The sequence below is a fragment of the Pseudorasbora parva genome, chromosome 2 (genome assembly GCF_024679245.1).
Source record: "Pseudorasbora parva isolate DD20220531a chromosome 2, ASM2467924v1, whole genome shotgun sequence".
Taxonomy (NCBI): Eukaryota; Metazoa; Chordata; class Actinopteri; order Cypriniformes; family Gobionidae; genus Pseudorasbora; species Pseudorasbora parva.
Window position 1 is genome coordinate 13,369,313 of NC_090173.1, and position 72,089 is coordinate 13,441,401.

Here is a 72,089-nt window from a genome sequence, read left to right on the forward strand (position 1 = left end):
TGGTGGATAATATTTATGACATATATTATGATGTTATGATAAACTATATCCACTGCTGATTTTTAGAAGGCAGACAAGATGACGAACAGGAACATGGTTTGTGTAACATTAGCAACACATTATTAGCTGTTTGATGACGTAATCAAACTAATCATAATCATAGTAGCTAATCAAAGGCTAAAAATAGTAATTACTATTATGTGCAGCGTTTAATGCGTTAATTTGAGTAAAAGTTGACAGAGTGGATCTCTGAAATGGTGTGAGTGATTGGAGGTGGGAATAATCCGCATATAAAAAGCAAGGGTATAGAGTTACATTCAAGCTATTTTAAGGCCTGAAGACATTTTTCATAGAATTAAGGACAAATGGGAGAGAAAATATAAGAGTAAAAAATTTACTCATTTCGGAAGAGACTTTAAAAGGATTCCAGCATCAGGAACAAATTGTATGGCGTCCTGATTCACGTCTGAGGATTATGTTTGTTCAGAGCATTTTATTTTGTCAGTAAGGCACAGTGTAATGGAGATTTCGAGAAGAAACTTTTGTTGAAAAATAAAGTAGCAACTTTATTGGATCTGACACAAACCGTAAGTAAAGGATTTCATGCTTTGTCTGTAAATGATGGTTTTTATATGGATAATGTTTTCAAAGCACTTACCTGCAGGTGGACGTGGATACTTTTTCCTGTTCAGTGACATTAGCCAATTAAAACAGTGGCCGTCTACTGACTATCTTTAACCCTTAAAATGCATGACTTGTTTCGGCAATCCTTCTTGCATATTTAGTTCTTTAGCGACCCGGATCTATATCTAACACAGATGGAGCTCTACCTGTCGCGATATCAGAACATCTCTAAAAATAATAATAAGTATTATTATTATAATTTTTAAAGATATAACTTATTTAATTATTAATACTAAAAACGTATGATGCATTTGCTTTTAATTTCCCCCAAAATAAAACTTCACAAAATGCCAAACAGCTAAGCATCTATGTGTGCCACGGACGTGCTAACTGGTGTGAACTAGTTGAGTCATGCTACAGCTCTCATTTACTTCTGGGTCGCCCTTCAGCCGCATGAGTGTGTCACCACAAAAAAATCACCTCTCAGTGGTGTCAACATGAATCGTCTCTTCCTCACTTAACGCCTCTCGCTCCCCCAATGTTCTTCTCCTTCACGCCCCCCCTCCTTTCTCTTCACTTATTTTCACCCTTTTTGCGTTCATGCCTCCCCAGATTTCATTCTCACCAGCTCTCAACACCCCCCCCCCTCTCTCCCTCTCTCTCTCTCTTTCTCTTCCGCCACCTCTCCTCACATACACACACTCTTCCTCACATCCCTGCCTCTCTTCCCATCACATCGCCGACTTCATCGCCTCTCATCGTCTGTGTCTCCCTGCCACGCACACGCGCTCGCAGTCATTCTCTGACTCTCACACGTGCCAGCCGGCTCAACCTCTGCGCGTCCTGCCGTCCGGCTGGGGTTTGTCTCCTCTCTAGAGCTTGAAGAAGGGCAGAGAGGCCATGGAGCACAGCCACATCTTCACCGTGCTGTCCACAAACTCCAGTTCCTGGAGTCCTCGCGGTTGCCCTCTCGGACAGTTTCCTGTCATTTACTACAGTTCCTTGCTGTGCCTCGGCCTGCCTGGTAAGAAAAATGCAAGAAATATTTTCTGGATTATTAGTGCACAGTGCGTGGTGTGAGAGGAGTGCATCGCCCCAAATATTCACATTTGTAGGCGATCAATACAGTGCATGATGCATGGCTTGTGTATGTGTATTTGTGAACTGTATTGGGATGAGAGAAATGCATTGCCGCTTTACATGCAGATTCTTAAAATCTTGTCTGCACAATGAATGTTTTTATGCATGCTTTTGTCTCTGTAGTTGTAAAATGTATAGAAGTGAGGGGAGTGAATAACCCTTCAATATACTTACATCGGTGGCTGAGGGGTTCTTAAAATGTTATCTTTGGTCCCATTTTATCTTGATTAGTAACATCCTTGACGAAATGGTCCGTAACCTCGTGAGACGCAACTGGCATCAGAACTGTGGAAAAACAGGTTTCCAAAGGTCATTGGTGAGAGGACAGAATACAGAGTCTCACATAATTTCCAATGGTTTATAATCATATATCAGCAAGAAATACCTGTTATTCCACAAATGATGAAATTAGATCTGGCTCTAACTGGAATGACCCGGGGAGCGAAACAGATGATGCATCAGACATCTTGAGTAGTCGTCATATTAATTGGCCTCCGGCGTTTAATATTCATCCTCTTGGACACTAAAATTATGTTTTGTCCCACCACAATTGGAGGTTGATTGCTCATTTATGACAATTGGTATTATTTGCAGGTGTGCTGCAAATTTAATCGAAGCTCCTTTCTCAGGTCGGATGGCGTGTGGTACAGTTTCAGCAGAATGATTCGTTGTCAGATTGAGATAAATCACCCTGCCCTTGAGTGAAGCGCTCAGCCTGAGCAGTTTACACAAATATTTTCATTTGCTTTCGGAGGCAGCCGGTCTTCCTGTTGCATGACTGCTAAATAGCGGCTTGAATTTTGACTCTGATAAGGGTTTGTGGGACAAACAAGAAGCGTGATGAGACAAGATTAGAGTCTTTATTCAACACTGTGTGAAAGTCATCACACCTGGTAGCGATTTGGGTAGATGGAGGTGAAGAAGAGAAACCTCTCAAAGGCATTGTACACAGAAAGTGAGAAAAGCACGGAGATAGGATGGGAAGAGAATGGAAAGAGAGAGAGGCTGACTAGAAGCAGGTGTGATTAAAGAGGGAGAAGGTGACGAGCGAGGCTGTTTTTACAGTAGCAACAAATAACATTTAGGCTATATTACAATTAATGTATTTGATACATTTTATAATAATGTCTAAAGGAAAGTGTATTTTAGATGCTTTACATTTATAATTTTTAATCACATTAAAAATGTAATTATTCAATGTAGATAATCAATTAATTGTAACTGCATACAAATGATTAAAAGCAGGGGTTGACAATAACACCTGCCAAGCTGCCAAATGCGTGTGCATTCCAGCAGTGGTGTGTAACAGTCACTCCTACCAGCCACTAGGTTGAATTTTATATATAATATATACATTTTTGTCAAAATTTTTCTCAAAAATATTGATTTTTCGATACATGTTGATACCGAAATATATGAAACACTTCTGATTTCCCACAGAACAGATGCATGATACCATCTGCTCTTTCTCACTCTCTCATCTCTCTGACAGAGAGTTGACACACAAACCTGCCTCCCCTCACTCACCTGTTTAATTTGCTCCGGATGAATATTGTTGGTTACATGGCCTGGATTTTGGCATGGGATTACGCATAATTTTTTAATTCCCCAGATTTTGTGTTCACACCCAAAGTGCGCTCCTATAAAGCTGCCTCTCTCGGTGCTAAATTGAGTTATTTTTTGCTGCTTCTTGCGCTTAAACAGTCAAATACACACAAAATAATGTCAAAATGATTGTCTTGGCAAGTTTTTTTTTTTTTCCACACACAAAAAAAAAGAAAACTTGCCAAGTCACTGTTTTAAGTGAACGCAAACAGTTGAGAAAGAAAACGCAGGTGTAACAGTATATTGGATCCATGCGTCATGTCCAAGTGACAGCAGTCTAATATACCTGCTGCCAAATTATGAGATAATATTTTAAAAAAATTATGTGGCAGTTTTTCCCCAGTTCTTCCCCATGGTATTAAAGCCAAAATTGGCAGTGAAAATGTGGCTAGAAGCTTTGGAAAACCCCTAGCCACAGTGGCTGGTAAGCAAAAAAATGTATGTCAAGCCCAATAAAAAAATTGTATGTAAAAAGTTGTTTCACACAACTAAAAGAAGCACAGTAGTGGCTGTGCTGAAGCAAAATAAAAATGTTACATGCAAATAATAATTTGCAGTTCATTGTGCATATCTAGAGCAGCAAATTAAGTGAGATTTTAGGACCCTTTATATTAGGTGGCCTTAACTACTGCATACTATCATTTAAATTACCAATTTGATACAATGCACTTATTGTGTGTACGTATGTTTTTACAATGTACTTACATTAAAAATAAAAAACCTGCATGTAATTACATCTGTAATTTATTTCTGTAGTTACAATTATAATTACACTGTTGACAATTCCCTTACACCTAACCCTACCCTTAAACTCACCCATCCCACCACACCTGTCCCTAACTTTACCCTTAAACTTACCCACACACCACACCTGCCCCTAACTTTACCCTTAAACTTACCCACACACCACACCTGTCCCTAACTTTACCCTTAAACTTACCCACACACCACACCTGTCCCTAACTTTACCCTTAAACTTACCCACACCACTACACCTGTCCCTAACTTTACCCTTAAAGGTGCACTATGCAACTTTCCGTCCCCTAGAGGGCGCCTATTCAAAACAAATGTGTAGTTTGATGACGCAAAGTTTGAGTGCAGTATCTTGGGAGATGTGGTCTTCACATCGCAGCCGGTGGAAAATAGGACACGGGCAGAAATCACGTTCATAGATGCGGTTATTATCGTTACTGTAGTGTAAAGCAGAGCACGACCGAGTGTTGTGGACCTGAGCACAGCTGCTGGAGCGATTGTTAAACAAATACCCGCCTCGCAAATACCGGGACTTTTATTATGACGGGACGGGACACAGTCGCCGGGCGCCTGCACAGATCCACTCTTCCGGTTATGATTTTGAGGTAATGCTGCTCTGTTTATCATATTAGATACATTTAAGTGTGTTTAAAACGATGTTATGGCTTTACTCCGTGCGTTCACTTGTTCACACTGCTAAGAGTAAAGCGCTTCTGCCAAGTAAAACCCAAAACCAAGGGTAGCGCAGATATGACGCAATCGACAGGTGACTCCCTCAAACGCTATGCTGAAAGTTCCTGGTCCTTAGTTAAAATAGCAATTTTCTCACAATTTACAAATAGTTGAAAACATTTGGGATATTGTAGGTACTCAACTGAACAAAATATATAACACCGGACTAGTGTTTTTTTGTGTGGATCTTTTACTGCAAAAATACTACATAGTGCACCTTTAAACTTACCCACACCACTACACCTGTCCCTAACTTTACCCTTAAACTGACCCACACCACCACACCTGTCCCTAACTTTACCCTTAAAGGTGCACTATGCAACTTTCCGTCCCCTAGAGGGCGCCTATTCAAAACAAATGTGTAGTTTGATGACGCAAAGTTTGATTGCAGTATCTTGGGAGATGTGGTCTTCACATCGCAGCCGGTGGAAAATAGGACACGGGCAGAAATCACGTTCATAGATGCGGTTATTATCGTTACTGTAGTGTAAAGCAGAGCACGACCGAGTGTTGTGGACCTGAGCACAGCTGCTGGAGCGATTGTTAAACAAATACCCGCCTCGCAAATACCGGGACTTTTATTATGACGGGACGGGACACAGTCGCCGGGCGCCTGCACAGATCCACTCTTCCGGTTATGATTTTGAGGTAATGCTGCTCTGTTTATCATATTAGGTACATTTAAGTGTGTTTAAAACGATGTTATGGCTTTACTCCGTGCGTTCACTTGTTCACACTGCTAAGAGTAAAGCGCTTCTGCCAAGTAAAACCCAAAACCAAGGGTAGCGCAGATATGACGCAATCGACAGGTGACTCCCTCAAACGCTATGCTGAAAGTTCCTGGTCCTTAGTTAAAATAGCAATTTTCTCACAATTTACAAATAGTTGAAAACATTTGGGATATTGTAGGTACTCAACTGAACAAAATATATAACACCGGACTAGTGTTTTTTTGTGTGGATCTTTTACTGCAAAAATACTACATAGTGCACCTTTAAACTTACCCACACCACTACACCTGTCCCTAACTTTACCCTTAAACTGACCCACACCACCACACCTGTCCCTAACTTTACCCTTAAACTTACCCACACCACCACACCTGTCCCTAACTTTACCCTTAAACTGACCCACACCACCACACCTGTCCCTAACTTTACCCTTAAACTGACCCACACCACCACACCTGTCCCTAACTTTACCCTTAAACTTACCCACACCACCACACCTGTCCCTAACTTTACCCTTAAACTGACCCACACCACCACACCTGTCCCTAACTTTACCCTTAAACTTACCCACACCACCACAACTGTCCCTAACTTTACCCTTAAACTTACCCACACCACTACACCTGTCCCTAACTTTACCCTTAAACTGACCCACACCACCACACCTGTCCCTAACTTTACCCTTAAACTTACCCACACCACCACACCTGTCCCTAACTTTACCCTTAAACTTACCCACACCACCACAACTGTCCCTAACTTTACCCTTAAACTTACCCACACCACCACACCTGTCTCTAACTTTACCCTTAAACTGACTCACACCACCACACCTGTCCCTAACTTTACCCTTAAACTTACCCACACCACCACAACTGTCCCTAACTTTACCCTTAAACTTACCCACACCGCCACACCTGTCCCTAACTTTACCCTTGAACTTACCCACACCACCACACCTGTCCCTAACTTTACCCTTAAACTGACCCACACCACCACACCTGTCCCTAACTTTACCCTTAAACTGACCCACACCACCACACCTGTCCCTAACTTTACCCTTAAACTTACCCACACCGCCACACCTGTCCCTAACTTTACCCTTGAACTTACCCACACCTGTCCCCAACTTTACCCTTAAACTTACCCACACCTGTCCCCAACTTTACCCTTAAACTTATCCACACCACCACACCTGCCCTATAAGTCTAAGTAACTTTGGAACTACATGTCAACTAACTGTCATTAGAGTATTTGTAGACTGTCTGATTAATATTTACTAAAACTTTATTTTGTTGGTCCCACAACAATCTACTGACTATAAGTAACTTGGCAACTACAATTCAACTTATTCTACTAACCCGAACCCTAACCCCTAACCATAACCTACCAGTCTACTGACAGTCAACTAATACTCTAATGACAGTTAGTTGACATGTAGTCACAAACTTACTTATAGTTAGTCAAATGTTTAAAGTGGATAAAGATAACCTGGTTCCTTTAAGAAAGGTTTACTGAAAGTTTCTTTGTGGAACCTAAAATTGTTATTCTCTATTATATATATATATATATATATATATATATATATATATATATATATATATATATATATATATATATTTTTTTTTTTTTTTTTTTTTTTTTTTTTTTTTTTTTCACTCTTAAACCAGAAACAGTAGAAACTGCAGATACGAGTCTGTTCAGGTGAGCTCATGCCTGTTCGATTGATCGCTGAAGGTTGAGCTCATTAAGGTCACTAATTGGAAGAGGTTGGTCTTATTTCATTGCCTTCTTGCACTGAAGACTTTGCTTTGAAGGACTGTTTGATTTATGTGTTTTGGTGATTTCTATCGAAGATGAAGGGGTTTTATCCAGAAAGCGACTATCATTTTGCGTCTGCTGGAAGGTCACAGATCAGCGATAACGATCCTCTCTCCAGCTCTACATTACTCTGGTGGTGTTATTTGCCACTTAAGAGGTGGAGCCAATGATTTTTAATTTAGGTAAATGATCCGGAGCTCTCTGAGAGCTCGCCGCCTCTGTGAGGAAAGTGCTTGTGAGAATTTTCGTGTTCGTGTCAGGACCCTCAGAAAGTCAGGAAACCTGAGAGTTGCTCAACCCACAGGAAAAACTTTATCTTGTCAAATCTGAGCACCAGTTTGACACACAACGTTGAGACCTTTACTGGAGATGCACGTGAGATTACTGGGATCTCATTCACAGGAGAAACATCTGAGAAGCAGGGGACTTTAGTAAAAGTCTCCATTTGCTCTTAATTTAATCTAAAGCCATGCTTACACCTGGTATTAAAATGCTTTTTGTTCAACCGGATCACATTTAGATGAGGGAGACATTCCGGTTTACACCTAGTGCTTTAATCCATGTCTTTTGTCCACTTTCAAACACTTCTGTCCTGATTTGTTTGAGCGGAAGGTCAATGCGCTTTTGTCTATGCAAATGTATGGGTTTTTTCAGATCTTTCGATCTAATAGATTAAATAATCTTATGCAATCTACATATGAATACAGAGTGCATCAGCTTTCATTTCTGCTCTGATATCCGCAAGACCAGCCGAACACTGTGAGTGTTAGAAATCAGCAATGGTGAGGGAACATTGCGCTTGGTTTGTTTTTCCTCTTCAAACCAAACTTGGGTCTAGATCCAAAAAGTTTAAATCCCATCTGGCTAGCGCACTTCCCATAATGTTTACACATGAGGTCATTATGTGGAGAGTAGGTGGTGTTTTGTGGCGGTTTGAATGCATTCAACCACATGAGCTTCTACACTACGAAAGCAATCTGGTCAAATGTTTTTTCGACTACCTCTGAAAATGGACAAGCTTGTTTTAGACCCTGTTTACACCAGTGTTTAGTGTCGTACACTTGGGATCCGATCGACCAAAATGTATCTTAATACCACGTGTAAATAGGGCCTAAATGCTTTCTAGGACAAACAAATTAGATTCTAAAGAGATATAACCAGCCATTTCTTTTCAGTTTTTGCAGTATACAATGCACATTTTGCAGTTTAACAATTACAGACTTTTTACACAAAATTATATTTAAAAAAGCACACAAACAAAACATTGTAAGGTGCTGAACTAAACCCCCAACATTGTAAGGTCATGTGGCAATATAAATGTCTGCTGAATACTGTGCACTATATACTATGGAAGCTTGTTTCCCCCATATAATAAACTTTTTTTCTCGCAATTGCATGATATAAAGTCGCAATTGTGAGAAATAATCTCAGAATTGTGATATATAAACGTAATTCTGAGAAAAAAGTAACGTTTTTATTGCTCAGAATTGGACTTTATATCTCGCAATTCTGACTATATAATTCACAATTCTCACTTTATTTCTCGCAATTCTGACTTTATAACTCACAATTCTGACTTTATAACTCACAATTCTGACTTTATAACTCACAATTCTGACTTTATTTCTTGCAATTGTGAGTCTATATCTCACAATTCTGACTTTATAACTCACAATTCTGACTTTATAACTCACAATTCTGACTTTATTTCTTGCAATTGTGAGTCTATATCTCACAATTCTGACTTTATAACTCACAATTCTGACTTTATTTCTCGCAATTCTGACTTTATAACTCACAATTCTGACTTTATATCTCACAATTCTGACTTTATAACTCACAATTCTGACTTTATTTCTCGCAATTCTGACTTTATAACTCACAATTCTGACTTTATTTCTCGCAATTCTGACTTTATAACTCACAATTCTGACTTTATTTCTCGCAATTCTGACTTTATAACTCACAATTCTGACTTTATTTCTCGCAATTCTGACTTTATAACTCACAATTCTGACTTTATTTCTCGCAATTCTGACTTTATAACTCACAATTCTGACTTTATAACTCACAATTCTGACTTTATTTCTCGCAATTGTGAGTCTATATCTCACAATTCTGACTTTTTAACAAGCAGGTTTATTTCTTGCATTTCTAAGATAAAATGTTGCCATTATCTTTTACATTGTTTTATTCCGTGGTGAAAAAAAACTACAAATAATATACTACAATATACTACTTTATACAAGAGAAAAGCATGCAGAATGCATTATATAGTGTAAGCATTACCCTAGTATTCTATTCTGACTCAAACACAAAGCAAACTGAGCCATTAAAAATGCTTGCTCGTGTTCTGGGCCCAGTAGAGAGAGACCTGCACAAAGACAGGAGTCAAGTGAAATCAATATGCTTACGATGTTGACCACAGCTAAATGGAAATGTCAGGAAATGTACAACCTCCAGGCCGCGGTGGATTCCTTTTGTTTGTCTAAATAAAGTGCTTTCTCAGCGGGGCATCTGGAGAGATTAATCCAGTGAAAGCGAAATCCACAAACAAAAGTACAATGGACAGTGGAGTATGAAAAGGAAGAATAACGCAGATAAGGAAAGTAAAACTAGGATTTGGTGGATCTGGATTTAATTTTGGACTGCAGTCTTAGTGACACTCTGATACCCATGAACACACATAGACACGACGTCTGCAAGACAAACCGATCCACAAAGCCAAGGACAAAGAGATTCACAGTCTGAAAAGGACCAATACTTTAAAGACTCACCGAAATAAACTGTCAGAATTAAATGAACACTTAAACTATAAACATTTAAGACATGGAAAAAACAACTACATTAAATTGATAATGTAGAAAAACGACAGAATTAGATGCACGAGACAGAAATTTGTCATTTATTGTAAAAGAAAATGTCCAATACTATGACAAAAAAAAAAAAATACAAATAAATAGCATGGTGAAGAGGAAATCCAACTGCATTTTCCACCTATCCGCTATAATACAGTTCAGGCTGAACTCAGACACAAAAATAACCTTCATTATCCTGTTAGTGAGCCACAAAAAAAGTGAGTTTGACACTGGGAAGCTTGTTTTGTCTAGCCTGTAGGAAAGACAAATCTAAAATGAGATCTCTATTGTTTCTTTGGAAAGCAATGCCACCAAAAGGAGACATTTGTCCCTTGATTCTCAGGATTTTCTCTTTATAAAAGACAGAAAAGAGCTCTCAGTAGTCTCAACTCAACCGAACTCGAACATGTCTTATTAAATTCTCCCAAAACCAAATCCGTATTCATTGTATAGCTCAATTCTGCGCCGTCTCTAGACATCAGAGATGAAGGTTCTGTAGCCCAGAATAGATGGACCATAGAGATGAGTCTGAAATCAAAATCTTTTGACAATAATATATTAAAGACTACCCATTCTAACAATCTGAGCACCTGGTCTAGCACACCAATCAATCAGTCAACTTTATTTATATAGCGCTTTTACAATGACGATTGTTTCAAAGAAGCTTCACAGTGTTAAACAGGACAATATTGCAACAAAATTTGATTTGGCTGTACAGCCGATCCAGAGAAAAACAGTGATGTTATCAGATCATTTCAATTTATCATACAGCGACAATGTTGGCAGATCATTATTATAGTTTATAGAATAAAATAAGACATAATTCATTTTATTTGTATATTTAGTTGAATAACTTAGATCATAATTTTAGTTATATTTTAGTATTACATGGCGCAGATGCCCTTAGGGCGTGTCCGAATTCACTTTTGCTTGTTTAACGACAGAAAATGGTCGCCGCGCATGGTCCTAAAGGGTTGTACCTAGTCTCAATGAGTCATGGGGTGTTTTTCGGGGGCAGCGTGCAATAAGCCAATCAGAGTCTCATTTCCCATTCCCTTTAAAAGTCAGTTGAGCTAGCACCATGGCGAAATATAGAAACCCTCAATCTGACGAGGCAGTTTAAATACATGTGTGTATTGCCACGATTGGTCACATATTAGCCAACTTCATTCGTCATTACTGCAAATAGGTAATCTGATGCAATGACTATCCGTTAAGCATTTTTATCTTTATGAACTTAATAATCTTTTAAGCTGTAATCATTTTATTGGTAATATTTGGGATTTTTGTACACGCATATTGCTAACGCGCACTGTATGTAGCGAGAAAAAAAATACTGGGCTATTAACTTCAGACTGCATTGGTCAATGACAACGTCATTTTCAGTTGCCTCAAAATAGCAGTGCTCCAACAATGCACCTGAACACACCTCATTTCCAGACCAGTGAACAGATGCGCAAGTGCATTTGCTATTTAAACAACGGGCACGAAAATGATAACTGCATCAGAAAACACCTGGTTTCACATTTGGCTTGGTGTACAAGAGGTCCCTACATTTATTAGGTGTGTTCAATGATGTGGCTGTGCACAAAGCATCGGCTAATGACATCAAAATAAATAGGGTACTATTTCAGGCAACAGCCATTTGTATTGGTGTACAAAATCATAATGGGCATTATCGAGTGCACTTATTAAATTACACAATGCACCGCAATAACAACCGATGTGCAGTCAATGGCTAGAGAATACTCATAATGCATTGTGAGTCGCATGTCGACTGAATTCACATAATCTGATCATTTCAACTGCACAATAGCAACAGCATCAGTACAGTCAGATCAATAATATTGTTAAATAATAGATGTCTTAATATAAGTGGCGACAGTGGCTAGGAACCCAAATTACTTTGGGAGAAACCAGGCTCAGTCGGGTAACACAAAAACTACCTAAACACTGGGTTGTTACATCTGGCTCAGGAGTCCAAACACTGGATTTTTACATCTGACCAAGGAGCCCAAAACTGGGTTGTTTCATCTGACCCAGGAGTTGGGTAACACAAAAACTACCCAAACACTCGATTGTTGCGTCTGACCCAGGATCTGGGTATCACAAAAACTACCCAAGGACTGGGTTGTTGTGTCTGACCCAGGATCTGGGTATCACAAAAACTACCTAAGGACTGGGTTGTTACATCTGACCCAGGAGTTGGGTAACACAAAAACTACCCAAACACTCGATTGTTGCGTCTGACCCAGGAGTTGGGTAACACAAAAATTACCCAAACACTCGATTGTTGCATCTGACCCAGGATCTGGGTATCCCAAAAACTACCTAAGGGCTGGGTTGTTACATCTGACCCAGTAGCCCAAACACTGGGTTGTTACATCTGACCCAGGAGTTGGGTAACACAAAAACTACCCAAACACTAGATTGTTGCATCTGACCCAGGATCTGGGTAACACAAAAACTACCCAAGCACTGGGTTGTTATATCTGACCCATGATTTGGGTAACACAAAAATTGAACAAATACTGGGTTGTTATGTCTAACCCAGGAGCCCAAAACTGGGTTGTTACATCTGACCCAGGAGCCCAAAACTGGGTTTTTACATCTGACCCAGGAGTTGGGTAACACAAAAACTACCCAAACACTTGATTGTTGCATCTGACCCAGGATCTGGGTATCACAAAAACTACCCAAGGACTGGGTTGTTGCATCTGACCCAGGATCTGGGTATCACAAAAACTACCCAAGGACTGGGTTGTTACATCTGACCCAATAGCCCAAACATTGGGTTGTTACATCTGACCCAGGATTTGGGTAACACACAAACTACCCAAACACTAGATTGTTGCATCTGACCCAGGATCTGGGTAACACAAAAAACTACCCAAGCACTGGGTTGTTACATCTGACCCATGATTTGGGTAACACAAAAATTGACCAAATACTGGGTTGTTATGTCTGACCCAGGAGCCCAAACACTGGGCTGTTACATCTGACCCAAGAGTTGGGTAACACAAAAACTGCCCAAACACTGGGTTGTTGCGTCTGACCCAGGATCAGGGTAACACAAAAACTGCCCAAACACTGGGTTGTTACGTCTGACCCAGGAGCCCAAACACTGGGTTGTTACGTCTGACCCAGGATCTGAGTAGCACAACAAATACATAAACACTGGGTTGTTACATCTGATCCAGGATCAGGGTAACACAAAAACTGCCCAAACACTGGGTTGTTACGTCTAACCCAGGAGCCCAAGCACTGGATTGTTACATCTGACCCAGGAGCCCAAAACTGGGTTGTTACATCTGACCCAGGAGTTGGGTAACACAAAAACTACCCGAAAAAACTGGATTGTTGCGTCTGACCCAGGAGCCCAAACACTGGGTTGTTACATCTGACCCAGGATCTGAGTAACACAAAAACTACCTAAACACTGGGTTGTTACGTCTGACCCAGGATCTGAGTAACACAAAAACTACCCAAACACTAGATTGTTGCATCTGACCCAGGATCTGGGTAACACAAAAACTACCCAAGCACTGGGTTGTTATATCTGACCCATGATTTGGGTAACACAAAAATTGAACAAATACTGGGTTGTTATGTCTAACCCAGGAGCCCAAAACTGGGTTGTTACATCTGACCCAGGAGCCCAAAACTGGGTTTTTACATCTGACCCAGGAGTTGGGTAACACAAAAACTACCCAAACACTTGATTGTTGAATCTGACCCAGGATCTGGGTATCACAAAAACTACCCAAGGACTGGGTTGTTGCATCTGACCCAGGATCTGGGTATCACAAAAACTACCCAAGGACTGGGTTGTTACATCTGACCCAATAGCCCAAACATTGGGTTGTTACATCTGACCCAGGATTTGGGTAACACACAAACTACCCAAACACTAGATTGTTGCATCTGACCCAGGATCTGGGTAACACAAAAAACTACCCAAGCACTGGGTTGTTACATCTGACCCATGATTTGGGTAACACAAAAATTGACCAAATACTGGGTTGTTATGTCTGACCCAGGAGCCCAAACACTGGGCTGTTACATCTGACCCAAGAGTTGGGTAACACAAAAACTGCCCAAACACTGGGTTGTTGCGTCTGACCCAGGATCAGGGTAACACAAAAACTGCCCAAACACTGGGTTGTTACGTCTGACCCAGGAGCCCAAACACTGGGTTGTTACGTCTGACCCAGGATCTGAGTAGCACAACAAATACATAAACACTGGGTTGTTACATCTGATCCAGGATCAGGGTAACACAAAAACTGCCCAAACACTGGGTTGTTACGTCTAACCCAGGAGCCCAAGCACTGGATTGTTACATCTGACCCAGGAGCCCAAAACTGGGTTGTTACATCTGACCCAGGAGTTGGGTAACACAAAAACTACCCGAAAAAACTGGATTGTTGCGTCTGACCCAGGAGCCCAAACACTGGGTTGTTACATCTGACCCAGGATCTGAGTAACACAAAAACTACCTAAACACTGGGTTGTTACGTCTGACCCAGGATCTGAGTAACACAAAAACTACCCAAACACTGGGTTGTTACGTCTGACCCAGGATCTGAGTAACATAAAAACTACCCAAACACTGGTTTGTTGCATCTGACCCCGGATAGGGGTAACACTAAAACAGCCCAAACACTGGTTGTTACGTCTGACCCAGGATCTGAGTAGCACAACAAATACATAAACACTGGGTTGTTACATCTGATCCAGGATCAGGGTAACACAAAAACTGCCCAAACACTGGGTTGTTACGTCTAACCCAGGAGCCCAAGCACTGGATTGTTACATCTGACCCAGGAGTTGGGTAACACAAAAACTACCCGAAAAAACTGGATTGTTGCGTCTGACCCAGGAGCCCAAACACTGGGTTGTTACATCTGACCCAGGATCTGAGTAACACAAAAACTACCTAAACACTGGGTTGTTACGTCTGACCCAGGATCTGAGTAACACAAAAACTACCCAAACACTGGGTTGTTACGTCTGACCCAGGATCTGAGTAACATAAAAACTACCCAAACACTGGTTTGTTGCATCTGACCCCGGATAGGGGTAACACTAAACCAGCCCAAACACTGGTTGTTATGTGTAACCCAGGAGCCCAAACACTGGGTTGTTACATCTGACCCCGGATAGGGGTAACACTAAACCAGCCCAAACACTGGTTGTTATGTGTAACCCAGGAGCCCAAACACTGGGTTGTTACACCTGACCCAGGATCTGAGTAACACAAAAACTACCTAAACACTGGGTTGTTACGTCTGACCCAGGATCTGAGTAACACAAAAACTACCCAAACACTGGGTTGTTACGTCTGACCCAGGATCTGAGTAACACAAAAACTACCTAAACACTGGGTTGTTACATCTGACCCAGGATCTGAGTAACACAAAAACTACCCAAACACTGGGTTGTTACGTCTGACCCAGGATCTGAGTAACACAAAAACTACCCAAACACTGGTTTGTTGCATCTGACCCAGGATCTGAGTAACACAAAAACTACCTAAACACTGGGTTGTTACGTCTGACCCAGGATCTGAGTAACACAAAAACTACCCAAACACTGGGTTGTTACGTCTGACCCAGGATCTGAGTAACACAAAAACTACCCAAACACTGGTTTGTTGCGTCTGACCCCGGATAGGGGTAACACTAAAACAGCCCAAACACTGGTTGTTATGTCTAACGCAGGAGCCCAAACACTGGATTGTTACATCTGATCCAGGAGTTGGGTAACACAAAAAAACTAACCAAACACAGGGTGGTTACATCTGACCCAGGAGCTGGGTAACACAAAATTACCCAAACACAGAAAAAATAACTAAAAACGACTCAAAAGGCATAACCCAGAATTTTCGGTAGAAAAACAAATCACACAATTTTTTAGTGTATTAAGAAAATGAACATGCTTTACTTCAAGAACTCAACTGTTGTGAATCAGTATATTGTGTACATACTAGGACCGGGACTTTATCGCGTTAATTAAGATTAATTTAATTACGGGACTTTAACGCGTTAAGTAAGATTAATTAATTACGGGACTTTAACGCGTTAATTAAGATTAATTACGCAAAAAATAAATAATTTTAACCACGCTTATTTTTGCATCGTGGAACATTTTTCAATGAATGAGTTTCGACGGACAGATTATACTGGAACACCAACTAGCGTTCACGACGGTCATGACCTTTGGTCAAGACAACAACAAACCATAGTGAACATTTACGAAGAAGCTTATGAGGCCGCTTTGCTTGGCCCCGTGGATGGGAAATGCTTTTTGTTTTAAAAAACGAAAGGATGGAAGCGTCGACAAGAGCATGGTTGTGTGCAAGCTATACAACAAGGAATTTGCGTATCACCGCAACACATCGAGCCTCAAATATCGCAAATACGCTATTGCTACACTTAATGGCAAACATTGCACTGGTCTGCTAAAAATCCATGTGAAAAATTACTTCTCACTGTTCTCAGGTCAAATATTTATATGCAATTAAAATGCGACTCATTTCGATTAATTAATTACAAAGCCTCTAATTAATTAGATTAATTTTTTTATCCCGGCCCTAGTACATACTATCTCTTCAGTCATCACATGAGATTTGGAAAGTTGATATACAAAAGCAAAGATGTAGTCCTACTCTATACTGCAAAAATAATAAGTGCTAGTGCAATTCCTCTAACCACGTATACTTAAATGAATCTGAAAATGTTTAGTTTCTTCTAAATACCTTTCCTCAAAAAAAATAAATAAATAAGCAATACGTTTTCCTCTAGGAACAGTGTTCTGCATTTAAATGTGTGAGTTTAACTCTGAGAGAGATGGGCAGTTTTTTTTTTTTTTTTCTCTGAAAAGGTATAACTTGATTATGACAAGATTATGCAAATATGTCAAACAAACCTATCTCTGTCTGTCTCAATATTTCTTTACATCTTAAAATGCTTATGTGCCTGAGATTGCAAGTGTTTATGCAAATGTTGATGTGTGAGTTTGAAGCTTTGTAATTTGTAATCAGCTGATGTTCTGAAACTGTGAAGTGCGATTCTCCAGACTCCTGACTGGCATATGTAATCTACCACCATCTTTATTACCAGCCCGAATGACTGCAAAACACTTAGAAGTTTTCATCCAGTATATCCTTCCACACAGCAGCCCATTGGTACAGTGGGGAAAATGGATGGAAATTTGCTGCATCTTTTGGTGAATAGCTTTTTAGGTTAACATACCCTAGATTGTTTCCTGAGGTCTGTTGTAACGGGGCTTTATCCTCCACGCGTCCCCTACCGTTGTGTTAAATTGTTTGGCTTAAATAAAGGCAGCACTTTGTGTGCATGCTCTTTTCATCACAGTGAGAGGTCATGGCAATCGCTGGTCATTTCTTATACCCGTACGTCTCATGTTGTCTGAGCGTGTCCTAAAAACAACACAGGTTTGGATGAAAGCAGAGTGGTGAAAGGGTTAGATGCTAGGGGGTCTGTGTGTCCTAGCGCCTATTTCCTGGGTCATTGTGACCTGGACGCAGAGCATTGCACAATCACCAGCGTTTAGATGTAATTGTGCACATGTTGCTGCTGCTTGTTCAGGTTTTATTGAAGGTCACAATGAGACAGAGGTTAAAGCTGTGGAGGAAAACAGGCAGGCAGGAAGAAGAGGGACGAATTGAATGACAAAGTCTCAGAAGGTCAAGATCTCTTAAGTATTTGATATACATGTGAAGGTGTGCACATGTGTGAACACGTGAATGCACATGTGCAACATGACATCATGACTTTGCGTAAACATACACGCCAGTTTCAAAAGCCAAGTGGCGTGTTATCTGTACGCATTTTGATCTATCCGTGTGTATATCTACGCCGTGTGATTCCGCGTTTATGTCTACGCCGTGTGATTCCGCGCGTATGTGTACGCTCAAACAAACCATCATCTCCGCGTGTATGTGTACGCCCAAACAAACCATCATCTCCGCGTGTATGTGTACGCCGTGTGATTCCGTGTGTATGTCTACGCCGTGTGATTCCGCGTGTATGTGTACGCTCAAACAAACCATCATCACCGCGTGTATGTGTACGCCGTGTGATTCCGCGTGTGTGTGTACGCCCAAACAAACCATCATCTCCGCGTGTATGTGTACGCCGTGTGATTCCGCGTGTATGTATACGCCCAAACAAACCATCATCTTTGGGTGTATGTCTACGCCGTGTGATTCCACATGTTGCATTCCAAGTCTTCTGAAGTCATACGATATCTTCATGTGAAGAACAGAGTTGATCTTAATGTTTTAGTCGTAGAAATAATGATCGCGCTCCTTTGCAAACAGAACACACACGCACTCGTTCATTCATATTTGTAATTCAAATGATACACACGGCAAGTTTAGAATGATGTGATCGGTCACAAGACACACGAGAGCCAATGTGAGCAATCAAAGCTGACGTAAAGCTGACGTTTCTTCCGGCGGCAATATTTGAAATGTATTATTTATCTTTGACGGATGGACTCGACGTTACTGATCGCTTTTGGGGATTTTCTTCACACAAATCAATCGTTTGCCCTCGGAACACTTGGGATATTTGTACTTTCTGAATAAATTGTGCCTGCAGTCGTATCTGCCTGTTATATCTTGTTTTATAGAATACACAAATGGGTAGGTTTAGGGAAGGGTTTGAGTTACGTGTTCAAAATGTGTCTGAATATTTGTGTGTGTCCACAAGGTAAATTAATTTATAAACATACTAAATAGTTTTTTTGAAAATGTAAAAATGCAGAATGTTTCTTGTGATGGGTAGGTTTAGGGGCTATGTGTGTGTGTGTGTGTGATGGGTAGGTTTAGGGGTAGGGGCAGTGTAGGGGGGATAGAATGTAAAGGCGTTGATAAACACGCTAAAAAGCGATTATGCGTCTTTATAGCACACCAAAATGGCATACAAATTGGTGTCATACATACGCCATTTCATGAGATATTTCTGACATACGTATGAATGAGTGTGCATGTGTGAGAACTTACGCATGTGAAAATATGCTCATGCATGTGAATTTGAGGGTGTGCATGTGAATGCAGGCGATTTTTAAGAGGGTGCATGTGAATTTGACTGTGCATGTGAACACATGCACGTGCATGTCTTGATAATGATCCGTGTTGCTTAGAGTGTGTGTAAACATGAATGCATGAGTGTGAATTTCAGTGCATGGGTGTGTATGTGTTTGACTGTGCAATGCATGTGTGTGAACTTGAATGCATTTTTGTAATGAGCGCATGCATATCAATGTAAATGCATGTAAACGTGCCCATGTTAATGCATGCATATTAGGCTGAGTGTATGCGTGATGTGTGTCAGTCACATGCTTTGCATGTATTATTGTGATTGTGTTCAGTAGAGGGGATAAAACTAAATTTTCTATCTATTTTTGGTGCTGCGATTTCAATCCAATATTATATGATTCATTCTTACACTCTGCAAGACTGACTTCAACACTTTCTCACACACCCCTACCTCTCTCTTCTCACCTTCTTTGTCCACTTCTTCTCACGTTCCACAGCAAACATCCTCACGGTGATCATCCTTTCTCAGCTGGTGCTGCGGCGACAGAAATCTTCCTATAACTACCTACTGGCCCTGGCCGTGGCCGACATCCTAGTCCTGTTGCTGATCGTGTTCGTGGACTTCCTTTTGGAGGACTTCATTCTCGGTGCGCCTCTGCCCCACTCGCTCAACAAAGCTGTGCAGGTTCTGGAGTTCTCCTCTATCCACACCTCCATCTGGATCACGGTGCCCCTGACCGTGGACCGCTACATCGCCGTGTGCCATCCGCTGCGCTACCACACCGTGTCCTACCCAGCCCGAACTCGCAAAGTGATCTTGACGGTGTACGCTGGCTGCCTGATCTCCAGCATTCCATATTACTGGTGGCCGGAGCTGTGGCACGGGCTTCCGGGAGCGAGCAACGGTGGACGCAGCAGCAGCGCAGGGCAGCACGTATTGGTTTGGGTGCACTGCGCCACAGTTTACCTGCTCCCCTGCTCGGTTTTCTTCTCGCTCAATGCCATCATCGTACGCAAGCTCCGCTGCCGGCGTAGCTGCTTCCGTCTTCGAGGGTACTCAACCGGAAAGACCACGGCCATCCTACTGGCGATCACCTCAGTGTTTGCCGTGCTGTGGGCGCCCCGCACGCTCATGATCCTTTACCATCTTTACACGGTGCAACCGGCGACGCCTGGCCCCGCCAGATTGCTGCACCTGGTCACGGACGTGGCGAACATGCTCGCGCTGCTCAACACCGGTGTCAACTTCTTCCTGTACTGCTTCATCAGCAAGCGTTTCCGCAGGATGGCCGGCATGGTGCTTAAGGCCTTATTCCGATGCAGAAAGCAGCCTCCACCTTTTTACGCCAGTCACAACTTCTCTATCACCAGCAGCCCATGGATCTCACCAGCCAACTCGCACTGCATCAAGATGCTGGTGTACCAGTACGACAAGAACGGCAAACCAGTCTGCATATCCTCCTGATCGCCATCTCAAGCGATTCCATGCCAATATAAGCCTGGCTACTGAGCCAGGCGAGCTTGTGGAAAAGTCCTTCCCGCCTGGAGACAAGCAGAAGGTGATGATCGGTTTGTTAGGAAGTGCCTCAATAAGAGATCATATGTCAGGTTCAGAGATTTCTTGCGGCCAAAATGTGGCAACAAAACAAGCAGGAGTGGTCATTATGCGATAACATGCCAATGTCTTTCAGGATGTCAATGCAAAAAAACAAACAAAAAAAACAGACTTGATCTCTTGAAAGTCAAGAGAAATCATGAAAGGCTTGCTTGCGTTCTTGGCGATGACTGTCCATTTCGACCAATATACATATTAATGTGATTAAACGACCTGTTTGTCTCTAGGGCTAGGCGATATGGCTAAAAATGTATATATCAATATTTTTTCATTTGCACTCCCTTGATCTGGATGGAACGGCTATTTTTAAAAAAGTACATACCTACATTTGGTGCTCAACAGACGTGTACAATTGGCTAAAATGCTCAGAGCTGTTTTAACATGTTGTAAAAAGAAACCTTTGAAATGGCTTACTGTCTTCAAAAGCTTAACTTTAATATTATCAGGATATACACAATATTCCCTAATTGTATTCCACCAGAAGAGATATTGCAATAATATTGCTTGTATTCAATGTATCGCCAAGCCCTAGCATGTTTTTCAGTTGATTGCACACCAAAGCAACGTTTTACATGAAGAAAAGGGATTTGAAGCTGGAGCCAACAAGATGTTACTGTTTGTGAACCATCTTTCCCCTCTCACCTTCTTAGCAAAAAGACAGAACACTCGCTCCCTTTGTGACATTAAAAAACAAAGCTGGCATTTTGGTCTAATATGCTGTTGGTCTCCAAGGGCTGGTCGCAAACAGCACAAGGTCTTATTAAAGAATAAAGCCTTTAGATATGCTCACTGCTGGAAACCCGCTTCAGTATCGCTGCCTGATGAAGATGAAACGCAAAGACTTCTGCTTCGACAAAAAAGCTTCTGGTGCAACTGACTGTTAAATGTACAATTAAGGCAAAAATACCTTTAGAGGGGAATTATTCTTTATCGTTTCAATCAATATTCTAAGACTCTCATTGCTCAGTACATGAAAGGATTTTCTATCACAGTGGCGAACACTAAATAATTAAGACTATGTAACTTCTAGCACACACACAGACTCATTTATCCTTTGCTGGGCAGCCTCAACAACAAAAAAGAAAGCGAAAAAGAGAACACTTTTCAAATAAAATCAATTGCTTTCTCCCGAGTGAGCTATTGGCTGAAACCATGTTAATGTATCTTCACAGTGGTGTGGAGTAACAGGCTGCCATCTGGAGTGTTTTAAATGTGGTGCATTTATATTTAAACAATACAGCGCAAACATGTTTGTAGATGAGGTAGACTTAAAAATGTATGATCTCTGTCGTAGACAAGGCTGTATTCACCTGTTATTACATCAGGACAAATAAATGAAAGTGGTTCTGCTGAAAGCTGTGATGGTGGTAAAAAATGGTTTCTTACACAACTGAAAATGGTCATTTTCCATTACAGTGTCCATGTTTAAGATTGAGGCTTTTAGTCTAACATGGCTTTTAGTCCATGTGGACTATTTTGAGGTATGCTCTTGTCCTCCTACAAGTTGGTTACAGATTTTCAATTTCAGGAAAATTGACCAAAAATGAGATTATCTTGTTTGCCAGGTCATATTCAAATTTTGTCCAATTAAACGCACTTCCATCCCAATATATATCCTAATTCAGAGGTTGTATCCTTCAAAGGCAGATTGCGTCACCGTGGCACAACTAAGCCTGTCCCAATTCAAAGGCTCCTTCAAATGCATCCTTTGTTTCCCATGAAATGAAAAATCCAACAGATGGATCCTTCACGGCCTTGCCTACCAGAGAATTAATTGCATGCCAGTGATGACAAGATTTTTTTGGAGAGAATTTGCCGAATTATACATTTAAACGCACGTATTGTGTTCCAACAGCGGTTCAAACGGTTATCAAGATGCGATTTTATATACCTTATACTCTTTATTATACAGAAATGGACCAGTTTGTGAACCCTGTTTTGTTTTCAGACAGATTAATATATAACTATCCATAACTAGATATAACCATCCAGTAAAAAGTCCAGTAAGGTCCAGTACTGACACTCATCAATGCCAGCTGTCACAGTTTCTAGGCGACAAGAACAATCCTCCGCAGGCTAGACCGTCCCATTTAAGAGCGCTCAGACTGAGTTCTTCGAAGGATGCAGCCTTTACATTAGGCACCGGACGAACACATTTAGCGAACAAACTGAACAAATTAATCTGAATGAACTATAGGGATCTGGTCGCCGTGATTTTGCAAAGCAAGTCATGATCCTATATCAACATATTTTGTTATCATATAATGCTGGAACAACATTCCTGACTGAAAATTTAGTCCTAACCCTATCTCTACCTCTAAACTAAACCCAGAGTGAATAATGTAGGATATCCTTGTATGCCTAAACTGACATAAACTGTAAAATTGCCCCTCAAACCTGATTGGCTGATTGAAATTTTGTTCCAGGATTAACAAAGATGTTGATCCAGGAATATGTTGTACTTGGTGAAGTCACGTTCATTTTTGTCGGGTTGTGATGTAAATGAAACGCATAAAATCCCTAAAAGGAAGCATGCCAATGCATTTGAAAATGATTTATATTTTTGTGTGCAACAGTAATGAAAGATTTTCTTAATATGCAATTACTTTGTGGAGAAGCCTGTAATTATGCATATTGATTATTCTCGCTATTGTAATCCATTATATTAATATGGACCCTGTAATGTAAAGTCTAACCAAATCAGTGTTTTTTTTTTTCTTGGTCAGTAGAAAGTTAATGAAATAGGAGCGCTATTACTGGTGACTTTAGGGTTAACCTGTATAACCTGTGAGATCTGTGTCATGTCAGTGAAATGTAGCCAACAAGTGTGTGAAATCATGTTAGATATGTACAGAATTCAAATTAAGGAAAACTATAGACTAGAATGTCAAGGTGCTGCTAAAGTGTCTGTACTGTATATCATACAATCTGATCTTCTATCTTCTGTTTCTACAATCTTTGCCATCTTTTTGCACCTAAGAATGTGTTTTAATAAAGCAACAATCAATTTTCTCTCATGCACACATTATTTACTTTATGGGAGCATTTATGTATTCATGGAGTAGCCTAAACATTGCAAAAAAAAAATGACAATAACTACAGAATCCAGACCAGTGAGGTCATACAATGGCCCCTACATGTATTGGATTAGATTGTTGTTTGATATTTTGTAATATAATGCAAAAATATATTTATACATGTTTAAGTGTGACTTGTGTGTCATGGTAATGTGAAGGGCCAATCAAAAATCAATAATAATGTCCAGAAAATAATAATGCTCATGTCCAGAATTCTCTACTTTGAGCAATCATAAAGCTTATATATTTGGACATTACTGCCAATGTATCAACATGACAGAACATTTAAAGCCATGATCAGCCTTCATGCAAAAAATTATCAATAAAGGGGGTACGGAATATGTTTCCTGATCCTTTGGATCTTTTTGATAAGGTCATGTCTGCTTATGTCTAAGAAGAGACACTAAAATGTTTATTTTTGAGCACATACCTGAACAACAGAATATTGTACATATAATTTTCTTTAAATATATAAGTCAATGAGGCTGTTAACCTTTAATACATGTACGGAAATGAATGTCTGTGATAAAATATGGAACATAATTGCATTGTTTCCAATATCTTTCTACATTTTCTTTAAGATGTTTGGCTGATCCACCGTGAATAAATCTTCATGTGTATAGGCCAAGTGAATGTATTTGCGTATTTTCAGTGAATGTATACTGTATGTTATGGAAAATAGCATGCAACTTATTCTGATGTATATTTTCTTGAACACAATAATCATTAAAAATAACCTTTGACCTACTTTGAATGTTTGATCATTTGACTTATATCTGATTATACTATTCAGTAGACTTATATTAGAATAAGATTAAGAAGTGAATCTGTTGAAGAAAAGAATGATCGATATTTCATCATTAAATAAATAAAAAGATGAATATAGACAAAATACAAAGAAAAAAAATTCTCAAATTCTAAGACCCCATTCACACGGAGGCAAGTTTAGCAGCCTACATTTTTTACCGTATCAGCGCTTCGTCCACACGGATCCGGCGTTTTGGAAGCATGAATCCGATATTTTCTGAAACCCGCTCCCATAAATATGAAAACGACATTCTTTCATTGGCGTGTGCACAGCCAATCCGTATATTTTGTGAAACAGTGCTGTCATTACACTACATCCGGCACGGTGAAAGACTAAAGGGATACAACTACAGGTACTGGGCATGCGCACATCAATACTGCGTCTAGGCATGTGCCGATATCAATTTTTCATGCTGCGATTAATTGATGACGTTTTATCACGATATACGATATTATCACGATATTTAAATAAGTTGCAAAAAAAAAGTGTTGCCATAGCTTAACAGCTTTAAGAACTATTTTTGTAAGAACAAAAATAACTGAATGTTTAAATACAATAATGCACAGAAAATATATACAGCTCTGGAAAAAAATTAAGAGACCCCTCATTGAGAAATCAATGTTAAGTGGTCTCTTGATTTTTTTCAGAGCTGCAAAAGTAAAATTTTCAAACAGTGCAAAAGAATTAGGCTATAAAGAACAACAGGTAGGCTAACAAATTACAATAAGGTCTCATTATTTAATGCATTAACTAAGATTGAGCAATAGCTACATTTGGTACAGAAAGTATAATGTTTTTGTTAATGTTAGTTAAGAAATACTGATCATTGTTAGTTTTATCTTAGGTCCATTAAAAGTTATTTTGATTTTGATTTTAATGTTATTAAAAAGTAACTAAGAAATTAACATAGAATGATTAATTCTTTATAAGTATTTTTAATTGTCAGTTTGGTAATAATAAATTAACATGTTAACTATAAGTCGTATCTCAAAGTTATACTGAACAATAACAAATAATTAGAACAGTTCTAATCATTAGGGCATGTTGTAGTCCAGATTAAAACATAAAAATGTTTAAATTTGAAAATAAATAGCCTATTAAGTCTTTAAGTATTAAGTATTTGGTGCTGTGATGAACAACATTGAGATTACAAAAACGAATGGCTGTTTTAAAAACTACACGCGTTTTTTTTGTTTGTTTGCTGGTTTCCGGGGTAACCGGCTTCATTCTGCAGTTCATCAGCGCCCTCTGCTGTCACTGAGCGGCACTTCAGCAGCGCGTCTCCTTCACCGGTTCAGTCATGTGCAAACGCACGTTGGGCTTGTTTATATCTGAGCGTGTGTCCCTTTGACGCAGAATACAGCAGTGTTGAGCATTTATACGGTTGATGGGCAAAGTATTCTTGAGTGCATTTTAAAAAAAAATTATAAATTGTTAATAAATTATTATTTACGATATTTTAAAGTGCCCACGATAACAATATCGTGCATATTCATTATCGTGATAAATCGCATTATCGAAAATCGCCACATGTCTAACTGCGTCATTTACATTTACATTTAATTACCATATGTGCATTATTGTAAGTGTAGGTTTAGGGTTGGGGTAGGTGTAGGCATTAATAAAACACATCTGTAAAGCAGCAAATACATTTATTTATTGTTATTTTATTGTGAGATTTTGTCTCACCTCCTATCACTGCTATACCCATAGACAGTAAAAGAAATGGACGGAGCGTTCCCATTGACGTCAACGGCGAAAGAATGAAGTCAACCTAGGGGCACTCACTTCCTGATGGCTGAGCGAACTGCGCAGGCTCAGACTGAGCTTGAGGACGTAGATGTGACGTGAGCCTCCTGTCTGACAGCTGTAGGTCTTCTAGTAGATGTGGAAAGCGAAATCTGAATCACGTTGTTTAAATATTTTCTCCCGTTGCTTTTGGCTCACTATGGGCTTCTCCCCATTCTTCCCCCTTGACTTTATCAGACTAGTCTCCAGGACATGTCTCCACGTCCCCCCGACTGTCTCATAGACAGTAAAAGATTGCCTGCGAGCGTCTCCTCAGGTCTATACGGTAATTTCTCAACTGTGCGACAGGGTCGCGTTGGTTATGACGCAATCATTAGCCTATTTTTACAAAAACAGCTTCTGCGGGGCGATAGTGTAAGATACAAGGTAATGGAGCCTTTTATACATTGTCGTGTTTCTTTAAAAAATAAACAATGGACAAATGGAGTCTTTAAACGTCTCAGATGTAAAGTTATTCACTGTCAAAGTGACTCAAAAATGAATGGGAGTCAATGGGATGCTAACAGCAGGTGATGGCTTGGTTAGCAATGGCAGCCCCTAGGGGTGGAACGCTTTCCGAGCGCTAGATTACCCCCTTGGCTATACCCCTTCTAGCCACAACTCTTCTTCTTTGTTTTTAGTGTATTTCTGTGGCAGAATTACAGTGCCACACACTGGCCTGGCATGTATACTACATCGTTTTGAGTCTGTTTCGGTGATCTTGTGTGGACGCAGATAATTCTTGAAACGAGGGGGGGAAATGATCAGATTGGGAAAGCTCTGGCTTCGCGTGGACAGGGCAAGTTTTACCTAATACAGAAATTATGATTTATTTTTAATTAAAATATTAATTTTATTTTTGTATTACTAATAATGAGATTTTTCCTCCAAATAACAATAGAACACAAAATTATGTCGCAAATCAATCAAACCAACCAATCAGTCAATCAATCAATCAATCAATCAATCAAGCCATCAAACCAGCCAACCAATCAATCAGACAATCAGTCAGTCAGTCAGTCAGTCAACCAACCTAAAATGGCTTACCTACAGATCTAGACGCACCCTAGCGGCAGCAAAGCTAATCTGCCGCGAGTATCGTCTAGCAACTATCAATACACGTCTGAGCTGTAAAAAACAAACACTGGTCGGGCCAATCACATCGTGTATAGAGTCGGTGGGCTTAACATAATGATGGCCGAGTTGCGCTTGCGTGCTTCTAGTAAACACAGAAACTGGCAAACGGCGGTCTTTCGAATCTTATTTGACCGCGACTCTGGAAGACTTGGAGTTAAGCTTTTCTCTGAGAAAAGAACGGCGCTGAAGTCATTCTTAAAAAGCGAAGATGTGTTCGAAGTTTTGCCGACCGGATACTGCGAATGTTTACTCTATCAACGAGCTCCATTTCACCTTCGTTGCTCTGGTTGGTTGTAGCGCTATCCTATCACGTGCAGAGGGAGTTTAAAAGACAACCGTTTACCCCGCCCCTCAGATTGAGCCCTGCCAATGGTGAGTTTCCAGAACATCTTGATGTGGGTTTCGGTTGTCAGGCTAAAAAAGGCTTTATTTTCTATAATTTTTTTTTAGATCTTAGATCAACTTATAGATCAATAATAATGGTGCTCTTAGGCATGAGACTTAAGTAGTTTGAAGTAATTAGTACATTAAAAAAGATACACAAGCAAATTCAGTGACAAAATCAATGTCATTTGAATCACAATCTATCACTTTACATTCAACCTCATCTGCCAGCTGAAAAAATAATGCTTTCTGTCCAGACCCAATTTTCACCACTACTTATTGTTTATTGTGCCTGACAGCCACAAGCTTGTCACCCAACATGCCTCATTACCCTTGACACATATGAGTCAATCTCCAGCAGGCCACAGATACAGAAGCTCATTTCCAAACGGGAGCGCCTGGGCTTGTCGGCCCCGGGGATCAGCTGTTGACAAAGTACTGTTTTAATGTTCATGCTAATGGCTGAATAAAATGAAGTGGTACGGAAACCCAGCTGAGCAGCCCGTTCAGAGGTTTGGCTGCTACAGCTTCAGCGCTTATTGCACAAATGTCACTGTATTATATTATCCCACCAGTGACCAATTATTTTGGAGGTCTCTTAGCATGCAATTTACATATTTTTCTCTGTCTGCTCCTAAAATAAGCTGTCAACATTCCCATTCAGTTCAATGGTGTAAGGGTCTTTTTTGAACCAGTCACCAGAACAGTAATGCATTTCTAAAGCCTCTAAATCATCAACATAATCCAAACTTTGCTGAAAAAACTTGTTGCACACAATCTACTACATGCTGTTGTCTGATTGAGACTTCTTTTTTTGTGTGTGTAATTGTAAAAACATCCACCTTTTGGTTCGATGCATGTCTTTTGCTGCAAAATCTTTGCTGATTTCTATAACGTAAGGCTGCGATTAACTTTTTTATGGTTAGTAAAATAAATTTCTAATGTGAATCAAATAGGATTCTACAGGCTTTTGAGGAACGTTTATTTGATGATCTCTCAATCATCATTGTATTGCACAGCATTATATTATTATAATCTATAAAAATTATACCAGCTTTGCGGTATATGACTGTATTTTTTTCCATGCATGACCAGCGTGTTAACCGCATTTTCTACTGATTCAGAGAGGAAATACTGCAGTAGATTGATGTACCAAACATTGTTTAAAGGGGTAGTTCACCCAAAAGTGAAAATGTGATGTTTATCTGCTTACCCACAGGGCATCCAAGATGTTTGGTTCTTCAGTAGAACACAAATTAAGAATTTGAACTCCAACAATTTCAGTCTGTCAGTTGTATAATGCATGAGAATGGTAACAAAATCTATGAGAATCAAAAAAAAATGAAAAACTGAACAGTATTTATATAATTTTTTACCTCTAATACACCACTATCTCCTACAACCTCGCGCACAATCAGGTCAATGAAAAATGAACACGAACTGCCGTAGTTTACACAAGCGCTGGAAGTGATCGCTCGCTCGTATCTCTACGCCCGATCGTGTCCTTTGCCTCACTTACCAGAAGCTATCGAACGCCGAAAGCTGTTGGACTTATTTTTTTCTTTTGATTTTAGAGCAAATGCAAATACAAAACTTATATTGACCCTTACGAAAATTAACCATGCTTTTAATATAGTAAAAGTGTGGTAACCATGGTTTTTGGATAACTGATTACCATTTATATAACCACAGTTTTACCACAAATACCATGGTTAAACTATGGTTAGAGTAGCAAAACCATGGTTCATTTTCATAAGGGTGCTGTTGTAACTGATTCACCATTGTATAAGTTTATCCAACTATACATAATGACTTGCGCTTCTGAGAATTTGTTTAAAAAGTTCAAGCAAACAAAACAAAAGAACTGCAAGGAACAAAAGTTGAACATACAGCAAACAAAAGTAGCCTATTCACACACCAGCTCAAACAATGCTAGAGCTAACATTATAACAACATGTATTGGTTCTGTGAAACAAAATATTTGAAAAACCAATGTTACTTACGTATGGAAGAGAAAATACCATGGTGTCTTTTTTAAGGCCTTCCCGCTTATCTCCGGTGCTGGAATTTTTTTCTAGTATTAAAAGTAAGGTACAGGCAATTTCAAAGAGGCTAGCAATAGTAAGCTAGCTTTTATAAAGTATGAGATCCCACCCTCTTCACAGCGCTCCCTAAAGCTGCACCTCCTGCAAAGCCAGAGCAGAGTTTGCAAAGTGTCACGAGTAGAGACTGCCATAAATATCTGATGTCTCAAAGCACATAACATTAATTTACAATAATAATGATGAGCATAAGCAACTTAAAAAGCACTGACCTGTACCAACTGACTGCTGCAGATTTGTATCGATGTTAATAGTGTTGCCATCAAAATGCATAAATTCGATTCTGAGGACTTGAACAGATGCAGGTGAGATAAGCTCGTTATTTTGGTTCAGGAGGAACTGTAAAAGGAGGCTGTTTGTTTTGTAGTCTGTCTACTCTACAACTTTGCATAGACTTTATTTTGCATTACAAAATGTGCGGATGACGTGTGATGTCTGTGTGCAGGGTGCGCGAATGTATGAAATACATACCATATAAAGTCACAATTCTAAGATATAACCTTGCAATTGTGAGAAATAAAAGTCACAATTACAAAACATTGAATACATTGATAGGATGTCCTCCTACCAGCCTGTCAGATCACACAAACGTGAGTTTATATCTCAGAACTGTGACTTTATGTCACGTATTTGCGAGTTTATATCTCCAAATTGTGACTTTATATCATGCAATTGCGAGTTTAGATCTCTCAATTGTGACTATATCCCACAATTGCGAGTTTATATCTCTGAATTAACACTATATTACGCAAATTATCTCCAAATTGTGACTTTATATCTTGCGATTGTGAGTTTATATCTCAGAATTTACACTTTATATCACGCAAGTGCAAATTTATATCTCAGAATTGACACTTTATCCGAATTGTGACTATCACAAAATGTGAGTTTATATCTCTGAATTGTGACTTTATATCATGCAAATGCGAGTATATATCTCCGAATTGTGACTATTTCTCACAATTGCAAGTTTATATCATATAATTGTGACTATATCATGCAATCGCAAGTTTATATCTCCGAATTGACACTTTATATTACGCAATTGCGAGTTTATATCTCTGAATTATGACTATATCACACAATTGCGAGTTTAAAGTCGCAATTACTTTTTATTAAGTGGTGGAAACGTGTTTCGATAAATAGCCAGAGGTGGAAAGAGTAACAAAATATTCTACTTAAGTAAAAGTACTGTTACTTCAATGAAATTTTCATTGTACGAGTACAAGTAGGGCTGGGCGATATGACGAAATATATCGTCTGGACGATAGAAAATGTCTATCGTTTTATATAAGGCTCTATCGCTTACGCGACGATAAGGCGTTTATGGCAGAATTTTACGTCAAGATGCACCTCACGCCACGGCATGTCCATGCACGCTGCAATACATAAACAAACATGGAGGAAGACGGTAGTAGACGCGGTTCAGACCAGGGTAATTCTCAGAGCAATTATGCCAGAATAGTGGCATAAGCGCTCAAAACAAACTTCAGACACAGACGCTGCAACGGGCTTTTACGCGTGGCACACCATATAGCCATATATTGAAATATTTTAATGGCAGGTGTAGGGATGACGAAAACTAAAAATTTTCTTGACCGACCACCGAGCCTCATTAGCCGGTTGAAACCGGTTAACCGATTAGTTTAAAATATGCTGCGCTATTTGAAATAACAGCCGCGAGCCGCGCTCCCTGTCTCTCTCTCGCTCTCTCACTCACACACACACGCGCTGCCGCCTCCCTTCCACTCACGTCACTTTTTTAAAATCCCCCACAGCGCGAAGTCCCGCAAAGGCGCCGCAGAGGAGCTTGTTTGTAATCAGAGGACAAATGGTTCCTTAGTTTCGAAATGGTTTGGATACAAGGTGATCGCGTTGAAAATAAAGGCGTTTGTCCAGCGTTAGAAGCTCATTTGAATCATTGCCGCGGCTCATTTAAGAATGACAGCTCCGAAGAGACGCCGCTTTAGTTCGAGGTAGTGCTAACAATAATAAAGAAAGACGATCAACACCTTATGTGTTACCACTGAAATGAAGATGTAAAATATTTCTAAATGTAAGCCCATCTTAAGCGAAATGCAAGCTTCATACTGTCGTCTGCCCTGGCTCTAACCTCGAGTGTTTACTTTTTGCAAACCTTGTGAGCGCGCAAACCCAAACGTTGTGACCTCGCGCCAAATGTTTTTATTGGTTTATTAAGTACACACAGGCGAGTTATGAAAAATTGAGTGCGAGGGATATGTTCAATCATACAAAAAGATTTTGGAATGAGACGGCCAACTGTAGTGTTTAGTCCACTGTCTATAATAGCCTAATTTAGAGATCACTTTTTTATTTATTTTAACCGACAACTTTAACCTGATCGGTTAACGTTGATACGGTCAACCATCGGTCAAACGGTCATCGGTTAACATCCCTAGGCAGGTGTTAACTTTACCAACAGTCTTGCTTTAAAAAAAGGTTCTATATAAAATAAAAATGTAGTCCATACTACCTTTATTTGTTTTGTATATCATTTCAAACTGCATTTCCACATTGCAATTTTGTATAGACTATTCATAAACTGAATTAACAGAAAAATTGCTATATCGTTATGTATATCGTTATCGGGATATAAAAATTTTGCCATATCGCCCAGCCCTAAGTACAAGTACAAGTAAAATTACTGGTCTAAAAATGTACTCAAGTAAAAGTAAAAAGTAGCTAATTTAAAATGTACTCAGAGTAAAAGTTACTTAGTTACTTATTTTAACAGTGGGGATGGGGGACCCCTGTAGTATTGTGATAGAATGAGATTTTCATGATATGACAACTATCTCAAAAAACATCACGGTATTAAACAATTATTTAATAAATAAACTGTACCTATTATTAAATTATGGTTATTATCACTAGTTAAAATTATGTTAAATGAATGATGATTGGTCTTTCAGTAAAACATGCCTAATAAACTAAATTCAATAAATGATTATGAATTAGATTAACAACTTATTTGTATCATTAATTCGTTAAAATGTTTAAGAATAATAGAACAGAGCAAGCAGATAATATATTCATATAGCAATGTTTTGTGCTTTAATATTCACAGACCACGATTTGATTTATTCTAGGCCAGTGTTTCCCAACCTTTTTGGTTAGGTATTTGCTATGTTTAGAGACTAAAGGACTAATAAAAAAAATAAAAAAAATAAGAACAAATAACTTAAATACAATCAGCAGCACAAATAAATACTATTGAGCAAAGATACTGATAAAATGAACAATGCATTTCATGTTTTTCAGGTAGGTCTAACATTAGTTTTAGGTAGAGAAACTGAATAAATAATCAAATGTAAAATAACTGCATATTTAACTGTTTAAATTAAAGATTCTTATTAAACTTACACAAGCTATTCAATCAAGAGCAGTAAGTGATGTCCATATATTTTCTTTGACATTAAAGGTTGCTGCCCCTTTAAGACCTAATACAGGGATATGCGTGGTCTTTCTCGACTGTATAAAGTTCACTTAAGGCATACAGACTATGTCTGCTTGGATACTCAACAAGATGGACATGTTTACATACGTTTTGTGTGAGTTTGTCCGTTCAAGCGCAAGACTTGAAAGATAACTCAATATTTGCGCGCTGTGAGACGTGTGCGCGCTTTCGGATGAGTGCAGACAGATCTTCACAAAGCGCGCGCGCTCTCATTCGCGTCTTATGGCGAATATACCCGGGTGATGAGGGAGAAAATTACTGGACATAAGGCAGCACTCGCATGCATTGAACAGTTTACAAAGAGAAACCGTTTTGCCCGTTTTTCTTTTATTATCGCTGCTGTTGTAGTGTAGCCTATAACTGAGGAGCCAGCACGTGTATCCATCGACAGAAACATACATAAAATCATTATTTTCAAGTTACAACCCACATTAAAGATGCGTCATCATCAGACGTGAGATGAACTGCGGTGCAAGTGCCTATACCGACACCCCCGCGCACCCCGGTTGGGAAACGCTGTTAGGCCTCCAGCTCTACTTCCGAGTTTTTCGTTCATCCAGTTTGCGTGTATTACGTGAATTCTACGTTATATTGTAAAGTTAATGTTCATGACTGGATACCGGGATTCCCTCTGCGTCACAGAAATCAATCGGCCTTAAGTTATAAACATAGCCTACCTTTATCTGCAGAGGGATGTGTTCCCGAACATGTTCTATGTGTTTCTTCCTTTGCATCCACATTTTGTGCAAATTTGATATTCTCGAGGACAACACCACGTTATTTTTTTCTATATCTAAAGCATTTCCATACTAGCAGGGTTTCACAACGGCGTTTTGCTTTCACCTGGGTCTGCCTCACTGACGTCTGTCTTGTTCGTCTCCATCTGATATTTGCGCGCGCTTGTTCTTTCCCGCGCCCTCTATAGTCGTTTCCGGAACGATTTTTTTTTCTCCCCTCTTTTCATTAATGATTTATTTTTACTCAGTAACGGATGTGGTTTAAAATGTAGTGAAGAACAATACATTAATTAAAATGTACTTAAGTAAAATTACAGATTTTTAAAACTACTTAAAAAAGTAGAAGTACACAGAAAAACTACTCAAATACAGTAACGCGAGTACATGTAAGTCGTTAATTTCCACCTCTGTAAATAACTATGCTATATAATAATTATATATATATATATATATATATATATATATATATATACACACACACACACACACACACGATTTTAAACAACCCACACACCTATATATAGAATGCTGCATTAAACAATTTCATATGCGGAAAAAAATTAGTGATTCCATTTAAAAACTCCAGTGATTCCAAGTGATCAAGGGCTTTGCAAAGGGTCCGACAGTAGTGGGCACTCATGTAAGGAATGACGCACATCCGAGTGAACGAGAGATCAGGGAAGTGAGGGGAAGGGCATAAAAATTAACTTTAAAAAAAAACGCAGCTTAGTGCTCTCCTCCCCCATATTGAGTGGACACTGATTGGCCACAAGTGTGGTCTACAACTGATTGGCCACAAGTGCTTGGTCAGATCCACTTCCAACAGCATTTTTTTCCACATTCAAAATATTATCTCACTATGCATATTATTGGTAGACATCGAGACAACTGATATTTATGCAATTGGTTTGCGATACAGTTTTCAAGGAATAAAAGAAAAGTCACATGTATGGAACAACATGAGAGTGAGTAAATGATGACAACAGGGGATTTTAGTTGTTAAACTGGTTTATTGATTTTTCTGTTTTCAATCTTACAGATAATCAGATTTTACAGGATTAGAAGGTGATCTTGAGAGATGAATTTTGTGGAATCCCTAATGTCACAAACAGAAACGATTCCATGAAAAATGCTAACATTTATATAAAAAATTGTCATGCATTTTAAATCACACGACATAAACCAGTAAAAAGCTGAGTTTCTCAAAAAAGAAAAGAAAAAAAGAAGCACATTACAAAATGAATCACAGTAAAATGAAGCATCTAGCACAATCCCAGTGAGTGTACAAACACAGACGCAATAAAAACCAAGCACATCCACCCTGACTTCAGTGATGTTATTAGACGAGGCTTTTACGTGCAATCCTGAGGTACTAGAAAAAGGAAAAAACATTGACAATTTGTTGTCTCCAACTAATACGAAAGGGCCGACACGAGAAGCCATTCGTAAGAATGGAGCGTCGACTAACGGGACGAGTTGGAACTGGAGCGGGAGCGATGCCGTCTGCGACCCGGAGACCTGGAGCGAGAGCGCCTTCTCACCGGGGAGCGTCGCCGTGGAGAGCGAGACCTGTGAAAAGGACGAACTGTCAGCTCTGGCAAAGATAAACTACAGACGTGCATGCGCTAATTACCTGATAAGACACATAAAAGGCAGAAAGCCTGTCTGGTACAAAAACGAATAAACAGAAACGCAAGGCGAAAGGACAGATCGGACATTTGGGAACAGGTGCGAAATGTGGACTGAAATGAAATTTAGGTGTAGGATAGATTGGTTTCCATCGACCTGCACAGAAAACACAACATCCCAGTAAACCAAAATAGAGTTAAAAAGCCAACCTTCTCCTCATGCGAGGTGGCGTGCGGCGCCACATGGGGGGCGGAGGAGGCATCCTGCGTGGAGGTGACGGTCTTCTCATGGGAGGTCGTATCCTCTGGGGCAGGACAGCCGTGGCTGTGATCTCCTGACCGTCGATCTGACCTGAGGAAAGCAGCAGAGAGTGAGAAACCAGATTTCCAGTGATCAACCTTTTAGATTCAATGAGAAACTATTATAGGCTTTTTGGCTACGCTTTAAAATAAGGTCTCATTTGTCAACATTAATTAGATGTTAGTTGAGATGTCCTACAAGATGGCTGAGCTCCATCGGTTTCCGGAGAGGACAGAGGAAACAAGGAGAGATATTGAGAAGCACCCACAAAACACCCAAACCAGAGGTGGACAGTAACTAAGTACATTTACTTGAGTACTGTACTTTACTGGAGTATTATTTTTTCTGGAAACTTATGACTTTTACTTCACTACATTTGAAAGACAAATATTGTACTTTTTACTCCACTACATTTCTATTTAGGTCAAAAGTCGTTTCTGCAGCAGCTCTGAAAGTCAGTGGATGATTTTTTCCTTCATTAAAAGGTTTTGTTGTTGCAGACAGTCTGTCAGGAATCACTCTTATAGTCATATACATTTCCCCAACTTTTTTTTGAACACTGATCTGTTCATAGCAAAATGGAAGAAGACGGTTCTTAGGCACAGTGTGTGCACCCATAGCCATACTTTGAAAGTATGTTTCAGTTTTAAAAAAAATATCAAGATTATTTTAGTTGGCATACACTTGGTGCATGTCTTATAAAATATTAAAAATATAAACATCTGGGAGAAAGAAAATGATAAAGTTGGGAGAATATTAGCTGTGTATCAGTGTATTGGATCCGTGCATTTGGCCTTAAAGTGACAGCAGCTTTGTAACTTATATACAAGTATTTAAATGAGTTTAAGGTAGTCGTATGCTAGTATGTCAGATGGAGCATCACTGAATGACTTAAACCATGATGACAGTGTGCATTTATACAACAATAATAAAATAATGCGCTGACATAAAAAAGGAAATTTACTTTTGATACTTAAGTACCTTGTAAAACAAATACTTCTGTACTTTTACTTGAGTAAAAACCTGTTTTTACAACTTTCACTTGTAACGGAGTAATATTTGACCAGCAGTACTTTTACTTTAACTCAAGTAATAGAGTTGTGTGCTTTGTCCACATCTGACCCAAACCAAAGAGACAGACCCCTACTCTTGATTGGCTATAAGTGTGTTGTGCTGCTTGGTCACACTTTTAACAGCGTTTCTCAGAAATCACTTTCTGTACCTTTAATGCATTAAGGTTAACAAATGAGACCTTATTGTAAAGTGTAATTTTATTTCAAGAAATAAATGTCATATGGTTTGAGTTTATGACAGTAACCCTACAAATTATGCAATTCAATCGCTCCCATACCTCCATCCATGTGTTTCAGGGCTTTCTGGGCATCCTCTGGAGACTCATATTCCACATAAGCGTAACCCTTTGACAGATTAGGGTGCAAACGGTCAGGAGGCATGTCAATCATCTTGATCTTGCCATACGTTGAAAAGATCTCTTGAATATGTTCCTATTGGAAAACAAAGAAGAAGAAAAAAAAATTACAGGAGCAGCAATTTTCAGGAATATGTACATCGAAAGTCATCACTTAAAAATGCTTGTTATCTTGAATACTTAATGCTGCTGCTATACCTGAATACGTTTTTTAATGCGTTTAATGTGGTATTGTTTCTTTTAACCTACACAAACTTTAGAAATCATTGGATTGAATGAAGGCAGTTTTTCAAGATTAATGAATTGTAATGGATTTTGGATCTCATTTTATCACTCCATTAACTAGAAAACACCATGTTTTAGGGATAATGCATTATATAAATCAGACAAATGATAAGTAAGCTCACAGTAAAAAACCTTAAAAATGTGAATGGGAATAAAGTAGGCTTGCTGCTATAGGTGTTGCGGGTGCTCAGGCGCACCAGTTACATCACTTGCCCACCCAAAGATTTATTTCTTTTTCGATTCTTTTTATTAAGAATAATAGGCTAATAAACCCACCATTCAGGCAACCCGGCACTGAATTGGCGCTAATTCTAAATTTAAAGTAAAATACGCACGTCTGCCCTCGTTCATTCATGTAAAGCTCAACTTCCAAAGAAATTCATTGAAAACACTCGCTTTGCTCTGCTCCGTTATGAATGCCAGAGCAGCCGTGTGCATGCTACTTTCCGTTTACAATTGCTCCCATCGGTGATACAGGTATATACAGGTCGTGCTGCTACTGTGTTATTTATCAGTGATTGTAAATTAATCTTTAAAAAGAAATTATTCAGTGACAAAACGTTTTTTAACACTCACTTGTCGTCAATTATAAGCAATAAAACAGTGTCAAAATACTTCTTAAAAAGATAATTTACTCTTTTTTTATCAATACCATGCTAATACCCAAACTACACACTTTTATCCCGTTATTTAAATATTTTATTGAAAAGACTGTTGTGACATGACAGTTTTCCTCTCTGGATCAGCAGCAGCACAAACAGATTTGAGTGTTGCAGTGTGATAATCGTACTTTCAGGTTAACCAGAAGGTTTAACCATAAATACTTTGGTTAAAACCGTTTCACTGCTGTTGCCCATTAAACTCTAATAGAGCGCTTACATCAGAAGCTTGAGGCCGACCCTCCCATTCATTAATATGGGCAGCGTCCATGTGAAACGGGTCTAACAGACATACGTAACCATTGACATTTAGGAATAACATCGCGTGGATGTTTGATTCGAGATCTCAATCTTTTACCCATTTTCCACGTACGATCACACCAGTGTGATTAGAGCGGCCATTGCATCATGTGATCAACTGCAAAATTCAAATGTGCTTGTGTGTGTTGTATATTTTAGACTTATGCGTGAAAGGGTTAAAGGTTCAGTGATCCATACCTTAGTTACGTTCCTGGTGAGTCTTCCCAGATAAAGTTTGGTGGGTTTGGGACTTGGGCTCCTCCTCTTCCTCTCTTTCTCATCGGTCCGTTTTTGCGATTTGGACCTGGTTAAAAGTGCAAGCCCATGTTAACTAAGTGACAATGGCTAAAAATCAGGTATTAACTGGTGAATCTTATATGAATGGCAAAAAGCCAAGAACCTACTTTGAACGCGAGCGGCGCCGGTTGTCATGGCGACGGCGGCCCGGACTGGGAGACCCAGAGGACCCGGATGAACTGGAGGAACGAGAGGAGCTGGACGAACCGGAGCGGCTGGAACCAGAAGAAGAGCTGGACCCGCTGGACGAGCCTGAACTGGATCCAGAGCTGCTGCTAGAGCTGGAACTGGACCTGGATCTAAAGTCAGTCGAAAAATGCATGATTAGACACATTTAACCCCATAAACCCAAAGCGTACCACAGATGGTACACCCCACCACCCCAATGTTACAAAATGCATAATCAAATTACTAAGCAACCACTGAATGGAAAAAAGTAGTGACAAATATAAATGATAACACAAGGTACCATTTTAAAGCTTTATAATGCACTTTTAATGAGTGCTGAGTTTATTATACCGCTCACTGGCACCACCTTGCTCTGAAAAAAGTAATAATTTTTCAAAACTATCAACACAAATAACAATAGGTGTCATTTGTAAGCTTGGAGTATAAACTTCACAATGCATGTAGCAATTTGATTAACTCGTAAGTAGTGTGTTATTTGCTGTGGTAGTGCGTTAGTTATTTCATAATTTATTAAATACTTGTTTGTAGCATGTACTGTAATGTCAAAAACGTCATACAGATCATATAGTCCTGTGTCATATGTCACTTTAAGGTTTCATGGATTATAATGCATAAAGAATTTTTTTTTTTTTTTGGACTTTGGCTGAACTTAACCGAGTTTTTGAATGTGAACCACCACATTTAAATAAAATAGAGATGTGGCATTGGTCACATTTTCGTTCATAACAATTTTTTTCATCAGATTCTAGTGATTAAAAAGAGCCAAAACTCACAATAATGCATTACTTAGATATAAAGATATGCTCTTATGGAGTTACGACACAAAACCCCACAGGCGCACATGTAGCTTTTATGTGGCGTTTTCCCTTTTAGCTTCATGAAACATGCACAGATCGTAGAAAATAGCACATTATTACTTTACAGTGGATGCTCCCGAATGAAACAAGCCAAAAATCAACATAATCCATTGAGTCAATCCTGAGATATTCCTCACTGAGGAACAACAATTTTAAAAATGCCTTCCAAATGTCAAGGGCTAAACAAAAAGGGTACCTTGATTCCAAATGCTGTAACTTTTGATTACTTTGTATCATTAGTAAGTTTAACCCAGACACAGCTCACAATTTTCACCAACAAAAAAAAGAAGAGAGATTTGTCCTCTTACCTTATTTCCTTCCTGAGTTATTGCATGTCAAATAAGAAAGATATGTAAAATTTCCCTTGAGCACACTTTTTTTTTTGTCTTTCTCAGCATGAGGTCCAAAATGAAATTTTACTTTGGTTTAAAAATGAAAAAAGTGTTCTATCAAACGATACCTACCTTTTGACTCTCCTTGCTATAGTTTTGGAGGTATGAGGAGGTAAGGTTTGGGAGGTTTTGGAAGTTTATATGCCGTAGGATTATACACGACACAAGCAAACCTCTACACTCCCGTTACATGCAATTGTTATTCCGATAATTCACCAAGAATTGTGTGGGGTTTTTTTTAATCGCCATCATACACATACAACAAATTAATTTGCACACAGTAGATGTGTTTTAATCTGTAGATGCAAGGATACCCAAAGCCCCTTTCACACTGCACGTCGGACCCGCAATATTCCCGGAACATTGCCAGGTCGCATTCTGTGTGAAAGCAACCACGTCCCGGCATTGATTACCGAATTGAACCCGGGTCGGGGACCTGGTAACATTGCGGGATTCGACCCGGGATGAGCGCTGTGTGAACAAAAGCCCAAACTAATGCCGCAACGTGTACGTAGTTATCGTGCGACTCCTAGAGCTTGTTTTTTCAATAATACAACCCTGCAGTGCCAGAAGAGCTAGTCAGTGTTTTAAACGCAGAGAGTGTTCGCATACAAAAGAAACTAAAATTAAACAAGCAGAAATGTGCGCAAACTGGACACAAGTCGAGACCACGGAGCTCCTTACTATCCGCGCTGAAGCTGAGATCGCTCGCCATTATACGTCACATCAGGATGTCACGTGTCAACTCGTTCCGGGACCGTTACGGGTTGTGTGTGAAAGCGCACATATTACGGTATTTCGCTGGCAGTGTGAATGGGCCAAATCTAGCGGCGGGGGAACAAATATTGGGTCGCATTATCCGTGTATTTGCCGGAATCGCAGTGTGAAAGGGGCTCAAGTGATTTGCAAAACATTTCTATGGATGTATTGGGTCTTTTCGGTGAAGTGCCTAAATGCCTTCGTTTCAATGTTTTCGACCATCAACACTGCTTATATTCATGTAGCACAACATTATGAACTCTTCAGCACCCCAATGGGCACTTGCTTTGGTCAAAGGGGAACACCAAGTGTTTACAAGCCTGTTTATTGCCATGTAAATCAGCATCGGCCACATATCTCACTTAAAATTTAGGTTTCTGTTGAGATCAACCGATTTACTGTTTCCTGATATTTAAGCATTTTTCCATAGCATCATTTTTGTAATATTGGATTCACTCATAAATGGCGTCATTTTGTGAACTGAGTGCAGATAGCCATTAAAGGACCAGTTCACGTCACCTGATAATTTACTCACCCAAGATGTTCATGTCTTTCATTCGTCAGTCAAAAATAAATTAAGTTTGAGGAAAACCTGCCAGGATTTCTCTCCATATAATGGACTTTGCAACCAAATGGGTTGAAGGTCCAAATCATTGCAGTTTCAAAGAAAGGGCTTCAGAGGCTCTGTGCAATCCCATATAAGGAATAGGGTCTTATCTAGCAAAACCATCGGCCAATTAAAAAATAAAATAATAATTTAACATTTTTATACTTTAACCTCAAATGCGTGACTTCTGTCAAGACGTATGAAGCCATCACTGACCCAGTATATGCTTTCCTGTAGCTCAAAGAGTAGAGCATGGCAATAGCAACGCCAACGTCATGAGTTTCATTCCCAATGAAAGCAAGAATTGACAAAATTTAAAATGTGTACTTTGAATGCAATGTAAGTCGCTTTGGATAAAAGCGTCTGCCAAATGCATAAATGTAAATGTAAATCATGTTGAAAAGATCACGGCTGTGATGTACGTGGAAAACCATCTCATGATCCCCTCCAACTTTAAAATTGTCCGACATTGTTACCTTTATTTTTGTAAAGGGCGTTTGATTAAGTCTTTCCACGTTCGTTTTAACACTGGGTCAGTACTTCCACGTACGTCACTGCCGTGACCTTTCCGCCGTGATGGCGTCACAGATCATACAAAAGCAGAACACTGAAGTTAACCATTTAAGGTTAAAAAGTATGTTGTTTCAATTGATAAGACCCTATTCCTCAGCTGGGCTCGTGCAGAGCCTCTGAAGCCCTTCCTTTGAAACTGCATGGATTCGGACCTTAATCCCATCGGTTACCATTAAAGTCCATTATGTGAAGAAAAATCCTGGAATATTTAACTCAAAAACGTAATTTCTTTTTAAGAAAGAAAAACATGAACATCTTGGATAATATGAAAGTAAATTATCTAGCTACGTCTGACGACATTGCATACCAGATACGCTCATCAGACGTAGTGAAAACATTTTGAATTGCGGTAATTTGCTTTATAAAGTTTTAAACATGGATATTTTTCTTACACAAACGCATCAGTTTTATGACATATATAGATGCACATAATTTACCTCAAAGACTAAAAATTGTGTGACAATTTTTTTTATAAAATAGTGATATTATATATCACTATTTTATAAAAAGATAGATAGATAGATAATTTTAGTTGGGTTTTTTTTACATATTTTTTTGCATTCTTTCAGACTATTTATTGACATAGAAGTATGTTTTGTATGTACGGAGGGAGTGAAACTGCAAAAACTACAGTATTAAGTTCAATAAAACAATACAGAGCCGCTGTTATAAAGGTCAAACACAGAAATAAAACAAATACATATTGGTTCTATACATGGTTATTGGACACATCTCTAGTTTTGTACTTAAATCATATGAATTTGATTGATATATTGCGTTTATCAATATTGCTTCAGTCTCAATCACATTAAGAAAATGCATGTGTATATAGTTATTGACCCTGAACTTCATCCCATCTGACCTGCTGCTGCTGCTCCCGGTGGAGTTACTGCGCCGCTTGCGGATCTTATCTCTGCCTCTCTCCTTCTCCGCTCCCTCTTTCCCAGCTGCCTTCTCCTTCCCTCGTTCCCTGGGTTTGTCCGCTGAACGCTCCCTGCGCTTGGTCGGTGATGGTGCCCTGGGCGAAGAAAGAAAAATAGGAAAAATTGCTGATCAACATTTTTTAAACACCCCTCATCAACTCAAACTAGTGAGCCGTCATAGTCATAATGTAATGCAGTTTTACTCTGTTCACAGCTTTAATGTGTTTTTCCATGCCAGATCACACCATTTTGCACATGATATTACAAGTGTATAGCTGGGGATGAAAGAAAGTAACGCTTAGGCTTTGGTAACAAATGTAGAATGTGAAGCAAAGTATATTAATAAAGTTATTAAAATTAAAAACCATTATATTTTTTATTTGAATTGACAGATGTATTGTGCATTGCTGTCTGTATAGAACTAAATTTCGTGCTTCTATGCACAATCCATAAGATCATAAGTTATTGTGTCACTATAATTGTCACTAGATTGCTTGAAATAAGCCACAAATATATAATAATCGTTTTAAAGTAGAAAGCGATGCTATGTGATAAAACATTTGCAATTAGGGACGAAGACAAAGGGACTGCAAAATGCTCCCTTAAAAGTATAAAACTTGATATTGTATTACCTATAAATAGTACAAATCCGTAACATTTGATGCTATGTTTTTTTAAACACAATTAAGTTACGTTTATTGATTCTGCTCATTCAACGAGCTAAGCTAATGCTAACCCCGCAGATATTAACCCAGATTACGAAAAATGCGACTATAAATAGTGAGATACGCGGCTAGTATCTCTCTGCGTACGTTCAAACCCATACACGAGAAACAGAACCGTTAGCAAGCTATAAATATTGATCATAATAAACAGGAAAACTTACATGATCAATGAACAGCGCGCGACACATTCAACGCCGAGCTCAACAACCGTCGCGTCTTTACGACGTTTGCGTGAGGGCGCAGGCGTGATGACGCTAACTCTGCGACGGTCGAACGGAGGCGTGGCGTGTGTCTGTGAATACAATGGTCACAACGTAAACCACAAATGTGTGCCTTTCATCGACACTTATTGTTGTTGTGTTCACATTATCAGATGCACGTTACGGATATGGATACGAGCATCGTAATGTGACTTTATAATGGAGTATATCGTCGCTTCAAACATAAATAACTGAAGAGCAAAGTCGCAGTAGGTGAGATATGCTTGATTTCTATTGTGTCCTGAGTGCACTAGATCCCTACGCATGGGCGCTAAATGAATCTGAACTTGTTCCTTCTTGGTGTTGTTTGCAAAATGACAGCTAGTCTAACGTTAAACCTTTTAGGGGAAAAAAACACGTAAACCAGCCTGAGGTGGTTAGCTGGTCATGCTGGTCTGATTTTAATGTTTTGAATGGTTTAAGGGCACTTATTAGATGGGCAGACCAGCTAAACATTTTGGCACGTTACTGTTGGAAACGTTTTTTTATTATTAATTTATCTTACTAAAGTATGCAATGCATTGTATATTATAAAGTACAGTAGTATTTCATTATTTTTTTAAATTTAAGAGAAACAAAAATGCAAATTACAAGAGGCACAGACAAAAAAAAAATGCACGAATGAAGTACACTGTATAATTATTATGAATTAATATGAATACACAGACACACATTCAAGTTTTTTTATATATAAAATTTGTATTTATATTTAATATACATTATTTAAAGATAGATTATGTATCAAATATACATAATACATATACACAGTACACAAACACACTATGTAAATAATTTGATTAATAAACTACAAACACACACACACATTTGTGTGTGTCCATTAACACAGGCTCAATAATAATAAATAATAACCTTCTAAACACAAAAAATAGACGTATCAGTGAATCCACCTAAATCCCTTTTCATTTTACAGCAAGAGTCAAGTCAAGCCTTTCATTTTGAATCTTTTTCATATAGCACCTAATGCAATACACATTGTTTCAAAGCAGCTTTAAAGTGATAATAGGAAAATTAATCATTGGTGCAAATACGGTTCATTTCGGCTGTACAGTAGCTATAAAAGAAAATAGTGTAATTGTTCAGCAGAAGTTAGTTCAGTGTTGATTCAGTTCCATTGTTAAAGTTAAATTTAACAAATAATTAAATTTGTTAATTTAATCTATAAAGCAGTTCTGCAGATAAACAGTGATGTCATCATCAGATAAATAATACTGTTGAATATTACGCTGATATGAGACGAAGCTGACCATAGGGTCTGTGTGTGAACAGAGGACCTGTCTGGTCTGATTTCCCTTCTGCAATAATTTGTTGAGCGTCTTCTTTAAAAAGAGGCCAAATTTAATTGCAACGATTTAGGTTCAGAGTTCTATGTTAAAAAGGGATACATACAATGAACTTGTAAAAGTGCACAGGGCTTATTTGTTTTTTTTACCAAATCAATAATATTGCGCATCGTCTGATGCATGGAGATGGTTGCATGGTTATAATGTTATCTCTAATATTATCAATCTTGCATGTAAATATGTTCATAAAGTCATTACTTGAAGCTTTATTTATCATTACTTTAGCCGTAGTTGTGTTTGTTCTCCTAAGAGAGTCGAAAAATAAGCAGATCTTGTGGTTTTTATGGCCTTTCTATGTGCAATAATTCTTTCTTTCCACAAAATGCGAAATACCTCTATTTTTGTTTTCTTTCCAGCTAGGCTCCATTTTTTGGGGTCCTCTCTTGAGGGCCCGGATTTGCTCGTTGTACCACGCCGTTGGACTATTTTCCTTAATCTTCTGCAGCTACAAACATTTATGGATTAACATAACTATGTTTTTGCATTGATTTCAGGATCTGCTTGAACTTTGAGCTAACCCGGTTTAGTGCCAGTACTGTGGTCGCCACCATGGGCAGACTGGACGATGCTGCCAAGCGCAAGGTGGTGGAGCTGCGGGAGGCAGGTTTGAGCTTCCGTAAGATCAAAGCTGTGTTGGAGCTGGAGAACATCAAGGTGTCTGCGCAGGCCATCTACCTGTTCCTGAAGGAGTTTCAAGGGAGATCACGAAAGGAGGACGGAGCGGCTGGGAACAGCAGCCATAATGTTCAGGCACCAACGGCAGGCAGGGAGATGGGCGGCACTGAGGCGCGGCGGGTTGGCTGGAGCGATCAGCAGCTTAGGAACCTCCTCAGAGAAGCTTCCAGAGTTGCTGCGTCCCAGCAGGCCGGGTCCTCTTCGGATGCAAGAGGAGGACAGTCTTCTGGGACGGGTCCGGCTGGCAGAAGGGAGGCACAGGGTGGGGGAAAAGATGAGGACATCCGTATTGTCAGCGTGACCTCGTTGGCACACGGTACGCAGAATGCTGGGGTCCAAGGGCCACGCTCAGGAGTCGGGATGGGAGCGATGAGTGGCGCTTCTTATATAAGACGACGACACACACCCTCACCTGCCAATCCTGTGCTAGTGGCTCGCAAACGACTCCTGGATAAGGCTTTGCTCCATAGAGCGCGGGTGGGTGGATTGTACAAACAGGCAAATGTGCAAAAGTTTCAATAAATACTTTTATTTGTCAAGGATTCATTAAATTGATCAAAAGTAAATACATTACGATAGATTGCCATGTTGTTTTTTTGAATGTTCTTTTCATCATAGAATCCTGAATCATCACAGTTTCCACAAAAAATATCTTGTTTCCAACAATGATAATAAATGTTTCCTGAGCATCAAATCATCATATTAGAATGATTTCTGAAGGATCATGTGACACTGAAGACTGGCGTAATTATGCTGAAAATTCAGCTTTAATCACATGAATACATTAAATTTACATTATAATCATATTTCACAATATTTCTGTTTTGCATTGTGAATTTATTATTATTACAATTAGGCACATTATGACCTCTAATTCACATGACTATAATGCAAAAAAATATTCTATTACAAGATTCTATTACAGTAATGAGTAAAATAAACATTTAAATTTAATTGTATTTATGCACCATTTCTTGCCTTTAAATTGTTTTAAACTATAAAAAACATATCATTTTATTTATTTACAGTAAAAACAAATGAATACAATCAGCCTATTACAGGTGCATGTGCTTAATTTTCATTAAATGTATTATTTAAAATCGTGTGATATGTTTTGCCTCCACGTGTTTTGTCAAGGTAAGAGACAGCGGCCCTCAGACCGGCCAGCAGGTGTCGTTGTCAGTGAGACGAGATCCGTCCTCCTTCTCTGGTCCTGATGGGAGGAAGCTTATGGTACCACAGACAGCTTCTTTCGACCTCACTACTGCCAGACCTCCAAACATGGTGAGTTATGAAGCATCATCATAAATCCAGTACCATTATGATTAGAGATAGATGAAAAGTAGTTTCTTACAACTAATAATAAATGTGTTTTGGTTAAGTGTCCTAATACCCATACATTCAATTTAATAAAAGTATACATTTAAAGCACTGTATATAAGTGTAAATAATAACAATTATGACTATTTCTTACCCATACAAAGATTAGGGCTTAATTAAATCTTTATTTCTCAGAGGTCACTGCACCAAGGAGCCAGTCCTCACAGGAGATGGATGCACCAGCGGGTGGGTGTTCCTGTTCGCGCTCCTCAAAACCCACCCCGTGTCGGTATCCGCCTCCCCGACCCGCCCGCCGCTGGGGGGACATCCCAAAATGCAGCCCCCTCTGCCCGGGTCCAAAACGTGACCAACCAGCCTTCACCTCCTCCCCAGCGGAGCGTCCTGGACCCTGCCGCCGTGAGCAGCCTTTCGGAGCAGATCCAGTCGTTGGGCTCAGAGCTGAGAAGTTTGGGCCTGGCGTTGAGGATGATGGTGGATCAACAAGGCCGACTGGAGAGAGAACAAGCCCAGCAGACTCAGGTCCAGAAGCAAATCCTCAGCACGCTGCAGGATTTCGCATCCAAATTCGACCCTCTGCAGTCCACTTGTGCTCCAGCATCTTGTTCGCTGGCCTCCTCGGCGCCGTTTAGCCAGACCGCGACCAGCCAGGGCGCCTACGCTCAGTGCAGCCAAGCCCAGACGCGATACAACGAGATCCACGATTCTGGTCTCGAGAGCATCGAGGTGTTCTCTCTGGACCAGCTCAGCTCACCAACCATGAATGGGTTTCAGCAGTGCCCGACCTCCAGCGGGCCAGCGTTCTCCCACTCACAAGCGCGCACGGCAACGTTTACTCAGACACACACACAAGAATACTCGCCCAGCACACTCCCGTATCCACAGCCACACACAGACTCCTTTACGGGGATGGATGGTAAATCCGTAGACATGCCCTCCACCAGTGCAGATGGATCATTCCAGGCGTGCAGTCCTCCCAACCACACATCTAGTCTTCCGGTTTCGCCACACGAGCCTGAGCTGAACATTATTAAGGTGGAGAACGTCTGAAATCTGCACTTCAGTATACAAATGCCTCTGGCTACAGTGTATTTTATTTTATTTTATTGTACTATTTTAGATTATCAGAGAAACTCACTAAGAAAGCTAAAAAAAATAATGTTTTCCGTTTTTAATTTAACATAGTAATGTTGCCTTTTTTATATGAAAAGGAAATAAATATCACAGTAGACATAGTTTGTGCTGTCATCTTTTTATTTAATCAACCCACAGTATCAATACAAATTTGTGATAAAGTCATTGGTTGGGAAAATGCAAACCTAAAAACAGCAGGGCTGAATCCGAAATCGCCCCATACCAGCATTTGTAGTGGTGTCCGAAGCCATAGTGGACATGTTCGAGTGCACTCATTCAATCTCTCATTGCACCACAATAACGAGTGTAAAAATGATGTTCACACAACGGCTGTCTGACTTCACACACTCGCTTTCATTCACTTCTACAAGTGAACTGTATTAGTAGACTAACGTAGGGAGTGGTGAACGAGGATTTAGGGGGTGTTTTCGGATTCAGCCCAGTAGTTTTGATAACACAGATGGTGCTATATGAGAGATATTAGAGATTAAGGATCTAAAGAAGTGTTGCACAAGCAGATATGTGACAGATTGAAAATGTCTTTATGCTTTTCTTATTTCTTTGCATAAAATGACTGGAAATAAGCATAAGAATGAAACTTTAGTGTGAACATAAATTATCATCTTGTTGTATTTTATTTACAAAATAACTATCTTTTCTTTTAGAAAATAATAAAATGTATGATGAGTGAGTACATCATAAATCCATATACCAATCCGTGGCCTTGCCGTACCATGAAACACTATGATTAGACTATAATGATTATTCGTTTTTTAGAGCTGTCTTTTTTAGAGGATTTCGCTGGAAAATTACTACTTTCGTCATGCATCTGCGCACGTTTAGGACACATTGTGAATAAAGACTGACCGGTTACTGCTACATACGGTGCAAACAAAGTCATAGTAGCAGATGGAACTCTAACCATAAATTGATTCAAGCAAAACAAAGCAGAACGGCGTGGTGCCGATAACATCCGTTTGGCTTTACAGCAATACTTTGCATAGCAGAATACAGAATTTTGCATAGCAACACATTTGACATACATTGGCTAGGTTCACAAAACAATGTATGCTGCTAACAACAACAAAATGTGAATCCAAACCAGATATAATGGTACAGCCAACACCATTTCATCGTATCTGATATGAATAGCAGTCTTTAAAATGGCAGTGAGCGTTGACAAACAACAGCGGGACATGTGAAGCACAGATGATATGCACGCAGTGACAGTGTGCACACTGAGTGGCAAAAATAAACCATTGCTTTAAAGGGTGATGAATTGAGAAATCAACTTTCCTTTGAGCCTTTGATATATAAAAAGTTAAGGTAATATAAGAATGTCCTGTAAATTTCGGAGATTAAACTTCCTTGTCAGTAAAAGAAAAGCTTTTATAGACACCAGGCCCAGAAAACGAGGCTCATAAATCAATGACGTATTAGAAGGAGGAAACGCCGCCTATACAGTTAAATGTGTACTCCTGCTTCTGTAGCCACGCCCACCGAATCGTGGTGCTAAATGAGCAATAAACACGCAGAAGATAGCAAGATAATCGTTTGTTAACAAGACACTGGTCAACACTGGATTTGCAGACATGTTGAGATTAAAATACAATGCTGTGCCTTCTATATTGGATACGACAGGAATGGTGCAACACACTTATGTGAGTAAAACATGTTTTTATATGTGATAGCATTGTTACAGATCGTATTGATTATGTATACATGTATAACAGAACATACTTTAGCACGCTGTCACTGGCTGGAGAATCCCTTATTTGTTGGTTCATTGCGATTCGGGATCAGATCAGACATGTTATGTGCCAGGGGGCTCGCAAAGCCCAAAGTCCCAGGGCTATGTGTTTTCCAGACGGGCTACCAGGGAGTTGAAGCTCATTAAATATGCAAATCTTATCCAGTCCTAGCCGTGGGCATTTACTTCCAAGTCCCCAGTGCTGCACGCCCATCAAAACCAGTGTAGAAAATAGCCTATTACTTATTAGTTATGATGTTTTTGAATGTAAAAACAATGCGAATGTCATTGTTGACCTCAGACAAAGTATAATTAAACCCAGAGTATAATAAAAACCCTGTTCATGACACCTTTAACCGTGAAGGCCACGAAAAATGCAAAAAACACATAACGAGAAAGAGCTTTGAGATTGACTACAAATAGATTTAAAGTAATCAGGAGAATTTTTACGGACTGCCGATTACTACAGAAAAGAGAAGCAAATGGTTCGCTACAGTTCACAGACACTGGACTCAAGGCAGAAAAACCAGGATTTGCAGTTATCATTGTGTCAAAATGTTGAATCCTGGGGTAAAAGCACACCCTATATATTGTATTGACAACTCATTAGTTTAATATATACTGTCTTATATTCTGCATGATTGTTTTAAATAATCACTCACAAAAAGGTTTTAGGGCTCAATGAATGATTTTATATATATAGTTTTCACAAGCAAATTTGTTTTGTATTTCCCTGGTGTTGAAATATAAATGTCAGGAAACACGATTCCTGGATGCATGTCAATATCCATGGATCACTGGTAAGTTGTTAGAAACACTACATGGACACCACACATTAGTTTACACTGATAATGGTGTTTTCGCAGTTTCCTGTATTAGCTCCAGTCATGCAGCAGCTGTGCTGGCTCCCAGTCCGGCTGAGGGAGAGTGAGGTCAAAGCATAACCTAAAAATGGGTTGCTGTCAGATCTCACCAACAGGGGGCAATGCGCTCATGAAAGAGGGTTTTACAACTTCCAGAAATATTCAACAAATGACAGCAAAATAAAATAAGGGACATCTGTTTTTGTTTAGTGTAGTGTAGTGTCCATATAAAAGTATATTAGGGGAGAGTGGGGACAAAAATAACGCTTTTTGACTTTCAGTTTGCGTAAATCCACCTGGAGCTCAGTATTTTTTTCCCCACATTCATTTCACACATCTACTACAATTATGTGTTTTTGTTTCATTAATACAGTATATACTTTTTTTACTTGATTTACCCCGAAAGAATGGAAGTCAAATGTGACAACATGCCCCATAGGTGGGGTACATTGAAACATGACCGAATGAGAGCTTAAAATGTTACCTGATCTAATAAAAAAAATATCCAAGACAAACTAAAATATTTTGTCAATAAAATACAATCAACTTTTTAAAAAAAAATAAAAATAATGGCATTTTTTAATCATTAAAAATAGGCAGATTGGGATCCATGTGCAGTTAATTAAAAGAACACAAACTCACAGTACAAGCAGGCATGGTGATTGGTAAACCAGGGTAAATGGCAGTATCAGAGGCAGAGCATAAATCGTGGTCAGAACAGGGAATGGGTCTGGGCAGGCAGCAAACATACGAGAATCAGAGACCAGGCAAACAGAGATCAAAGGCAAGCAGAAAAGGGCCGTAATTGTAACACATGCTAGAAAATACCCCTCAGAAATGCAGCGAGGGCAAGCAAGACTTCGCAATGAATGAGTGTGAGAGCAGAGTTTATCTAGGCACTGTGATTAGGAACAGGTGTGCAGTAATCAGTCGAGGAGTGAGGGTGTATGGAAAATGAAGTCCAAAATGGAGGTTATAGTACTCTGGGAGTTTGACCTCTGGTGGCCGACAGTGGAATCCTCACTGATGTTTTTGACAATATTATGATATTAAGATATGATCATATTTTCTTGACCTAGTAAGACCTCTTAGCAGCTGCATTTTGGACTAATTGTGGACTAAAATCTAGTCTAGAGGTCATGAATCCCACCATTCAAGTGGGGATATGGTTGGGGTTTGACACAGGGGAGGACCGACTTCTTGACTGGAATTCAGAAATATTGCTTCCCACCCTAATCTTGGTACCTTCCCCTCAGCATCACTGGTTACACCCAGCACTCGAACTGAATTATCAGACGGTATAAAATATGAAGATGAGCTGTTATCTGTGGTCTGCCCATCTCTCCCCTTACCTCTACTTGGTAATATTGCCAGTCCTCCAGCGTTGCCTCGGGTGTTCTCCTACATCCCTTCTCATGTGTTACTCTGTGGTATGGTAACCTGCACTCACCAGCCTCGTCAGTTTGAGTGGATCCTTCGGCTCAGCCTCCGATCTCTAATCCTGTCATTCCACCTTGATCCGTCGATCTGTTGGCTTCACCTTGGTGAAGCCAACAGAGACCCAGAGGTCAGTTTTCATTTCTGTGGCAGTGAGATCCTCCTTTCCTCCAGATTCGCCTTGGTCCTCTGTTGCACTGGCTCTGCCTCAGGAGCTCTGATTCCACCTCGAGCATTCATCATCGTGGCTCAGTCCAGGCCTTCAGTTGCCTGATCCAATCAGCTCTCAGTCACTGCATTATGAGCATTTTTCATAAACCTTACTTACTTTTCATTCATCTTCGTCTCTCTTTGAGCCAATCATTTGAGCCACTTTTCTGAACTTAATAGAATAATTTTTTTTCTGGAGAAATAGTGAAGGTTATATGCATATATGAACAAGTTCTCTGTTAGGATTAGAACAAATTCAACCCAAGCATTATGATGGGATGGATGATTACGTATCTTTTTATCATCTGTCCATCATCATCTAAAGCTCGCCCTGACAATTTCTTTGGTCCGAACAGTTTCTGTTCGGGCATTATTACTCCTCTATAGATCAAGTCCAGACCGAACTGCCTGAGCTCAAATGTTAGGATAGGGTATCACCAGCATAACAGTGGAAACTAATTCCATGTTTTCTTAGAATATTACCCAGTGGCAGCACATATTGAGAATAGCAGAGGGCCTAACACAGATCCCTGTGGCATTCCATAATTTACTGACATTATCTTAGATTCTTTCCATTTCAAATAGACAAAATGGTTGGCGGTCTGATATGATCTAAACAACTTTAATGCCATCACTGTGTACCGTGCCATTATGTAGTCGATCTTAGAGTATTTTATGATCTATAGTATCGAACGCAGCACTAAGATCAAGTAAAACTATCATTGAGATACAGCCTTGGTCAGCAGCTTAAAGTAAGTAATTTGTCATTTTAACAAGCACAGTTTCTGTGCTTTGATGGGGTCTGAGTCCGAGACTGAAATGTATAATTTTCTTGAAAGAGCACAATTGAGTGTACACAGCTTTCTAGTATTTTAGACAAAAATGGAAGATTTGAAATGGGTCTGTAATTTGCTAATTCATTTAGTAGTAAATCAGGAAAAGACAAAACACATTTTGGAAGGGGGTTTGAAGGATTGGTGGTGACTCGTTATTTAAATTTGGTTAATTTTAAACAGAAACAGTTACATAGTTTACCTTATCCCAGCTTAAAGGATGCAAGTTTTGATGTGGTTCTGAACAAAGAGCTTCATAGGCGGATTGAAAAGAAGTGACATGGCTATAAAGTGTATGTCGCAATCTTGCAGATGACAAAATGTACTTATTTTTCCCCGTCATCAGCCCTAATCTGTTTTCAAAAGATAACAAATGTTGAAATTTAAGTCTTTAGTTGCCAAACTTGACTTTTGATCAAGCCTGCCACCATGTTCCTGCTCATTTTTGTTCTTGCTAAGCAAAACCTTTCTCTGTTGGGTGAACATGAACTGTTATCCGCCCATCTCCCTTCCTCACCTCTACTTTGCCCGTCCTTCAGCCCTGCCTCAGCTATTCTCCCACAGGCCTTCATCTTCTCCTGTGTTACTCTGTGGTATGGTAACCTGCACTCACCAGCCTCACCAGTTTGAGTGGATCCTTCGGCTCAGCCTCCGGCCTCTGATCCTGTCATTCCACCTTGACCCGTCGACCTGTTGGTTTCACTTTGGCTCCTCCCACTCTAGTCTCCACCAGAGACCCTTGACTCTAAGTCTCCCCCCTTGGTCAGTTTTCATCTCTGCGCCATAGACTTGCGACCTTCCTGATGTGCTCTGGATTTCTATCCCTAGGGCCACAGTGGGATCCTCCTTTTCCAGAGACTCGCCTTGTTCCTCGTTTGCACTGACTCTGCCTCAGGAGCTCTGATTCCACCTCGAGCAATCAAAATCTCCAATTGCTTGATCCAATCAGCTCTCAGACATTGCGTTGGGAGCCCCTGAGATCAGCTCTGTCTCTGTCAGTCGTCCCGCAAAGGTCGTCAACCACGCCTACTCCTTCGCTCCTGACTCCATGTGTCTCTTCTTGTAGTCTCTGCCTGCTCCTCCATTCCAACCCTTTGCTAGCTCCTTACTCTCCTACAAAACTTCCACCCTCCCTCCCTCATCACTGAATGTTACCTTAATTAAGGTGTGATGGTGTGGCTACTGGGGGTGGTGGGGGTTATGTCACATACATTTAGTGCTTTAGGTAAAATTAACACAGATGGTTTTCCCCATCTTAGTTCCCGCCACCTGTTTCACAGTGTTAAACATTTTGGACTATCTTTGATTTATCTAAATAAACCGTATTTAGTTTTCATTCATCTTCGTCTTTCTCTTTGAACGTATCATTTGAGCCAATCATGACATATTTTAAGTAATTTCTCATTTTAACAAGCTTGGTTTCTGTGCTTTGGTGGGGTCTTAATCCAGACTGAAATGTATAATTTTCTTATAAAAAAGAGCACAATTGAGTGGACACAACTTTCTAGTATTTTAGACATGAATGGAAGATTTGAAATGGGTCTTTAATGTGCTAATTAATTTGGTAGTGAACCAGGAAAAGACAAAAAACATTTTTGGAAGGGGGTTTGGAGGATTGATGGTGACCTGTTATTTAAATTTAGCTAATTTTGAACATGTTTTAAACAAAGTTACATAGTTTACCTTAACCAAGCCTATGAAGTAAACACAAAAAGTATGCACATTTCGATGCGGTTCTGATCAAAGGGCTTCATAGGATTGAAAAGAAGTCACATGACTTTAAAATGTATGCTGCAATCTTCCAGATGACAAAATGTACTTCTTTTTTTCCTATCATCAGCACTCATCTGTTTTCAAAAGATAACAATGTTGAAATTTCTTTAGAAATCTTTAGTTGCCAAACTTGACTTTTGATCAAGCCTGCCACCAATGTTCCTGTCATTTTTCTTTTTGCTAAGCAAAACCTTTCTCTGTTGGGTGAACATTTCGGCCACCTGAGCAAAAACTGCTATTGTAACATTATTTAGTTGGAATTAGCAACTTTAAAATTTAATTTCTATTTGAATCATATCATTGTCTTTCAGATGTCACCATGACAAAGGGAGTAAAGCAGAGCGGGGCATATTTTATTTATTTTCCGATGAGAGTTGAACTTCGCAACCGCACTGTGAACTGTATGATTGACAGCGGATTGGAAAAAGCCTATAGAGAGCAAAAGAGATTGTTATATATATATATATATATATATATATATATATATATATATATACACACACTAAAATGTATAATAATGAGTGAGTGGTCTTGCCTTATCCTAAAAAAAAAAAAAAAGAGTATATTCAAGCAAAAAGGGAAAACGACAATGCTGGTAGTATCAGCTTGGCTTTACAGGACTACATTTATTTTGCACAGCAAGACATTTGACATGCATTGGCTCGTTCACAAACCAATGTTTATGCTGCTAACAACAACAATGTAAATCTCCAAACCACATACAATGGTATACATAGTTCACCAGCCAACACATTTCATCTTATCTGATGTGAATAGCAATTAATGTCAGCCTTGCTAAACCTTGCTTCCAATTAGTCAAAACTACTGTGGGAAAATGAATGAAATATGGAATATTTCCCCCAAGTAAGAAATATGGGTTGCTGTCAGATCTGACCAGCAGGAGGTAAAGCTGTCTCATAAAATAGGGTCAGATTTTTTATTTAAAGTGCAGTGTCTCTATACAAGTTTTTTGTATTATTAATATTTAATTTTAGTTTTTAATGGTGTTAAACATAACATTATACAATTTAAGTATTCAAGTGCACTGAAAAGAATCAAATGTAATTATTTGTTGAATTGTTTGTTTGCTGACACAAACAAATATTAAACTGAATTGAGAGGAAGATTTATTTTAATTTTCCTCTTTTGTGAAATTGATCAATTCCAAGCACCCTTTTCAGCAAATAACTTTAGTACTTAGATAGTTTCTTAAATGCCACTGCACACTTCAGGTCTCTCTTCCGGAGCTTTTCAAAGTGTACATCGTCTTACACCAGAGATCTTTCTGATCTGCTCTTATCTTGACAGCAGTGACTTTAAACTTCTCATATAGAGGAATCAGCACCTCTTTCTCAACAGAAGCTATGGAATATGTTGTCAAGTCAGCACTTTCACAAGTTTTGTTTTCTAAACAAGATATAGTTCCAAAACTTTGTGCTACTGTACGATCAAGAGAGGAGGATGTAAATGAGCTGAATCTAACCTCTTTGTTCAGAACATTCTTATCAAAATTAGCTGTTAACGAATTCACAATATGTCAAATAGCATCTATAGCATTTGTGAAATAGCATATAATCTGATTTGCTTCTGTTAACAGAAAGTGGAGTGAATACCATTTGAATGTCTTGTGTTTGTTCTGTGTTTTACTGTTACGAGTGTCAGAATTAAAACATTGATCAGGTGATATTTTGGGAGCTTAACAGACATTTCACCTGATTGCAACTCTTTTTATATTTAGCAGATTTGTTGATTTCCTTCTTTAGATAATGTCTGTACCAGATGGGCCATTTTCCCTCTACAGTCCATATATTGGTCATCAAAAGAATCTGGTGCCATATCCAAAGGAAATATCTGTCTTTTAACAGCAGCAGCAGCTCTGTGATCCTGCAGCAACAGGAATCATAATGATCACATCATCAGTATTCATGTCTGTAATATTCATACTAGAACACAAGCTTACCTCTCCCAGAGCAGCTAAAATGAGAAGAAGAGCTTCAATGATCAGCAGCATCTTGATTCAGTCAAATCCCTTAGATCATCTAGTGTCATAGTTCATGGGTTCACTGTCTCACCCTTGTGCTGTATATGTCTGTGTGGGCGTTACTCGATATCGTGGCTGATTTGATGGTCAGAGCCAGCTGTATCTTGTGTAGCGCCGTATTTAAGGTCTGTGTGAACCTGTCTTGTTTGTCAGATTGTTTCAGGCTCTCCGGTGTCCGTGTCAGAGCTCGTTCTGCTCTCTGTGTGTTGAGGCTTTGGATGTTGGTTCCCTGTTCCCGGCATACAGTATTCAAAGGTAAGTCGAAGGTGGCGTTGGTACTGACATTGCTATCGGGATGCGTGGCTCTGTGAGGGACAGCAGTGTGGGAAAACAAACATCCTTGCTGGTCCTCGTTCCTTACACTCTCAGAACATATGAGATGGGTCTTTGACCATGCGGTAGACTCACTGATCTGCATCATGAGAACAAACCCCCTTTCCAGATTCTGCTATCGAGTCCCAGACTTTAGCTGCAGAGTGTAAGTGGAATGAAGAGGTGCAGTGAAACATGTTCCTGCATGGGCTGGATGACTGTTTTCAATATGAGATCTACACTCTGGAGTTGCCTACAATTCTCGATGGATTTATATGGAGCTGGCTCAATGCATAGATGCATGCCTCCAGCAATGTAATACGTGCTCACATCCAACCTTGGTTTCTTTTTATTCGCAATGACGTTCAGGTGGTCTAATGCAGATGAGACTGCAGCTTACTAACCTAAAGAGCTGCTTCGTTTCAGCTCCCATCCTTGTAGCCTTTAATCCGACACTCCAGTTCCTGGTGGAGGTTGACGTGTCAGAGGTTCGGTACTTTCACAGTACACTGCCATGGACGAAAAGTCTATGATGGACAAATGCACTTTTTTTCCCCCTCATGACTTATCGTGTACCAAACATAAAATAGGATACTAGTAACAGTCTTGTTGGCAGCCAAGTTTTGGAGGAATGGCATCACTGGTTAGAGGCATGGAGGGTACCCTTTATCATCTGGACTGATTACAAGAACCTCGATTACCACAGATCTGCTAAACCAGGGGTTTTCAAACTTTATGATGCCAAGGACCCCCAAATATGACAAACCTTTTATGAGGGACCCCTTCCTTAAATCCAATCCAAGTCTGACACTATAAAAACCATGTGTTTCCAAACATAAATTGGCTATACTCTGTTTTGGATGTATAAACCTGAAGAAGAACATTTTTCAATGACAAATAATTTGTATAAGCAACTTTAACAAAACATTTATATAAGCATGCAGCTTACGTACAGCATTAATAATACAACCTTATGACCCCAGTTGATAAAGAGATAAATGGGACTGTAGTGAGAAAATCCCACCAAAGATACAAAGCAAACATTTACAATTCTGGAAATTATGTATACGGAAAGAAATTAAACATTTAGAACTAAAACTAAAAGTTAGAATGTTTGGTATACTTCAACCATTTTTGCTTTGTCATTTTATTCTCTGAACATTTCTGGGGCCCCTTAAAATCGTCTGGAGAACCTTCCCTGGACCTCTCCCGTTTGAAAACCCCTGTGCTGAATGACTTAACTCCAGACAGGCCCGGTAGGCACTTTTTTTTGGTTGTTTTGATTTTGTTTCCCCTTTCATGCCGTTCTAAAAACATCAAACCTGTTGCGTTGTCACATATTTTTGATCGATCTGAACCCCCGTCTATACTCCAGAGTGCAATTTACCAAAGATACTTTTTGTCTCTACACTCACATGGGAGGTCGAATCGAAGGTCTGCCAGGGGGCATTTCTAGGAGAGGGGGTACTGTCATGGTTCACTATCTCCCCCTCACGCTTTGTGTGTGTGGGCATTACTCAATATCATGGCTGATTTGCTGATCAGAGCCAGCTTTATCTTGTGTAGTGCCCTATTTTAGGTCTGTGTGAACCTGTCTTGTTTGTCAGATTGTTTCAGGCTGTCCGGTGTCCCAACCCGATCACACATAAATGCGTATAAATAGTACGAGTGTGCAATGTCATGGAATGTATACGCCAAAACTCATTTTGCCGCGTCTATGGCATGCTGTTTTTCGCGTGCATATGTTACGCACTTTATGGCGTATATATGACACACTCTTGGGTAGCTTTAGGGTGGTGGGGCGTATATATGACACGCTCTTGGGTAGGTTTAGGGTGGTGAGGTGTATATATGACACGCTCTTGGGTAGGTTTAGGGTGGTGGGGTGGGGGGTTCATATGTATAATACGCCATAAAATGCGTGTCATATGCACGCGAAAAACAGCGTGCCATAGACACGCCAAAATGAGTTTTGGCGTATACATTCCACGACATTGCACACTCGTACTATTTATCTGCATTTTTGTGCGAATACCCTGGGTGTCCATGTCAGAGCTCGTTCTGCTCTCTCGTTGTGCTGAGGCTTTTGAGGTTGGTTCCCTGTTCCTGGTTTCTGGCATTCTCTGGAATGTCTCAGATTTTCCTTTGGCATACCACAGTGGTGGGAAACATTAATCAGTTAAAGGTGCCCTAGAATTATTTAAAACAATATGTTAAATTGTTCTCTGATATCTACATAGAGGGTATGTGGCTTATTTAAGGGCAAAATTTGTCCAGATACAGTTTTACAGGTCCATTTGCAACCCTATAAATTGTCCCTAGGATGTAATGCTCTTTTTTTGCCTTATTTGGAAGAGTCATGAATATTAATGTTGAACTCTGCTCTGATTGGCTTATTTCAGCAGCTCACAGCACAGCAGTTCATCGAAGCAGCTCATGAATCCTGACAGAACACAGACCGACTGAATGACACTTTAAGCAGAACATCTCAAATGGAGATTGATAAAATGCAGCTTACTTGTTTATTTGGTGTTTTCAGATCATCCGTGCACGAGAGAGCATGCGTGTTTGCGGTTGCCAGATTTCAGTAATTTAAATCCCCCAAACAGAGCTTTTCTGTGGAAAAAACCTGTATACTATCCAGTGTTTTACCTAAACATTTCCAATCTGGCAACCATATGCACGCAAGCTCTCTCTCGCGCGGATTATCTGAAAACACCAATAAACAAGTAAGTTGCATTTCAGCAATCTCCATTTGAGATGTTCTGCTTAAAGTGACATTTAGTCTACATTTTAGACTTGTCTTTTCTCGTCAACGATATTGCATGTTAATATAACGTTAGTCACAATGTGGGCTACACAGTGACGTAGTCTGAACAAGCACGAAACAAAACATCATAGGCCTACTTCAGTTCTCAAAAATATAAATATATAACTTATATTTTTACAAAATGAATAGCCTTGTCAAATGACTGCCGTTTGCTGGTGTCGATTCACCTTTAAATGAATCCAACTACACCACCTTGCTAGCCTGACAAGCCAGACCCACATCAAGATGTTTGGTCTGGAAACTTACCATGGACAGGGCTCAATCCGAGGGGCGGGATAAACGGTTGTCTTTCAAACTCCCTCTGCACGCGATAGGATAGCGCTACACCAACCGGAGCAACGACGGTGAAGCAGAGCTCGCTGACTGATTAAACATTCGCCGTATCCGGTCGGCTAAACTCCGAACACATCTTCCCTTTTTAAGAATGACTTCAGTGCCGCTCTTTGTTCTTTTCTCAGAGGAAAGCTTAACTCCAATTCTTCCGGAGGCGCGGGCAGAGCTGATTCGAAAGACCGCCGCCGTTCGCCAGTTTCTGTGTTACTAGAAGCACGCAAACGCAACTTGGCCGTCGTCATTATGGCCCCGCCCGCCGACTCTATAGCCTACATGATGTGATTGGGCCGTCCAGATTCTGAGGAATACAGCTCAGATAGGTATTGAGAGTTGCTAGACCACACTTCGGGCAAATTAAATTTGCTGCCGCTAGGGTGCGTCTAGATTTCTAGGCTACCACCTTGCTGCAGAACCAAGGAATACTCTAAATAAAGGACACAGGTAAGTTTTACCAATTGAAGGCAAGTGAAGATTTGTGAGACAGGGTATCGTTACAAAAATATATTTTATTATAAAAGGTATTCAAATGCTCTCTCGTAAGACATGTCTAATATCACAATAATTCTCCAGAGCCAGGTTTCACAGGAACAAGGCAGGCTTTCCAAACCGGCTCCAGGAGGAAAAAGACACTCGTTAACAAACAGTCACAACCGAAAATGTACACAAATTACACTAAATAATAAGAGAAAACCAAAAGAAGGTTTACAGACACTGTGCACTGTCTCTGGCGACACATGCAGCGGGACAGCGCCTAAACAGCACCAGAAGGACAGGACAATGAGTACATTTTAGGAAAAATCACACAGCTGGTATTAACACGCAGTAGGATACACTGCACACAGAATAAAAATTAAAAGAGATGGCAACAAAAATACATTTATGGACAATTCAATTTGAGAGTAATGAAGAGCCCATCAGATGTCAGAGCCAACAGTGCTCAACAAGGCCATACACAACAGGACACACAAATCATAAAATGTAATGATGGTTGACCATTAGCAAAACAGCGATGTCACATGTCTTCGGCAAGCAGTAAGGATTAGATATCTTGAAGTTCAATTCCCCTACCTTTAACAAAACTCAATTCTAAATTCACTAAATTCTACTAAATTCCTAAAATAACTAAATTCACAGAGCCCCAAATGTGAGAAAGGGAGAGGCATATTTACAATTTGGTTTGAATAAACACCAGACCCAAAGCTGTATGGTTATCCCAACAGGTACCGTGAATCGGTCTGCAGGCCCAGCGTGGCTCACATTACACCATCAGCAGGATCTCAACATCCCTGTACAGGAACAGGGATGGGGAAGGAAGTGCCAGGGGTAAAGCAAATTCAAAATCAAACAGGACCTTACCACCCGTCAAAAAAAAAAAGTTCCTGAAAATACTACAGCTGCTTGCACCTCATTGGTTAACCAATCATACCCAGGCAGGCCAATAAGAGAAGTCACTTCCCCAGCCCCATTATGTTGCCCATTGTGTCCCTGCATTACCAAGCCGGTCTTATGTAGTCATCTGAGAGTTTCTGGACTGTCTTGAGAGGATCTGCATGATCTACACTTATTGAACATTATTTCAATAAACTGGTGTTTCACTCGCTTTTGGATCTGTCTGTACCCTTTCCATCTCAGTGTCTGACAATCTAGTAGATCTAGTGAAGAACAGATGCTGAAAGACCTTTACAAACACAACAGCATTTTACAAATGCTAACTATATGACTGTTGCTACACTGTTCACCAACTATACCGTTTTAAAAAGTTTTAAACTTATATAACTAACAATTTTCAACAGATTTTTTTTTTTAAAATAACCACTTAAACCTGTGATGTTCACTGGTTACTAAAAATGTATTGCTGTATTGCACTGAGAAGGTCATTTAGCAGTTCATATGCAGAGAGATAGCAAACAATACAATTGTAAGATGCAAGTACAAATAAAAACAAAACATAAAATCACTTTGAGGCCACTGAATTGGGTCACTTAAAAATAACTTTATTTCATTGTGTTGAAATTAAATAATTTGTGTTTTCCAACAAACTATTTAATGAACAAAGAGGGGCAAACACTGAAATTGATGTACTTTTTTTTTTGCCATAAATTCAGTGCCCTTTGTTCAGTGCATAGTACTTTGTTTTGGTCTTGGATGGTTTCTTGGATGGTTTCTTGGATGGTTTCTTGGATCGTTTCTTGAATAGAGCACAGTTCAGGTCACTTCTTGTTCCAGTGGTTTTCAACACAAACACAGTCTCACACCAGAGATCTTTCTGCTCATCTTTTGTCTTGACAGCAGTGACTTTAAACTTCTCATATGGAGGAATCAGCACCTCTTTCTCATGAGGAAGCTTAGAATATTTTGTCATATCAGCACCTTCACATGTGTAGATTTCAAAACAAGATTTAGTTCCAAAATATTTTGCTACCTTAATATCAAGAGAGGAGGATGCAAACGAGCCAAAACGAACCTCTTTGTTCAGAACATTCTTATTAAATGTATCTTTGGTACCACGAAATGTAGAATAGCATTGATTTTGTGTTTTCTTCAGAATCTGTATCGCTTCTGTTAACAGAAAGTGAAGTGAATACCATTTGTATTCCTTATCTATGTACTTTTTTTTACCAGAACGAGTGTCAGGATTGAAGTCCTTGTATACACTAGCGTCACTGTACACATGAATGGCGATTAAATGATTCCTTTTCAAATCATCTTTCGGGCCCTTGGCAAAATCTTTCCCTTTATCCCAAGCCAGTTTAAAAACAGATGAGGCTTTTAGTTCTGCCTGTAGAAGTTTTGTCTCCACCAGATCCGCCATTTTCTTTGTACATTCACCATATTTGTCATCAACAGATTTCTCTGCCATATCCAATGGAATTATCTGTCCTTTAACAGAAGCTCTGTGATCCTGCAGCAACAGGAATCATAATGATCACATCATCAGTATTCATGTCTGTAATATTCATACTAGAACACAAGCTTACCTGTCCCAGAGCAGCTAAAATGAGAAGAAGAGCTTCAATGATCAGCAGCATCTTGATTCAGTCAAATCCCTAAGATGATCTATAGATCTAGAGAAGAACAGATGATGAAAGACATTAACAAACACAGCAGTGTCTTACAAATGCTAAATCTATGACAGCAATAACAATATGTTGCACAGTTACACTGTTCAACATCTTCTTTCAAAATACAGATTTAAAATTATATAACTACTATTTTATGTCAAAAAGTGAAAAATTCACTTAAACCTGTAATGTTCACTGTTGGAAGTGTTATATAGACATTGTAGGTCAACCCCAAACTTACCTGAAAATACTGTTGTCTCTGTAAATAATCTGTGTTTTATTTTCTAGAGAAAAGATCGGGAAAGTAATTCACTCACAGGCAGACGACAACAACTCTCTATCTGAGAAAGGTGCCTTATTTATAGTGCTGATTGTGTGTGTGTGTGTGTGTGTGTGTGTGTGTTTTGTGAAATAATAGCTGAAGTATTTTTTTTTTAACCTGAATTCATGAGATTTCATAATAATTGCATGTAATGGAGAACTTGCCTGACATAATTGATGAAAACGATAACATTAACCTAACCCTTTGTTAGAGGACAATTGAGGGACTCAAGCACAACTATTAAAAAAGGTTCAAACATTCACTGATGCTCCAGAAGAAAACACAATGCATTAAGTAGAATTTTTGCACAGGATGATGTTCAATTTTTTTCTTATTTTGTTTAAATATCCATTTTGTCCTTCAGAAGCAACAGAAGATACTTGCATGTTTCCTAGAAGACAAATTAAGTACAATTTATCTTGATCTTCAAATTCCAAAAATGTTTACACACCCCTCATCAGGAATCAATGTTCAGTGATCTCTTCTTTTTTCCAGAGGACACGTATACACACACACACACACACACACACACACACACAAACACACACACACACACACACACACACACACACACACACACACACACACACACACACACACACACACACACGTAGTGTTTCCATGTTTTATGGGGACTTTCCATAGGCGTAATGGATTTTATACTCTACAAACCGTATTTTATATCCCCCTACACTGCCCCTGCCCCTAAATCTACCCATCACAGGAGACATTCTGCATTTTTACTTTCTCAAAAAAACTCCTTCTGTATGATTTATAAGATGTTTTCCTCATGGGGACCAAAAAAAGGACAAGGATTTCGGATATTGCCATCTTTGTGGGGACATTTTGTCCCCATTACGTAGGGATTACCAACCCCCCCACACACACACACACACACACACACAAAAAAAAAAAAAAAATTAGCATATTGTGATAAAGTTCATTATTTTCCATAATGTAATGATAAAAATTAAACTTTCATATATTTTAGATTCATTGCACACCAACTGAAATATTTCAGGTCTTTTATTGTTTTAATACTGATGATTTTGGCATACAGCTCGTGAAATCTAAAAAAAGTAGCATATTTCATCCGACCAATAAAAGAAAAGTGTTTTTAATACAAAAAAAAGTCAACCTTCAAATAATTATGTTCAGTTATGCACGCAATACTTGGTCGGGAATCCTGTTCCAGAAATGACTGCTTCAATGCGCCGTGGCATGGAGGCGATCAGCCTGTGGCACTGCTGAGGTGTTATGGAGGCCCAGGATGCTTCGATAGTGGCCTTAAGCTCATCCAGAGTGTTGGGTCTTGCGTCTCTCAACTTTCCCTTCACAATATCCCACAGATTCTCTATGGGGCTCAGGTCAGGAGAGTTGGCAGGCCAGTTGAGCACAGTAATACCATGGTCAGTAAACCATTTACCAGTGGTATTGGCACTGTGAGCAGGTGTCAGGTCGTGCTGAAAAACGAAATCTTCATTTCCATAAAGCTTTTCAGCAGATGGAAGCATGAAGTGCTCCAAAATTTCCTGATAGATAGCTGATGATAAAACACAGTGGACCAACACCAGCAGCTGACATGGCACCCCAGACCATCACTGACTGTGGGTACTTGACACTGGACTTCAGGCATTTTGGCATTTCCTTCTCCCCAGTCTTCTTCCAGACTCTGGCACCTTGATTTCCGAATGACATGCACAATTTGCTTTCATCCGAAAAAAGTACTTTGGACCACTGAGCAACAGTCCAGTGCTACTTCTCAGTAGCCCAAAAGTGTCTTGACCTGGGGAATGCGGCACCTGTAGCCCATTTCCTGCACACGCCTGTGCACGGTGGCTCTGGATGTTTCTACTCCAGACTCAGTCCACTGCTTCCGCAGGTCCCCCAAGGTCTGGAATCGGTCCTTCTCCACAATCTTCCTCAGGGTCCGGTCACCTCTTCTCGTTGTGCAGCGTTTTTTGCCACACTTTTTCCTTCCCACAGACTTCCCACTGAGGTGCCTTGATACAGCACTCTGGGAACAGCCTATTCATTCAGAAATTTCTTTCTGTGTCTCACCCTCTCGCTTGAGGGTATCTATGATGGCCTTCTGGACAGCAGTCAGGTCGGCAGTCTTACCCATGATTGCGGTTTTGAGTAATGAACCAGGCTGGGAGTTTTTAAAAGCCTCAGGAATATTTTGCAGGTGTTTAGAGTTAATTAGTTGAGTCAGATGATAAGGTTAATAGCTCATTTAGAGAACCTTTTCATGATATGCTAATTTTTTGAGACAGGAATTTGGGGTTTTCATGAGCTGTATGCCAAAATCATCAGTATTAAAACAATAATAGACCTGAAATATTTCAGTTGGAGTGCAATGAATCTAAAATATATGAAAGTTTAATTTTTATCATTACATTATGGAAAATAATGAATTTTATCACAATATGCATTTTTTTTTGTAGAAAGACCTGTATATATATATATATATATATATATATATATATATATATATATATATATATATATATATATATATATATATATATATATATATTCTTTACACAAAATAGCCCTGACCCATTGAGGAATGGACTCCACTTGATCCCTGAAGGTGTGCTGTGGTATCTGGCAGACAATAGGGACAGGCAAGAGGGTAGTCAGAGACACAGGCAAGACTTTCAGCAAGACTTTCAACAAGACAACTGTGGAAACCACTCGTATTTGCAGTGTGAGCAAAACAAGACTTTGCAATGAATGACAGATAGTGATGTTATGTCTGACACCGAAGCTTGCTTCAAACTCGAACGGTCCTTGCAATGACCCACTGCTTCGGAGCTTGTATCATTATATCACTAGTCACGTGAAAATGACTTCTGAAGCAAACACACTGCTTAACTCCTGTAGTGAACCACCTGACTGCGTTGACAGCACAATCCAGTGTTGACAGGCTTGAAACCTGGCGGCTGTATTTCTTAATTCTTATAAAAGCCAAACCATGGCAACACAGTGGGTTGTAGTAGTCGGTGTTTGGTCTGCTACATTATACAAGTACAACCAGTTACACAAGCACATGCTTTTCAAGATACAAAAATATCAGTCCCATCAGTTAACAAGTTATAGAGTTCTGCTTCCCACAGCTAAACAAGATAACACTTTCAGACATGATACTGCTCTGCCAAAAAAAAAAAAACCTGTAGAAACCATTACAGAAATTCTATTGAATGGTTTTCATGGGAATTTTATTGGTTGTAATGGGACTTATAGTGGTCTCTGTGGGTCGCTACTGATATACGTTGTGTTCGGTGGCATTGAATCCTAATGAAATATGTCCCAAACACACTACAAAATTTGTAGAAGAATTGAAGAATTTTGTAGTGGTTTATATGGTAAAAGCTAGTGGTTCCTGTTGGTATTTTAATAGAAACTATGAGAATTTATGTGATGGTTTCCAACTTTTTTTAAGCTGGTCTGAATTTCTGTCTTTATCTAAAGAAATAATTACACACACACACATCATGCTTAATGTTTTATTTTCATGGTGAACACATGAAATTCCTCAGTATCTGTAAAATTCACCTACACAAATGAGTTTCACAACACTAACACTGTTTCAGCTTTGATCGCCTCCGTAAACACGTAATAAACGAGCGATAACATATAAACCTACTTGCATTGTATGGTTGTCAGCTTTGTTGCATTAAATTTACTTCCCCAGGAGATGGTGCTGCAATTGCTTTCTGAATGAAGCTTCAAATAAGGAACAATTTTTGACACAACTGTATCAGAAAGCAATAATGCTTCCAAATGCTTCATTTGGCCATTACTAATGACAGACATGTCTAGGCTATAAAGTGTGAGCTAACAAGGTAATGGGGGTGCAGGTGGATTTAATCAGGAAGGAAGTCTGTGTAGTGAGTGATGTGGGAAAAGTCCTTAGATGAATTGACAGTCTATGATGGAGTGCCCTCTGGTGGTAACCACGGGCACTCTCATTTGAGATCGTGACACAGATACTCGATTGGAGTGAGGTCTGGGGAATTTGGAAGCCAAGTCAACACCTCAAACTCATTGTTGTGCTCCTCAAAAAAATCCTGCTAAAAGAGGCCACAGCCACCAGGGAATATCGTTTCCATGAAAGGGTGTACATGGTCTTCAACAATGCTCAGGTAGGTGGTACGTGCCAAAGTAACGTCCACATGAAGGGCAGGACCCAAGGTTTCCCAGCAGAACATTGCCCAAAGCATCACACTGCCTCTACAGTCTTACCTTCTTCATATAGTGCATCCTGGTGCCATGTGTTCCCCAGGTAAGTGACATGCACCCGGCCATCCACGTGATGTAAAAAAAACAAAACAAAAACGTGATTCTCCAGACCAGGTCACCTTCTTCCATTGCTCTGTGGTCTAGTTCTGATGCTCGTGTGCTTTCGGTGGTATGCAGCCCCATACGCAACAAACTGCGAGCACTGGGTATTCTGACACCTTTCTATCAGAACCAGCATTAACTTCTTGCGCAATTAAAGCTACAGCAGCGGTTTGATCGGACATGGGCCAGCCTTCACTCCTCACGTTCATCAATGAGCCTTGGCCGCCAATGACTCTGTCGCCGGTTTACCACTGTTCCTTCCTCGGAGCACTTTTGATAGACACTGACCACCGCAGACGCTAACACCCCACAAGAGCTGCAGTTTTGGAGATGCTCTGACCCAGTTGTCTAGCCCAGTGTTTCCCAACCACAATCCTGGAGGCATACCAACACTGCATTTTGCATGTCTCCTTTATCTGCCACACCCATTTCAGTTCATTGAGACCCTGTCCACACTGAGCTGTATACGTATACATTTTGTACCGTATCAGCACTTCGTCCACACGGATCCGCGTTTTGGAAGCAAGAATCCGATATTTTCTGAAACCGGGTCCGTGGATAAATCTGAAAATGACAATCTTACTTTTTTGTGTGCACAGCCAATCCGTATATTTTCTAAAACGTTGATGTCATCACACTACGTCCAGCATGGTGAAAGAGTTAAGGGATACAACTATGGGCACTAGGTATGCGCACATCTATATCGCCTCATTTAATTACCATATTTGCATTATTGTAAGGGTAGGTTTAGGGTTGGGGTAGGTGTAGACGTTAACAAAACATATCTGTTAAGTAGCAAATGTATTTATTGTTATTTTATCGTGAGATTTTGCCTCACCCCCTTCTTGCCACAACTCTTCTTCTCTGTTTTAGGGTATTTCTGTGGCAGAATTACAGCGCCCCACACTGGCCTGGCAGGTATACAACATCGTTTTGAGTCGGTTTCGGTGATCTTGTGAGGACGCAGATAATTCTTGACACAAGGGGGAAAAAAAGATTGGATTGAAAAGCCCTGGCTTTATGTGGACAGGGTCTGAGTCTCCACTAATAAGATGATCATTTAAATCAGGTGTGTTTGATTAGGGACACATGCAACATGTGCAGTGTTGGTGTGCCTCCAGGATCGTGGTTGGTAAACACTGGTCTAGCCATCAAAATTTGGCCCTTGTCAAGCTCAAATCCTCATGCTTGCCCATTTTTCCTGCTTCTAACACATCAAATTTGAGGGCAAAAGGTTCACTTGCTGCCTAATATATTCCACTCACTAACAGGAGCAGTGATGAAGATATAATACATGTTATTCACTTCACCTGTCATAATGTTATGCCTGATTGGTATATGTTCTGTATAGAGGGATGACTCATGAGTGTTGTGATAATAACAAGCTCAACCGAATTTCAGATATTGACTTTGATCAGCAGGTGGTGCTGTGACCACACAACACAAGTACACGCTGGGCTTTATTACAGTACTTCATCTCAGTACATTAAAAGCCATGTTCAAAAAGTCTTCATTCGGTCCCTCTTTGCCGCTTCTTCTCTCCCAGGTGATTTTGTATGGTCTCTTCACACCAAGAGTCTCCCGATTGTGAAATCATAAAAAGTTCATCCTGTTCTCCAGTCAGTCTCCTCATGAACCTGCAACTCAGATAGCATAAAAGTGTTTAATTTGAGTAAGATGTCTCATTAGTGCACAGTTTGAACATCTGATTTAAATAATAATAATAATATGTTTAATTTATATTACATTTTTCCCAAGTTCAAGAACCCTTCAAAATAACCCTTTATCAATTTCCCTGACTTATTTGAAATTAAAATAAAATGAAATAAACATTTGAACCATATTTCAGTAGTCTATTATCAATCAACAAGTTAACCATGAAATACAAAAAATAACATGAACTGCATCCAACATATTATAAACTCTCAACCATTTCCATTGATCAATTATGTTGTTACACTACATTGCGGTGTAGTGGTTAGCTTATTAATTCCTCATGGTTAGCATGGTATCATGACAAACATATTTAACCTCACATTTTACACACTTATTCAAAAATAAACAGCATTTCAAAACACTGTGCCATATTAACATATGACAAGGAAGGCATTAATACAAATTCCATACCTTGAAAAGGGGGGAAATATATTAATAAATTAAGAGACACGTGCTGCGTCCCAATTCGCCTACTTATACTACGTCCTAAAAAAGTATGTACTCTTTTTGTGAAGAAAAGGTACAGTCTTGTTCAAAATAATAGCAGTACAATGTGACTAACCAGAATAATCAAGGTTTTTAGTATATTTTTTATTGCTACGTGGCAAACAAGTTACCAGTAGGTTCAGTAGATTGTCAGAAAACAAACAAGACCCAGCATTCATGATATGCACGCTCTTAAGGCTGTGCAATTGGGCAATTAGTTGAAAGGGGTGTGTTCAAAAAAATAGCAGTGTCTACCTTTGACTGTACAAACTCAAAACTATTTTGTACAAACATTTTTTTTCTTCTGGGATTTAGCAATCCTGTGAATCACTAAACTAATATTTAGTTGTATGACCACAGTTTTTTAAAACTGCTTGACATCTGTGTGGCATGGAGTCAACCAACTTGTGGCACCTCTCAGCTGTTATTCCACTCCATGATTCTTTAACAACATTCCACAATTCATTCACATTTCTTGGTTTTGCTTCAGAAACAGCATTTTTGATATCACCCCACAAGTTCTCTATTGGATTAAGGTCTGGAGATTGGGCTGGCCACTCCATAACATTAATTTTGTTGGTTTGGAACCAAGACTTTGCCCGTTTACTAGTGTGTTTTG

General features: G+C 39.5%; 4 protein-coding genes across 4 annotated transcripts; 2 read left to right on the forward strand and 2 right to left on the reverse strand.

Annotated features, from left to right (window-relative positions):
• The first annotated feature begins 1,309 nt into the window (after positions 1–1,309).
• Positions 1,310–23,960, forward strand: gpr139 (G protein-coupled receptor 139). Its single transcript, XM_067456337.1, has 2 exons — positions 1,310–1,648; positions 19,832–23,960. The coding sequence occupies exons 1-2, from the start codon at positions 1,525–1,527 to the stop codon at positions 20,797–20,799; spliced, it is 1,092 nt and encodes a 363-aa protein (XP_067312438.1). The 5' UTR covers positions 1,310–1,524; the 3' UTR covers positions 20,800–23,960.
• An 11,496-nt stretch (positions 23,961–35,456) lies between these two features.
• rnps1 (RNA binding protein S1, serine-rich domain) lies at positions 35,457–44,678 on the reverse strand. Its single transcript, XM_067456340.1, has 7 exons — positions 44,546–44,678; positions 43,599–43,754; positions 39,467–39,658; positions 39,261–39,366; positions 37,741–37,894; positions 36,299–36,440; positions 35,457–36,029 (listed from the first exon to the last, which is right to left on the reverse strand). Coding segments are annotated over exons 1-7 (858 nt in total). The 5' UTR covers positions 44,548–44,678; the 3' UTR covers positions 35,457–35,923.
• Positions 44,679–44,719: 41 nt separating this feature from the next.
• LOC137091993 (uncharacterized) lies at positions 44,720–49,249 on the forward strand. The gene is made up of 4 exons (XM_067456339.1): positions 44,720–44,857; positions 46,500–47,157; positions 47,818–47,964; positions 48,196–49,249. The coding sequence occupies exons 2-4, from the start codon at positions 46,555–46,557 to the stop codon at positions 49,066–49,068; spliced, it is 1,623 nt and encodes a 540-aa protein (XP_067312440.1). The 5' UTR covers positions 44,720–44,857; positions 46,500–46,554; the 3' UTR covers positions 49,069–49,249.
• A 14,241-nt stretch (positions 49,250–63,490) lies between these two features.
• Positions 63,491–64,932, reverse strand: LOC137050460 (NAD(P)(+)--arginine ADP-ribosyltransferase 2-like). The gene is made up of 3 exons (XM_067428761.1): positions 64,838–64,932; positions 64,513–64,599; positions 63,491–64,436 (listed from the first exon to the last, which is right to left on the reverse strand). The coding sequence occupies exons 2-3, from the start codon at positions 64,561–64,563 to the stop codon at positions 63,636–63,638; spliced, it is 852 nt and encodes a 283-aa protein (XP_067284862.1). The 5' UTR covers positions 64,564–64,599; positions 64,838–64,932; the 3' UTR covers positions 63,491–63,635.
• Between the last annotated feature and the right edge of the window lie 7,157 nt (positions 64,933–72,089).

Excerpts from the sequence above, each read along its gene's own strand:
- gpr139 (XM_067456337.1), top strand. The coding sequence starts at position 1,525 with ATGGAGCACAGCCACATCTTCACCGTGCTGTCCACAAACTCCAGTTCC. Across the intron at positions 1,649-19,831 it reads GCTGTGCCTCGGCCTGCCTG|CAAACATCCTCACGGTGATC; the intron begins GTAAGAAAAATG and ends CACGTTCCACAG.
- rnps1 (XM_067456340.1), bottom strand. Across the intron at positions 39,367-39,466 it reads CGGCGCCGCTCGCGTTCAAA|GTCCAAATCGCAAAAACGGA; the intron begins GTAGGTTCTTGG and ends ACTTTTAACCAG. Across the intron at positions 36,030-36,298 it reads CCACCTCGCATGAGGAGAAG|GTCTCGCTCTCCACGGCGAC; the intron begins GTTGGCTTTTTA and ends TCCTTTTCACAG.
- LOC137091993 (XM_067456339.1), top strand. The coding sequence starts at position 46,555 with ATGGGCAGACTGGACGATGCTGCCAAGCGCAAGGTGGTGGAGCTGCGG. Across the intron at positions 47,158-47,817 it reads CTTTGCTCCATAGAGCGCGG|GTAAGAGACAGCGGCCCTCA; the intron begins GTGGGTGGATTG and ends TGTTTTGTCAAG. Across the intron at positions 47,965-48,195 it reads CTGCCAGACCTCCAAACATG|AGGTCACTGCACCAAGGAGC; the intron begins GTGAGTTATGAA and ends TTTATTTCTCAG.
- LOC137050460 (XM_067428761.1), bottom strand. The coding sequence starts at position 64,563 with ATGCTGCTGATCATTGAAGCTCTTCTTCTCATTTTAGCTGCTCTGGGA. Across the intron at positions 64,437-64,512 it reads TTTTAGCTGCTCTGGGACAG|GATCACAGAGCTTCTGTTAA; the intron begins GTAAGCTTGTGT and ends CTGTTGCTGCAG.